Here is a 71,119-nt window from a genome sequence, read left to right on the forward strand (position 1 = left end):
AAAAGAAACCAGGAAGTTGAAGGGAACTTTCAGAGAAGTCACAACACAGAAGAATTTGTTGATGTCCATAAACCAAGGAACAGAGTGGAAGGTATGGGGCCAAAGAGTGCTTAGTGCTTCTATTTTTTTTTTTTTTTTTGAAGGCATGGAAAGGAGGTATCTGGGGAGAGTAGGGAAGGCCCCTCAAACTGGTCTGAAATGGCTTGAGAGGAGAGCCAAGAAAGGGTTACTGACTTAGGGTCTTTATTGTGGTCAGTGGGTATGGTGGCTGGGATTGCCAAGCATAGGTGAAGCCTGTGTGGTTTGAATCTTCTGCTGGTGTCAAAGGAGAGAGCACAGCTTTCTTATCAGCTCCTCCAGATGTGGGCATGGAGAATAAGGGGGATGAGGGTCCAAAGCTATCAGCAAACACCAGGAAATGGAACCAGACCACTCATTATATTTTGCCTCTGTTATCTGATGACTGAAACACACCATATTTAATTGCATTAGTGCTTGTTTAAATAAGCTATACAGCACTCTTGCAACCTGCAGCCTGAGGTCAGTGAGGGAGAAGAAAATGTCACTGAATCCTTCAAGAGTTCAGCATTGTGTATTCTGAGACGTGACAAGAGTGCCTCAGCTACTACAGAGGGGATGAGGGTGTCCTGGTGAGATCCTGTACTGTGGCCTGTGTATGGGTACAGACATCTGTGAGGCAAGAGATTCTGAGAGTTCTTTGCCCTAAATGGGCAACTCTTAGGCACTGGCACAAGAGTTTGTAAAAATGTGCAGATGGGGCCATTCATTAGCCAGGCCATCCAGTGCTAAGACAATTGCCTGGAATTTGGCCAATTGTGCTGATGTCTGGATCTGGTTCTTTATTAGGGATGTCGTGGTTAAGAAATGAGGAATGGCAGTTCCCCACTGAGCTCCATCATCTATGATGGTTGGCAGCGCTGCTTGTGAATTCCCAGCTTTTCACTTAGTTCATCCCAAGAGGCTCCCCAGGTAGTCAAAGGGTCTGAGGAAGGCTGCCCTCCAACACCCTGGCATCTGGCAGGGACTGAGGACAGGGGAGGCTGCCCCTTCTGCAGGTGGAATATGCCAGAGGGCCAAGGTTTGGCTTCCAACAGCAGTTGGAAGCCTTCCAACAGCAATGGTTGCTTTATAGGTTTAATTTGGGTTTGAATTAATCTCTTGGCTGCGCTGGGGGTGTTCTTCCCTAGAACCCGGAGGATCAGGATCTTTGCTGTGATGGTGGTAGTATTCAAGGGTTCTAGTGAGCATCTGCTCTCTGGAGTGTGGGCCTCACTCGGCATGCCACCTAATGCCTCCTTGCAAATGTTCTCCTGAGTGGCCACCTAATGCACACAGATCTCACATAGGGTATGGTCTCTCCCCTGAGCTAGATGCAGCTGCAGCCTTGGCCTCAACTATACAGATAGGTCTGGGATCAGACACACAACTCAGGGCCACTTGAAGGAGGGCTCCAATACCATACTGCTATCCCTAAACTCAACAATGCAGCACGTGTGGCATGGCTGAGTACATGCTGGCTTGCAGACAGTGGCTGCATGAACAGGTAGAACCCCGTGGTGCCATCAGACAGTGGCTGCATGAACAGGTAGAACCCCGTGGTGCCATCGTCTAGCCATCCTGCTCACAGTGCCAACTCCAGTTCTTACCATTACCTTCAGGGTGGATGCCTCCCCCCCCCCGCCACCCAATTTGGTTCAGAGGTCAAGACTGACAATGCCACACACCACAAGGGCATGAGGTTTATTACTTGAATAACTGAGGTCAGCAGGGCAGGGATACCAGGGCAGGTGAAAATGCCTTGAGGGGCAATGGAAGGGCACTGGCCTGGGTATTTGCTCTGGCTGAGGTTGAGACTACAGCACACACCTCACACTTCCTGTCCAGGAGGGTTTGAATGGTTTGAAATCTGTTGGTATCAAGGAGGGGGCACCCAGGCTTCTGAGCCATTGTTTTCCAAGAAACATTTCCAAGGACATCATGAAAGCCAAAAGAAATTGTAGTTGACAATTTGCTTTCCAAACTTTCTCTTTGGAAACATGATGTTCCAAAATTAATATTCCTCAGGCTGCAGACAGCAGGCCCCTGAATTTGGTCAATTCTGCCAGACACTGTGTAGGGACAAGGGCCCAGTGAAGCTTGACACTCACTCCTCCTTCCTGTGTCTAAACTCTGGCCTCCCACAGCTATGCTTCAGACCCAGGGGGTCTGCCAACGGTGTGGAGGCCAGAAGGGCAAAAGGAGTTGAGAAGGGAGTAACACAGAGGACATGCTTGCCACTACAGCCTCTCCACACAGCAATGACCGTCTTAAAATGTAAGTCATCAAAAGCCTCCAGCATCTCCCATTTCACCCAGCATAAAAGCCAAAGTCCTTGTCATGGCCATAAGGCCTTTTGTGATATGGCCCATTACCTCCCACCCTACCTGCTTCTCCCTCTGCTCACTCAACTCCTAGCCATACTGACCTGTGATGATTCTTTAACACTCTAGGCCTGTTTCTGCTCAGGACCTCTGTACTGGCATGATGAGAAAAATTTTTGTTTTCCCCAGTTACTGCCCAGGCATTTTACCGTATGATAACCCTACACACACCCAGTGTGTGGACATTGAGATCACAACTTGAGTTTAGTTAGTGACCTCCACCCTAAGCACCTCCTGAGTAGTATGTGCTACCATGCTCTCAATTTCCTGCTCACTCATGACCTGTGATGGCAGAATGCCCTTCTCCTGGGTCATTGTGCCCCCTTGCTTCTGGGATCTGTGTGTGGTAAATCTCGTGAATTTAATTCCTTTGTGTGACTGCACTGAAACTGTGCCTTCAATGAAAAAGACCCCAGGGTTTTCACTTTCCCAAAGAGGGAGCTACCTGGTGACCTGTGTGGGTGGCTCCTGCCTCCTCCTCCAGCAGGTCATAATCTGCGAAATCCTAATTTATTACCCAGCTCTGGCTTCCCAACCAGCTACTCTTGCTGTCACACTCTACCCCCCATCTTCACTGGTCATTTTCAAGTTGTCACTCAAATGACATCTGGGTGAGGCCTTCTCTGACAGCCCCTATTTAAAGCAGAACCCCTCAAGACACCCAGACTGTATTTCCTACTTTCCTTTTGCCTCATGACAATCATAACCGTTAGGGCATTTTCTCCACCCACTGGAATGTAAAGTCGTCAAGGGCAGGCGTTTTTCGGTCCGGTTTCCTGTGTCCCCAGCAAATGGTATGTAGTAAGCGTTCCACAAGTATTTACTGGAAAAAACGATGGAATCCAGGCTGGGAAAGGGGGAAAGTGAAGCCAGAGAGGGTTGCCTGACAGTGAGAAAGCATAAGAGTGAAGAGATGGATGTCTCCATGCGGTGGAAAGATGAACAAGTTGGAGGGTCAGCCTAGCAATGCTATCAGCAAAACTACAAATGTGGCAGCTTCTTGTCTAGGGTGTTTCCTTGGGAAGGTGGGGCTGAAGTGGAGGGGAGGGGGTAAGCACTGATGGGCTACTCTGATGGCCTCTGAGAGAAGGGTAGGCAGCCCTCTGTAGCCCAAGCCTGACCTGTGCACCCTTGAGCCAACTCTCCCATACTTCTGTCTTCAAACCTCTCCCTCATTTGCAATTGATGGCTTTGCCTCTACTTCCTTGAAAGCACAGAAGCCAAGCCCCTCCCTTCCTACCCTAACTGCAAACCTGACTACATCTGCCCATCAATGCCTTTCCTCCTGGAAAAACACAGGAGGTGCCTCTCCGTCCACCTATCCTAGGACATCCCCAAGTTGAGATGGGCTGGCTGGCTGGCTATGAGGGTCCTCTCTGGTGGCAGATGTGTTGCTTCTAGGACAACTCCCACTGCTCATGGAGAAGGGCACAGCTCTGGGAAACTGAGGAGGGGCCAGTCCCCACCTAGGAGCACTCACAGGTGCTCCAGGAGTGTCTGGAGATGAATGGGTGTGGGAGAAAACTGAGTCTGGGAGCTTGTGAGGAGAACAGGAGGGGTATGGAGAGGGCAGGCCTCTGTGGGGCAAGAGCCAGGAGCATAAGGCACAGAGGCAGAGGGTGGGAAACAGCTGCTTGTGTAATTGTGCAGCAGCCCCGAAGACCTCAGACTCAGGCACAAAGGAAAGGCAGAAGGAATCCTGCATCTAGTGACTGCATGGGAGGGACAAGAAAGGGTGATAAACTGGTGGTAATGAGTACACACCACTTCTGAGAGAGGATGACTGCCATCAGACCTGAAAAACTCTTGACCTGATTTTATGTAAGCAGAATATTAATTATAACCATACACAAAGAGTTCACTCTATGACTAATTACCAAAGAAAAGAATTCCTGTGGTTATTTCGAACCAAATGTCAGTTTACTTTTTTGGTTCTGTTTGATTATAGTAATAAAATCTATTCATGAATATGCAGCTTCTATCATCTTTTCCCTCCTAACAATTGTGGCAGTCTGATAACAAAATGTACAAGCAAAACAAACAAGAAACAAGAGGTCACAGGAAGCAGGAGTGATGGCAGGGGAAGGAGGGTCTGGGCTTTGTGGACAGTGGGATGTGGGGGTAGAGGGCAGCAAGTGAACCTGGCTTCAAGTCTGGGAGGTGGGTGAAGCTGGGACATGGCCAGAGGAGTCAGGAATGGAGCTGTACTCTGTTTCATTCCCTGGAGTGGATCAGCTGGTGTTTGACCAACTTGGAGCGCTGGCTGAAGGCTTTCCCACAAGCAGAGCAGTCATAGGGCTTCACACCGGTATGTATCCTCTGGTGCTGGATGAGGACTGAACGCTGACTGAAGGCCTTCCCACACTCACTGCACTTATACGGCCTTTCACCAGTGTGGATTATCTGATGTTGAATAAGGTGTGAACTCTGGCTGAAGCCCTTACCACATTCGACACACGTGTACGGCTTCTCTCCAGTGTGAACTTTCTGGTGGTGAATGAGGTTTGAGCTTCGGTTGAAGGCTTTACCACACTGGTTACATTCATGGGGTTTCAATCCATTATGGATTCTCTGATGCTGAATGAGAGTTGAACTCTGGCTGAAGGTTTTTCCACATTCGGTACATTCGTAGGGTTTCTCTCCAGTGTGAACTCGCTGGTGAAGAATAAGGTTGGAGCTCCGACCAAATGTTTTTCCACATTCTCGACACTCATAGGGCTTGTCACCCGTGTGCACACCCTGATGCTGAATGAGGGCTGAGCTGTGGCTGAAGGCCTTCCCACAGATGCTACATTCATACGGTTTCTCTCCCGTGTGGATTATCTGGTGCTTTCTGAGCACGGAGCTGTAACTAAAGGCTTTTCCACACACATTACATACATGAGGCTTTTCTCCAGTGTGAATTCTCCGATGTTGAATGAGGCTTGAACTCTGACTGAAGGCCTTCCCACAGTCACTGCACTTATAAGGTTTCTCTCCAGTGTGAACCCTGTGATGCTTAATGAGGTTGGAGACCCGGCTGAATGGTTTGCCACACTCATTACACTCGTAAGGTCTCTCTCCAGTGTGAACCCTCTGATGCTTCCTCAGGTGTGAGCTCTGGCTGAATGCTTTCCCACACTCATTACATTGAAAAGGTTTCTCACCTGTGTGAATCCTGTGGTGTTTAATGAGATTTGAGCTCCGCCTAAAGGCCTTCCCACATTCGTTGCACACATACGGCTTCTCTCCAGAATGAATTCTTTGATGTTGGATGAGGTTTGAGCTCCGCCTAAAGGCCTTCCCACATTCACTGCATTCATAGGGCTTCTCACTCATGTGAGACTTCTGGTGCTTTTTAAGGCTTGAGTTCTGGCTAAAGGCTTTTCCACATTCATTGCATACATAAGGCTTCTCTCCGCTGTGGTTAATCTGATGCCTAATGAGGTTTGAGTGCACACTGAAGGTTTTCCTGCACTCACTGCACTGGTAGGGTTTTTCACTCACATGAGATCTCTGATGATTTTTAAGAAATGAGTTCTGGCTGAAGGATTTTCCACATTCATTGCATATGAAGGACTTCTGTCTAGTATGGATTATCTGATGCTGAATAAGATCAGGGTTTCCTCTGAAGGTTTTCCCACAATCATTACATATGAGTGGGCTTTCGGCTACGTGAAGCCCCTCGTGGCTACTTAAGTCCATACTGTGTTGGAAGCTGTGGCCACACATGTCATACAGATGTGGCCTCTCTTCTGTAGGAATTCCCTGAGATGCTGTTGGGTTTGGGCTCAGACCGATGCTTCTTACAAAGTCATCACAGCCCAGCTCTTTCTCTAAGGGGCTCCTAAGGAGCACTGCCACTGGTGTAAAGCCCCCCTCCTGGTAGATTGACTGCACCCGTCTCTCACTGTCAGGGGTTCCCCAATCTCTCTCCAGTACATCATCACAGAGTTCTCCAAGCTCAGGTGCCTGAGAAAAATCACTGGTATAGTTTTCTGATATTTCTGCTTGTGATTCCAAATCCTCAGAAACTTCTTTCTTCTGAAGAAATTCCTTGCCCTTAGTCCTGGTGTCCCAATCTGAAATGATAAACAAAGTCACTTGGAAGGAAACAGGAAAATACAGATGACACATCTGGGAATGTGTGACCCACTGGGGGCGGTAGTCCCAAATCTCTCAAGGGGATGAGAGAGGGGGCTGGGAGAGCTCTGAAGGAACAAGGCAGCAGGGCCCTCAACCTACATGACTGACCCTCACCCCCCTGACGCACATCTCAGGAAATCACCTGCAGTCTCCCTACTGGTTCAAGTCAAAATCCAGGTGCCCCTCAACTGCTCCTCCCCTCTCCCACTGCAGGTCATCAGCAAGTCTTGATGGCTCTACCCTGGAGTGCCTCAAATCCAGGTACTTAATGCTCTCACCTGTACAAGTAAAACATTATACACCTCATGCTATACTGTTATTCATTGTACCCTTCTGTCTTTCCAACAATGTTTCTTGGGCCAGTATTTTTCTTAGTACCAACTAATGGCATTCAGGCCCTGCCTCAGGAGTCATCAGTATGGAGAGGTCAGCTCTCTGCTGGCAGGTGCAGAGGGGACTGTTCCCTTCAGAGAAGCAAGGGTGCTTCTGATTGCATGGCAGGCTGAGAACTGCAGTGGGGATTGCCTAAAACATCAGATTCTGTCCCATTCAACAGAGGAGGCTTCAGAAACTGTGCCCTGTCCTACCAAAGCAACCCTTACCCCCTAAAACCCGCAATTCGGACTGGTGTTAACTGGACAACTTTGTGCCCTGGTACAATGTTAAAGCTGCTGTGTCTATCATTCTGAAGGCAGAAATGTGCACAGGGTTCCTCATCACATCAGAAGGGCTCTGTCACCTCCCCCTCTTCTCTCTTCACATCTGAAGGAACGAGGAAATTGTCACTCCCCTGGATCTCGCAGTTGAACGCAGATCTTAAGTCTCTGTCTCATTCAAACACCCAGACCACTCTGTTGCCACCTTTTTCCACCTGGATGTTGAGTAGCTTACCTGGCCTACCACCTTCCCCTCCTGCCCAGACAGCCTAGTGACATCAGAGCACTTCAACATGCTCCCAGGCCCTTTCTGAGCTCACCCTCACCTCTCCTCCTGTTCCCTGAGCAGGATGGATACACTCACCTCAGGATCTGCTCTGCTTGGAACACTCTTCCCAGATGGTCCTCATGCTTCCTCACTTCTTTTTTTTTTTAAGATTTATTTATTTTAGGGGCACCTGGGTGGCTCAGTCGTTAAGCGTCTGCCTTCGGCTCAGGTTATGATCTCAGAGTCCCGGGATCGAGCCCCGCATCAGGCTCCCTGCTTGGAAGGAAAGCCTGCTTCTCCCTCACACTTCCCTGCTTGTGTTCCCTCTCTCACTGTCTCTGTCAAACAAATAAATAAAATCTTAAAAAAAAAAAGATTTATTTTAGAGAGAAAGAGTGAAAATGAGCATGAGGAGGGGGAGAGGGAGAGAGAAACTTAAGCAGACTCTCCACGGAGCCAGACATGGGACTTGATCTCATGACCCGAAGATCATAAACTGAGCCGAAATCAAGAGTCAGATGTTTAACCAATTGCAACACACAGGTGCCTTCTTCCTTCACTTCTGCCTGGTGTCTGCTCAAGCACACTTCACCGGAGAGAACTTTTCTGACCATTGTCCTTTCTTGCTGTCTCCTGTACAGCCCTGATTGCTTCCTGACAGGGCTCCATATCCTGGGACTGGCATGACCCCTCATCTGGTCAGTCAGTGGTGCTGAGTAGGTGGGTGGACACCCCTCCCCATGCTACCTTGGGCTCATTGCCCTCTGACCTGCCCCTCAGTTCAGGCTGACACCGCTTCTCCCCATCTGGAAGTTCTAGGATCTAACAAAACAGCACTCTGTGTCCCTGCCTCATCTGGACACTTCTGTTCCCTCTGGAGCCACCAGAGTGATCTCAATGCAGACCTGGCCTGGCCACACACTCAGCCTGTCTGCCTGCCATGCCCACACATGTGGAAGCCCCTGCACACTCCTTGCCCCTTGCATGAAGTTTGCGCCAGACTCTCCTATGGAACTCAGCCATGTGGCTGGCACAACACATGGGTGCCATGCTTTACCCTTCTGCTGACCCTCAGGCAGACCCATCATCACATGCTGCACATGGGCTGACCATGTTCTTCTGTGAGCCTCAAAGCTCCCCAGGTCAGGAGCCCTAGACCTGAGGGTGTCTAGGAAATGTCCACATGAGGCTGGGCACCTAGGAGTAATGGGGGGAGGGCTCACTGAGGACTGCAGGGACAGGGAGGCTGCTATGGGAAACAAGAGTCTGCACAGGTTGCCCCAAAGCTCACTATGCCCCGCACTGCCCCCAGCAACTGACCCAGGGAGCCTCCCACCCTCCTCTGGCTGCATACAAAGTAGGGACCAGAAGGGGATGACACACAGGAGTCAATGGAGCTTTCCCATAAATGGTCACAGGGTACCCTTTTTAGGTTTTGTGGCTGTATGGTCTTGGTCATATAGTCTGCTGTGTTACAACCCTGGAAAAACCTCAAAACCATTCTTTGCTTGCAGGCCATTAAAACAAAAACCAACAAAAACCCCCAACAAGGGGCGCCTGGGTGGCTCAGCTGGTTAAGTGACTGCCTTTGGCTCAAGTCATGATCCCGAGGTCCTGGGATAGAGTCCCACATTGGGCTCCCAGCTCTGCTGGGAGCCTGCTTCTCCCTCCGACCCTCTCCCCTCTCATGCTGTTTTCTCTCTTGCTCGCTCTCTAATAAATAAATAAATAAATAAATAAAATCTTAAAAAAAAAAAAAACCCAAAAAACCCCAACAAATCCCTGGCTAGCTGGATCTGGCCTGTGGGCCACAGTCTGTTGACCCTAAGATAAGGTCACTAGTATGGCTCAGGAGATGGTGGCAATAATTAGTTTTCAGCCCCAAGCCACTGTTGGCCTGGAAGCCTTTTATTGAGACAGGAGAGAAAACTGAGTCCTGAGGATGGTGAGAGGTCACTTCGGATTTATTAAATCTGATGTAATTCTTCTCTGCAACTTAAGAACTGTTGGAAACAATGATTAAAGTTTCTCTTTTGAAAGGAAATGTAAAGTTGGAAATGTGGTTTCCCTTATGACGCACACACACAATAAAAGTTGGGTTTAAGGGGAGGCACACCTGGCTGGCTCAGGGTTGTAGGTTCAAGCCCCATGCTGGGTGTAGAGATTACTTAAAAATAAAATCTTAAAAACAAAAAAAGTTGGGTTTAAGGGCAAAGAAAAAGATCTGAAAACAAACAGAGTTGCTTGCACTGTCCTTGCTGCCCCCATGACTGATCCCCCCTGGAGAAAAGAGTGAGGATTCTAAGCCCTTCTAGAACACAACAAACCTATTAGTATTTCCTGAGAGAAAGCACTCATTAAAGACCTTTATGATTAGTGGCTTCCAGGTTTGTGAAAACAGCTTAGGTAAGTACCCAAGTCAAAGCCACATACTCAGGTGGGGGCTCCACTAGTCTATTTCCTGAGCAGCTTTTCATTTACTTAATTTATTGAGGTGAAATTTACAAAAATAAAATTGTTTAAAGTGAACATTTAAGTGGCATTTAGTTGTGCCTGTTGTGCACATTTACAATGTTGTGCAATCATCACCTCTGTCTAGTTCCAAAACAGTTTCATCACTCCAAAGTAGAGCCTCTTATTAAACCATTAGTTTTATCTCTGCTCCCCAACTCTTAGCAACCTTCAATCTGCATTTTGTCTGTAAGCATTGGATATCTCATATAAATGGAATCATATCACATGTGACTTTTTATGTGTGGATTCTTTCACTTAATGTTTTTCCAAGTTCATCCACATTGTGGCACGTATCACTGCTTCATTCCTTTTTTTTTGTCTGAATAATATTCCACTGTTTGGATATACTATATTTTCCATTGATGGACATCTAGGCTGTTTTCTTTTGGCCATTGTGACAGTGCTTCTATGAACATGATGTACGTGTACATGTTTGAGTACCTGTTTTTAACTCTTTGCATATTTATCTAGCATTGCTGGGTCCTATGGCAATGCTATGTTTGAACGCTTGAAGAACTGCCAAATTTTATTCCATAGTGGCTGTACCACATTCCATTCCCACCAGCAATGTATGAGCGTTTCAATTTCTCTACAGCCTTGAAAACACTTGTTACATATTTAAGTATTACAACCACTCTAGTGGGTGTGAAGTGGTTATCTCATTGTGGTTTTGATTTGCATTTCTCAAATGACTAATGAATTTAAGCATCTTTTCATGTGCTTGTTGGCCATGAAAATTTGCATATTTTCTTTTGAAAAGCATTTATTCCAGTCCTTTGCCCATCATAAAATTGGGTTGTTTGTCTTGTTAAGTTTGAGTTCTTTATATATTCTAAATACTAGACTTTTTTTTAAGATTTTTTATTTTATTTATTTGAGAGAGAGAGAATGAGAGATACAGAGCACGAGAAGGAAGAGGGTCAGAGGGAGAAGCAGACTCCCTGCTGAGCGGGGAGCCCAATGCGGGACTCGATCCCGGGACTCCAGGATCATGACCTGAGCCGAAGGCAGTCGCTTAACCAACTGAGCCACCCAGGCGCCCTAAATACTAGACTCTTATCAGAAATACAATTTGCAAAGATTTTCTCCCATTCTATAGAGTGTCTTTTAACTTTCTTGACAATGTCCTTTGATACCCAAAAGTTTTTAATTGTGATAAAGTCCAACATACCTATCTTTTTCTCTGTTGCTCATGCTTTTGGTGTCATATCTAAGAATCCACTGCCAAACCCAAGGTTATGAAAATGTATACCTGTTTTCTTGTAAGAGTTTTATGATTTTAGTTCTTTACTTAGGTTGTTGGGCCATTTTGAATTAGTTTCTGTATATGGTGTGAAGTAGGGGTGCCAGTGTATTCTTCTGCATGTGGATTTCCACGTGTCCCAGCATTATTTGTTGAAGAATTATCTTTTCTCACTGAACAGTCTTGACATCCATATTGCAAATCAATTTGTCACAGATGTCTTGGTTTCCTGCTAGACTCTCAATTCTATTCCATTGATCTGTATGTATAGCTTTATGTCAGCACCAAATTGTTTTGATTATTAAAGCTTTGTAGTAATTTTTGAAACTGGTGAGTATGAGTCCTCTGTTTTTCCTTGTCAAGCTTGTTTTGACTGTTTGGGGCCTTTTGTAATTCTATATGAATCTGAGGGCTCAACTTCACAATTTCTGCAAAAAAAGCTGTTGTAATTTTGATATGGTTTGTATTGAGTTTGTAGATTGCTCTTGATAGCACAGGCATTGTAACACAATTAAGTTCAATCTATGGACTTGATGTCTTTCCAATTATTTATTTGTTAATTTCTTTTGTCAAGGCTTTGTAATTCTCAGCAAACAAGTCTTTCACTTCCTCGGTTAAATTTATTTGTAGGTTCTTTTTTCTTTTTTTAAAGCTTTTACTTAATTTGAGAGAGAACGAGAGGGGAGAAGGGGTAGGGGCAGAAGGAAAGGGAGAAGCAGACTACCCGCTGACAAGGAAGCCTTAGGGCTTGATCCCAGGACCCTGAGATCATGACCTGAGCCGAAGGCAGATGCCTAACCGACTGAACCACCCAGGTGCCCCTATTTTTTCTTTTGATGCCTCTTAAATGAAGTTTTCTTAATTTCCTTTTCAGATTGGTCATTTCTGGTATATAGAAACAATTGATTTTGTGTGTTGACTCGTACCCTGAAACTTGGCTGAATTCATTCATTAGCTCTTACAGCTTTTTAATGGATTCTGTGGGATATTCTATATATAGGATCATGTCTTCTGCAGACAGATATAGTTTTCCATCTTCCTTCTCAATCTGAATGTCTTATTTCTTTTTCTTTCCTGATTGCTCTGGGTTAGAACTTCCAGTACAATGTCGAATAGCAGTGGTAAGACAGGCATACTTTCCTGATCACTAGGGGAAAAGATTTTAATCTTTCACTATTGTGTATAATGCTAGCTGTGGGTTCTTCATGAATGCCCTTTATCATGTTAAGGAGGTTCCCTTATATTGAGTTTTCCCAGTGTTTTTCTTTTCTTTTTTAAAGATTTTATTTATTTAATTGACAGAGAGAGAGAGAGAGAGAGAGAGAGAGAGAGAGAGAGAGAGAGAGAGACAGCGTGAGAGGGAACACAAGCAGGGGGAGTGGGAGAGGGAGAAGCAGGCTTCCAGCCGAGCAGGGAGCCTGATGCGGGGCTCAATCCCAGGCCCCCGGATCATGACCTGAGCCGAAGGCAGTCGCTTAACCAACTGAGCCACCCAGGCACCCCTTCTTTCTTTCTTTTAATCACAAAGGGTGTTTGATTTTGTCAAATACTTTTTCTGCATCAGTTGAGATGGTTATGGTTTTTCTCCTTCATTCTCTTACTGTGGTAAATGACATTGGTTTTATTATGTTGAACTACCTTTGTATTCCTGGGTTATATCCATGGGGTATAATACTTTATTCTTGAGTCACTTAGGTAATTTTTTTGTCTTTAGGAATTTCTCTCTTTCATCTAGATTATCTAATTTGTCAGTGCACAACTGTTAACAGTCTTCTCTTATACTCCTGTTTACTTTTGTAAGATAGGTAGTAATGTCCATTTCTGATTTTTGTTATTTGTGTCTTCAAAGGTTTGTTAATTTTAATCTTTTCAACAAACTAACTTTTGATTTTGATTCTCTAATGTTTTCTATATTTTTAAGATTTTATTTATTTATTTGACAGAGAGAGGGCAGGAAAACACAAGCAGTGGGAACGGGAGAGGGAGAGGGAGAAGCAGGCCTCCCACCGAGCAGGGAGCCGGATGCAGGGCTCAATCCCAGGACCCTGGGATCATGACCTGAGCCAAAGGCAGCCGCTCAACCAACTGAGCCACCCTGGCGCCCGTTTTCTACTTTCTATTTTATTTATCTCTCCTGTAATGTTTATTATTTCCTTCCTTCTGTTAGCCTTGGGTTCAGTTCATTCTTATTTTCACAGTTCCTTAAGATGTAAAGTTAGGTTACTGATTTAAGATCTTTCTTCCTTTTTTTTTAAGATTTTTTATTTATTTATTTGATAGAGAGAGACACAGTGAGAGAGGGAACATAAGCAGGCAGAGGGGAGAGGGAGAAGCAGGCTTCCCGCCGAGCAGGGAGCCCGACATGGGGCTCGATCCCAGGACCCCGGGATCACGACCCGAAGCTGAAGGCAGATGCTTAACGACTGAGCCACCCAGGTGCCCCGATCTTTCTTCCTTTTTAATGTATTTACTTACTGCTATAAATTTACCTTCTGGCACTGCTCTCCTTGCATATTGTAAGTTTTTGTTTGTTTTCATTTGTCTGCAGGTTTTTTTAATTTCCCTTGTGATTTTTTTTCTTGACCCATGGGTTAGGAGTATGTTGTTTTATTTATACATATTTGTAAATTTTTCAATTTTCCTGCCGTTATTGAGTAGAGATAATACATTACATGATTTCAACTGTTTTTATTATTGAGATTTGTTTTGTGGCCTAACATAAGGTCTATGTTGGAGAATGTCCACGTACACTTGAGAAGAATATGTGCTCCTTTGGGTGCAGTGTATGTATGTACATGTCTATTAGGTCTAATTGATTTATAGTGTTGTTCAAGTTCCCTATTTCATTACTGATCTTCTGTCTGATGTTCTATCCATTTTTGGAAGTGAGGTACTGAAGTCTCCAACTATTATTATACAACTATTTCTCCCTTCAAATGTATATGTGTTTCATCTATTTTGGGGTTCTCTTTTGTAACTTATATCCTCTTGTTGAATTGATTCTTTTACTCACACATAATGTACTTCTTTTCTCCTGTTACAGTTTTTTACCTAGTTTATTTTTTCTGGTGTTATAGTATAGTCACCCCAGCTCTTTTGGTTACTATTTATTTGCATGTAGTATCTTTTTTCACCTTTTACTTTACACTTATTTGTGTCTTTGGATCTAAAGTAAGCCTCTTGTAGACAGTATGTAGTTGGATCATGCTTTTTCATCCACTGTGCTAATATCTGCCTTTGGAGGGTTTAAACCATTTATAATTAATTATTGATAAGGAAGGATTTACTTCATTTTGCTATTAGTTTTTGTTATCTTTTACCTCTTTATGTCCCTCATCTCCTCTATTACTGTCTTCTTTTGTGTTATTTTTTGTAGTTTACCATCTTAATTTTCTTCTTTTTCCTTTTATGGATACTTTAAAGATTTTTTTTTTTAATGGCATAATGGGAATTACAATTAACATCCTAACACCCTAAAACAATGTAGTTTTTCCCCCCATCACAGCTATTTTAGTTTTTATTCCCTAAGCTTTACTGAAATATAACTGACATACATCATCGTGTAAGTTTAAGGTGTACAATGTAATGATTTGTACACCGATACATGTACACTGTGAAATGATTACCATCGTAAGGTTAGTTAACACATCCACCACCTTATATAGTTATTATTATTATTTTTTTTAAGTAATCTCTACACCCAACATGGAGCTCAAACCCATGACCCAAGATCAAGAGCGGTATGCTCTACCAACTCAATCAGCCAGGTACCTCCTTTTTTGTGTGTTAAGAATTTGTAAGGTCTACTTTCTTAGCCATTTTCAAATATATAATACAGTATAACTGTAGTCGCCATGATGTACATTAGAACCCCAGAATAAAACCATCAAGTTTGAACTGATAACAACTTAGCCACAACAGCATACAAAAACCCTACTTTTTTTTTTTTTAAGATTTATTTATTTGAGACAGAGAGAATGAGAGAGAGTGAGCACATGAGAGGGGGGAGGGTCAGAGGGAGAAGCAGACTCTCCACTGAGCAGGGAGCCCAGTGTGGGACTCGATCCAGGGACTCCTGGATCATGACCTGGGCCGAAGGCAGTCGCTTAACCAACTGAGCCACCCAGGCGCCCCCAAAAACCCTACTCTTATACACCTCTGCTCCCCACCGTCATGTTGTCACAAATGTATCTTCGCATGTTATGTTTAATACAGACTTATAATTATTTTTATTAATTTGTCTTTTAAATCATTTAGGAAATAAAAAGTGGAGTAATAAACCAAAAACACCCCTGCTTGTGCACGTGCACGCTCTCTCTCCCAAATAAATAAATAAAATCTTAAAAAAAAGTCCTCAGCTTTTATTTATCTGGAAATATCTGGGAATATCATTTTGAAGGGTCATTTTGCCACATATGGAATTCTTGGTTGACAGTTTTTTCTCTCTCAGCACTTTAAATGTCATCCCACTGCCTTCTGGCCTCCATGGGTTCTGATTAGAAAGTGGCTGCTAATGTAATTCAGGATCCCTTATATGAGATGGGCTGCCTCTTTTGTTTTCAAGATTCTGCCTTTGACAGTTTGATTATAATGAGTCTTGATGTGAATCTCTTTGAATTTATCCTAGTTGGAGTTTGTTGAGCTTGCTGAATGTATAGATTCATGTCTTTCATCAAATTTGAGATGTTTAGGCCATTGTTTCTTCAAATATTCTTTTTGCCCCTTTCTCTCTCTCTTCTATAATGTGTATGTTGGTTTGAGTGATGCTATCCTACAGGTCTGTTAAACCCTCTTCACTTTTCTTTAACCTTTATTCTTCCTGCTTCTCAAGACTGAATAATTTCAATTGTCCTATCTTCAAATACGCCTGCTCAAATCTGCTGTTGAATCCCTCTAGTGAATTCATTTCAGTTATTTTAACTTTCAACTCTAGAATTTCTGTTCTAGTTCTTAAAAAAAAAGATTTATTTATTTGAGAGAGAGAGAGAGAGAGAGCACACAAGTCGGGGCGGGGAGGGAGAGGGAGAAGCAGACTCCCCACTGAGCAGAGAGCCTGATGCGGGGCTCGATTCCAGGACTCCAAGATCATGGCCTGAGCTGAAGGCAGACGCTTAACCAACTGAGTCACCCAGGCGCCCCTGTTCTAGTTCCTTTCTATAATTATATAAATTGTATACTTATAATTGTATAAATTTAAAATCTCTTGATATTCTCATTTTGTTTGTACATTGTTTTCCTGGTTTCTTTTAGCTCTTTAAGCACATTTAAGACAGTTGGTTTACAGTCTGTCAACCATCTGTGCTTTTTCAGGGACACTTTCTGCCAAATAATTTTTTCCCTTTGAATGGGCCGGCCTTATTTTCCTTTTTCTTTGTATTCTTGGTTATTTTTTTTGTTAAAAACTGGACATTTGAATATTTATCGTGGTAACTCTGTAAATCAGTCTCTCCCTCCTCCAGGCTTTGCTGTTACTGATTGTTGAAGGTTACAGTCAATTGTTCATTTAGTGACTTTCTGAATAAGTTTTGCAAACTAAAACTAGTCTGTCATGCGTGGTCACTGAGGTCTCTTTCTTTAGCTTGTGTTCAGCTAGTGTTTTGACAGAGATTTCCTTGAACACTAACAGTAAATGAAAAGTAATACACCTCTCCCAGCCTTTGTGCTAGGGTGCTACTTTAACACTACATATAACTATCTTAGCTTCCGGCTTTTATTGCCTTAGATATGAGCCAGAGGTGAAGCTGTGATCTTCAGAGGTCTTTTCTGAGCATACACCCTGTCCTGGGCATGTATGCGGTTTTCTGAACTCTCCGATATACAAGGTGCTTTTGAATGCCCTCGTTTCCCTAGCTTTCCCTCCTAGGCTTTAGGTGGCTGACTGTACTGTTAACTGCTGTCCCAGGTGGCTGTGGGGTTTTAGCTCCCCTACAATGTTTCTGAACCCAGGGCTTTTGTGCCCTAAGTTCTGAGTATGGCAAAACAGAGACAAACATTTTGCATCAGTCCATTATCCAGTCCCACACAGGTTAGGACAAACAATAAGTTCTGAGTAATATATTCTCTGCTCCCTTTGGAATTAGGGACCACGATCCCACACTGGGAACACAAGCCGCTCACTTTAAAACTGCCACTGAGCCAGGGGGAGTGTTTGGGGGCAAGAGCAAGTAAAAACACCACAAAGCTTTCCTACCATTTTTAAGTGGCCTTTTTCTTGATTTAGCATTTACCTGGTTGTTGTAAACCTGTTTTCTAGATTTAGATTCTTGACAAAGTTGGTCCTGGCACTTTCTGCTTGCTTTTTTTTTTGAGGGGGGTGGGGAGGACTGGGTATTTGGAACTATGTACTCCACCATTTTGTTCCACAGTGGCTTTTTAAACATTACCATTAATCTAGTTTTTTCTTTCCTTTCTTTTTAACGGAATAGAGCCTGTCCTCCCACACCATTCTCTGCCCAGCATACCATTAACCATTTGGTTCACATTCTGCCTCTGCCTGGGGGTAGTCAGCAGGCCTGTCTCTCAGGGCGACTTCTTGGGACCTCATCACGTCTCTATCTCCTAACACTCTCCTGCTCCAACATACCCAGGATGGCCTTGTACTACCTCTGCCTGTTGGGGGAGGTCATCAAGAGGATGTGACCGCTGGTTGGTTCGTGAGCTGGATCCAGGTGACTGGAGGCTCCCCATCCTTTTCCCTGTCCTTGAACGTACATTCTGCTTGCCTTCCCTGCTCCCAGAAGCTGCCCCAAGGACACAGCGCTGAGACAGTGATGTGCTGCTGTGACCATCGAGACAGTGTATGTAACTAAATCCAGTTAGGGCCACTATATCAACTTTTAAGATTTGGCAGGTGGACACTAGGGTCTACTCGTATTGCAGCCACCCAAGACAAGCCTCTTAAATAAGTTCCCTTGATTATTAAACTGTCACCTACCAACCTGGGTGGCAGGCCTTGTTCTTCAGACTCTCCCCTCCATGTACAGAGGCCAGTTTAAGTTATACCTGGGAAGTTCGTGAGGTATGCGAACAAACACTGCCATTAGCCCAAACTTCTCTGGCCACAAAGTCTGACTAGGGTACTCTGCCCAAGAGTGTCCTCTTGTAAAACAGCCACCATCAAATCGCAGTAAGGAAAACTAACACTGAGTAACCATCCTAATCACTGCTGAGGGGTCCACAGAAAAGGCAAGCTAGTTGAGGGCTCTTCAGGAAAGGACTCTCTAGTAGAGTTCCGAAGTGGATGGGAATGGCTAGGCAGTGTGAATGCAGACAGAAGGGAGTAGATCACGGCCTGAATTAGGGCTGTACCCTAAATGCAGGGGACTAACACCAGCCTGGTAGTTGGGATGCAGGGCTCAGCTAGCAGCCATCATATCACACCCCTCTATGTCAGGTGGGGAAACACAGTGTCCTGCTCAGGCACCCAGACACCCTGGGGCCAGGCCAAATTCCTCTCTGATCTCTAGCCTTGGTCCTCAAGTCCATGGGGCACCCCATCCCTAATGATGACATGGATGCCTCCTGGGGGTAAGCACAGGGTGACATGCACAAAGTCCCTCCAGAATGAGGGCAACCAGTGGGGAACTTGCTCCCAGTACCTGGCTGCTGATGGTGAGAGGGGGTGGTTCCTGGCTCAGTGTAGCCACAGCAGTGGGGATCATGGAGTGCAGATCCAGCGTGGGTCACAACAGAAGCATCATTCACACAGGCCTGGGCTGCAGGGATCCAAGGGGATGGTCCAGGAACTGAGGGCTCCATTTCTGCCTCTTCAGAGCGAGCTCTGAGGCTGGGCATGGCTGGGACCTGGAGACCAGCAAGGATACAGGTGAGTGTACAGAGGAGCTAGCTCCAGAGATCCATACTCCCACCAGGCAGGGGTCTCTTCCACCCCTACAGCCTGAGACCTGATGTAGACCTGGTGCTAGGTCTCAGGGAAGGGGTAAGATGCTGACCTCAGGGCAAGGTGAGCACATGGTGTCCCATGGGCACCCCTAGAAGGGCCCAGGGCTGCCATGATAGGAGAACAGCCCCACAGAGCCTGCACCCATGGTGGGCCCACCCCTCATTCCTGACACAATGTCCTGAAGGTGGAACATCAGATCCATTCACAGTGGAGTAGCAACTCCGGCAGTTGGGCAGCTAGGGGCAGCCTGTGCCTCAGAGGTGCACATGGTCATCATAGTGTCTGAGTTGTGGGTCCTCCCCTCCCCTCCCCCAGCAGCATCCACACTGAGGTCTCCACCATCCTGAGCCGTCTCCCCACTGCACCAGGGGCTCCCTCCTAGGCTCCTTATCTCCCTCTTCATGTTGGTACCTCAGGGTTCACTTTTGAACCTACACCAACTTCCTTGGTTAAAGAAGGCGTCAACACCCTTATCCTGTGAAGATTCCCAAGCTTGGGGTCATTTCCAGCTCTAAATGCTCCTTCCGAGGAGATACAATACTCCCACTGATACATGATGGGTTCCCCATAAGGACCAAATTAGTGATTCCCCCACCCCACCTACTACCCCTACTACCCTGTCTCTGCAAATGCACCATGCCCTGCTCAGTGGCCCACCCACACTGTGGCAATTCCCTTTGGCCCCTTATTCACACTGCACTACTGACAGAAGTGCACAGTGGACACTGCCTGCCTACTGGGTAGTATGTAGTATAAGCCCTGACAGTTGTTTTGTTTTTTTTGTAAAGCAAGTGCCTGAATTAAGCTTTGATGCTGAAGCATCCACTGCAAACAGGCATCCATTTCAAAGATGGAATAAATGCCAGCCACTGGACTAGATAAAGAGCCAGGCCACCTCCCCTGACAGCCTCCTTTGTTTTGGAAATCTTGTTTGATTCTGATTACTGGCCATTTGGACCACTTGTTATTTTCCTCTTCCTGTGCTTTAAATTCCCACTCTTATGTTTTATTTTATTAAGAAGATTTTATTTGTTCATTTGAGAGAGAGAACACGCACGTGAACCAGTGTGGCGGAGGGGCAGAGGGAGAGGGAGAAGCAGACTCTCTGATGAGCGGGGAGCCTGACTCAGGGCTCAATTCCAGGACCCCGAGATCATGACCTGGGTCTGAAGTCAGATACTTAACCAACTGCCAGGCACCCCTCCCCTCCACTCTTATGTTTTAAATTCACCAATAAAGAGTGAGCCCATGAAACCCTAGGTCTCTACCCTCGACCTCAATAAAAGCAGAAATCCAGGCCAGTGCACCTCTCTCTCCTTACTGGAAACCTCACTGTGTGGCCCCAGGTGTGCTAATTTGCAGGGCCTGTAAGTAATAAATCTTCATTTTTTGAAAATTTCCTTGTTGCTGAAGGGCAATTTGCAATCATAGTAAGAACCACATGGGTTGGTCCAACCAAATCATTGGTTTTTGACAGGCTGAGACCAGCACGAAACAGAGGCAGCAAGAAAGGAGCAGAGCCCTGGGGCAGGCAGGCATTTAAACCAGGCCCAGGGAAGGGGGCTTAGGCAATGCCTGGTTAGAAAGGTAGAACAAGGGGCAAAGGTGTGGAGAGAGCTCAGAGACAGGGTCACTGGGGTACAGACTATCAGAGGCCATGGCTGCCTGACAGTGAGGCACCGGCCACGTTTCTATATTAGGACAGACAGAACTAACCTGACACGGATGCTCAGAGGAACGGTGCAGAGAAGATTCAAAGCAGGGAGAGCACTGACTTAAGGTGTCTGTCAGCAGAACAAAGCACATGTTGCTTCCATGGGGGGGGGGGGGGATGTCCGTCACTTTCCCTCTCCCAAAGGGACAGTCATTTGCAATATTCATTCACTTTATTTTAAAATTCTTTAATTATCACTGTCACTGAATGGGGGCACCGTCACATGGCTCAAAATTCAAAGGCAAAAAAGGACTTACGGTGAAACACTCCCAGCCAGCCAGCTACTCTGCTCCCCTTCCCAGTTGCTAATGTACCCTTCCAGAATATTCCATGCTCGTTTTACATCTTGTTTTTCTCACCTCAGTGTATGTGGGATCTTGCCCTGGAGGACACAGACCGAATCTGTGATAAACAGAATGCCCCTCAGCACCCATGTGCACATCCCAAACCCTGGAACCCGTGGATATGGTATACTACACGGCAAAGGTGGCCGTGCAGAGGGGATTACCTTGGTGGACCCAATCTAATTACATGAACCCTTGCTGGCTCTGGGGTGCAAGGTCCCTGTGCAAGGATTGGGGCCTCAGGAACTAAGGACAGTCAGCAAAGAAACACACTTCAGTACAATAACCTCAAGGAATTCGATTCTGCCAACGAGCCTGGAAGCAGATTCTCTTGGCTAGGAGCTCAACAGGGTGCTAAGCAGAGACACCAGCCCACCGCAGGCATCCACGGGGTGGGCATGGCTCACCCCTCAGCTCCACTCACACGGGGGAGAATAAACTCCTCCCTGTCCCCAGAGCCTCTTCGCCACCTGGAGGGTGGCTGCACCAGCCGGGGCCTCCAGGCAGGACACCTGGCGCGGAACGACCACCTCACTTCTCACACAGCTCAGTACAGCTCTGAGGTTCGCACCCAAGTCCTGAGGCCCCTCCTCCACGCCGACCCCCACGCGCCAGACACCACTCACCGCACACCTGCCCCGTCGCCACGCGGTCCCGCGGCCAGGCTCCAGGGCGAGTCAGGATCCGCCGTCCCGGGCGCTCTCCGGGTGATGCCCCTGCGCCCGCTCCCGGAGGCGCCCTCCGAGGCCCCCAACCCCGCCCAGGCCGAGCAGCCCCAGCGCCTCTGACCACGACGCCCTGCCTAGACCCCTGGAGGCCGGCACCCACCGCGGGGTCTTCGGAGTCACGCGGGAGCGCGCTCCACAACGCGGAGGCTTCACCTGCGCGTTCTCCTTCCCTCCCGGGGTCGCTCCGGCCGCCGCGCGACGCCGCAGGACTCCCGCGGCTCTGCCCAGACACGGGCCCCGGAAATCCCTCCCCCGACCCTCCCCCGACTTCCGGGCCAGCGTCGCCGCTCTAGGCGGCGGAGGCCCGGCGACTTGGGGTTCCCCGCTCCTGGGGGCGCGGAGCCGGAGCTCCGCGGACCTAAGCGAGGCCGGAGCGCGCTGGTGACTAGATGTGAAAAGGCCGGGGTTAGAAATGCAGGAGAACGAGAAATGCCGCTGTAGTGGGACTTGTGTACACAGTTCCTGGAATCGGAACGGACTGCAGCTTGGTGGAAACGTGAGGGCTCACGTGGGAGAACTGAATCCCTCCATCAGTGAATGATTCGGCAGACGGATGGAAAAACTCAAATTCCTTAAATAGGAAATACACATTTCGTGGGATTGCTCATGGAACATTTACCGAAACTGATTATACACTTAGATATAAAGAATGCGAATGTTTTAAGATGCATTTGACAGGAAGATTATCCAAATTAGAAATATATAATAAAAAGTTGACAAAAACCCCTTAAGTATTGGAATTTACGAAACACTGTCTACATAACCTTTTAATCAACATGATAGTAGGTGGAAAATTACAGACTATAAAGCAATCGAAAGCATTCTCACACCTATGGAACCCAGTATAAAGTAAAATATATAAAATTCACTGAATGTTTTTCAGAGAAAAATATATAATGTATTCATAAAATAAAGGAAAATTTCAACTTCTAATGTTTGTGGGCCCTGCATGGGCTCTCGGGGAAGCTATACTGTTAACATTTATCAGAGTCATCAAAACGTAAGAGCATGGGTTCAGTTTCTACTCGGAGCACACTACATATCTGTCAGTAAGGGACAGGCGGGGCTAGGTAGGGAGAGATAGGTAGGGGGCTCTGTGATCAGGCTTACCAAAAATTCTAGAAATGCTGAGGCATAAAGAAACCAGAGGTAAGGGAACGTGACTAGACCATCTGGTTTGTCTTAAACACCAGAGAGGAGATACTCAAAGGAGAAGTAATCATGGTGCTATCAGTGGTGACATCAAGAAGATTCAAGTTCCTTGGTCAGTTTTCTATAAAAGACCATAAAAGCCCTCAGTGGCAACCCGTTGGGGACCTCTCTAGAGAGCTTTCTTTCTGTTCTCACCTTCACTAAAAAGCTATGACTTCACCCTTTTGTGCAAGATTCATTCTTCAACTCCTTGAGACAAGAACTCTGCAACCCTGTAACACCTGCTTCATTTATAAATAACCTAAAAGGGAGCATTCCATACATAAAGAGAAGAGTAAAACAAAAACAAAAACCTCCCTGGTTCCCATGAGATTAAGGTCCTACAGCTCTGCATGTACTCAAAACTCAAGAAAACCGCTGTAACTCTCTGAAATGTCTTCTAGTGATTAGTAACTTCTTACGTAAAAAAAAGTATATAACCCTGCAACCAATGTTCCTCCCCCTCCCCCACTCTCTTCTTTGTTGTTTCTGTTGTTGCTTTAAGTAGTTTCCACCGGATGTGGGACAAAGCATTCTCTTCTTTATGGATATTCTGTATGGGGGAAGCTGTCCTAACTTGGGCTCAAATAAACTCTCTTTAAGAGACTCTATCAGTTTTGTTAGTATTGCATCAACAGTATAAATATATTGCCTTAAATACTTTTTCATTATTAAAGAAGACAAAAGGGTGTATATTCAGAAGTCAGGAAAAAAAATACATTTCTCTGCACAAGCAATAACCAACAAGATAATGTAACAAAAAATGAAATGTACTCCATGATAGCAACAAAAACTACAAAATGCTGGGTAATTAAGAAAGAGCACTCAAGACCTCTGTGGAGCACTCTGAAACTCTAGTAAAGGACGCAGAAGATGATCTTAGTAAATGGAGAGATATCTCTTGCTTTTGGATTAGGCAACTTAATATATCAAAGATGTAAATTTCCCCCCAATATAACCTATAAATTCACTGCAATCTAGTCAAAGTTCTACTTGGTTAGGAGGAAACTCAAAATGTGTGTGGAAAAAGAAAAGTCGTTGAATAGCCAAACCAACCTAAAAAGGGAAAGGGAGGGTATGCTATTACTCTTGACAGAAGAATCGACTGACAGCGAAGCGGGACAGCAGAGAGATCAGTGTCAGACTTTTGTGGAGGCAGAAATTCAACAGATGATAAACGTGGCACAACAACCAATGGCAAAAGAGTAGATTCTTTGGTAGAAGTATTGAGAAAGTGAGCTCACTCAAAGAGAAAAACAGAACCAGATCTCTACTTAACACACACAATGGTAGTCTCTAAATGAACCAAAGACCTGATAGGAACAGAAATGAGGTTAGCAGGAAAAATACACAGGAAATATTGTTGAGACCCTGGGGTGAAAGAGATGCTCTGCTGATTAACGATCAGAGAAAGGCAAATTAAATGTCAGTGAGCTAATACTTCACACTACTGGGCCGGAGAAGTTAGAAGCCTGGATATCACTAGTATTAGCACTTGAGATTCAAATATTTTTCTCTCATGTAAAATCACAAATTTGTATGGCAGGTTCCCTAGGCAGTGACTGGGGACCCAAATCCTCCCCAACTGAGGATGTCCATCAGCTGCCTTGAAGGAGAAGAGGAGAGTAAGTAATAGGAATAATGAGCTCTGTTTGCCCAGTCTTTCTATATGGTCACCTGCTGCACCAGGATGCAGCCCCTGGTCAGGAGGAACAAGCCAAAGTCCTGTCCAGTCCTGAATGCAGCTCAGTCGAGTCCCTCTGGACAAGGTGCAGACTCTCCATCAGGTCCTGTCACTGGAGGGCAGGTCGTGTGCCCACACACACCCAACCTAGAGGTTGGAGAAGGAGAATGGGAAACATACAGCAGCATTCAAACTCTGCTTGGCAGGGCCCAAAGGTAAGTCTGAGATGTGGTTATTTAAATAAAACGGTGTGGTATTTGAATGAAAAGTTTTCACACACTTGTAAGCAAGCTTTGCAGTCATCTCTGTGCAGGGTCTGCAGAATCCTCCCATGGGCATCTCTGCATGAATGCTGGAGACCCTGTTCCTTGCGGGGAAGGGAGCTCTGGGATAGCAACCTGGTACCCAGACACAGATCTGGCAGGAGCTCCCTTGGCCCTGGGCCACATCAGGTCTGACTTGGCTCTCTGAGGCGGTGGTGTGTGTGTGTGTGTGTGTGTGTCCTTGTCCATAATATGCATGCCCAACTGCAAAGGAATGTGAGAGGCTACCCTAGCTGCAGCTGCCTGGCTTTGCAGGGGCTTCCTGATTGATAGCTGTGTCCCTGGGTCAGTTTCTTACATACACACTTCCATTCAGCTCCATATGGAAAGGCCCCATCTAGTCATGGGTTTAAGTCTGAGGATGCTTTTTTATTGGTTGGCCTCTATGTGCTCACCATTCTCCTTTCTCTCTCTCCAGCTCAAGGTGACTACCTTGAGTCCACTTGCACCGCCATATATCCCTCAAATATTTATAGAATGACCTTCCACAAATGAGACACAGGCCTACTCTCTATGGGCTGGGCTGTCTTCATGTCCTTTGGATCTGTGAGGTCACAAGGGTTCTGTGCTTAGAAGGGCTAGCACTTGGTTTAATGCTGGACTGACCCCTGTCATATGGCTAAGAGTATTTGAGAGGAATGTGGGGCACAGACTTGGCTGCCTCTTAAGAGCCTTGCTTTCTCAAAGCTTCATGTGGGGTTCAGAAGAGGACGGCATTTTCAGCCTTGTGGGGCCTTCTTAACAGACTCACAGATCGCAGGCCACAGGCAGAGGGAAACCCCCTTGTCCAGCTGTCCTCTCCTCCGTCTGCCTTCCTCTAGCCTAAGTCTCTCTAGGTGAGCTTTGCTGAAAGTGGCAAGAAGTAACCAACACTCGCCAACATTCTGAACTATTTTTAACCATTTCCTCTAGGGCTATAGTTTTAGTCACATGCAATCTACTCCTCATACACCACAAGCAAGAGTCATACCAAACGCTTTTTCATGCATAGCAAGGGTCACCAGCTTTCCACCTGTAAAATCTCTGTCCTGACTGGCTGATCATTAAGCCAACTCCACATGTATTAGGTTCTATTTTGGTACCAGCCTGCTCCCAGGTATCAAGTTCTGAATTAGTTAGAACAAAGCTTAGTTGATGTAAAGAGGCTCAAAACCAACATTGGCTTCAGCAGGCACAGGGCTGTTTCTGTCTCCTGTGATAGTCCATGTGGGTGTGGTGGCTGTCCTCCTGAAGCTGGAAGGGCACAGGCCCCTTCTACCTGAGGATTCTACCCTCCTCAAGGCATCTTCATGGCTAAAAATGATGCATTACCATGTCTCATTTCAGCCAGTGGGAAAAGGTGTTTTTGAGGACACACCAAGAAGATGTGCACATTCCTTCTGCATATGGCCCACATGTCACACCTCACTGCAGCACAGCTCAGAAACATCATTTTTTGCTTGGATGGGCAAGTGCTCAGCTAAATTTCCATCTCTATAAGGGACAGAGAGAAGGGACACTAAGGGAAAACCAGCAGGCTCTGTGCATCTACTATGAGAGAAAATAACACAGTAAATACTAAACCAGGAAGCAACATCAGAAAACACTAGAGGGAAAAACTGATAAAGATGCCCAACACAAGGTCTTATGAAAACACAGTAAAAACCCACCATAATGTGTCCAGGGGAAAGAACATTTGTATAGAATATGAGAGATCACTGGTCCCATGCTCTGCCCAGTTTTCTTCTCGAATGGGCCGCAAGTTCTTGTTGGGAGTTGGAGGTATAGGTTGGTGGTTAGGAAGTCACTATCTCATGGTCATTGGGAGTTTCTCAATTCAGCAGCTGACCATCTTTTATAGTGACAACACATTTATCTTTGTGGGGTTTTTTTTGTGTGTGTGACAGTTCAGATTGAAAAATTATGTTTTTCATCAAACTTGCAATAAAACTATTTCATTCTAGACCAATTCATGAGACAGTGTCATTTACTATAATACATAATAGGCAGACCTCTAATAAATTTATTGAGAATAAGTTATCTAATAAATTTAGAAAGAAAAGAAAGGGGAAAAAACTGAAACTGAGAATGGACCATAACAACTGCTGTGAAGTGCATTTCACATGACAAACTACATACTGAAGACTGAAATTTTCTTTTTCTTTTTTTTTAAAGATTTTATTTATTTATTTGAGAGAGAAAGAATGAGATAGAGAGAGCATGAGAGGGGGGAGGGTCAGAGGGAGAAGCAGACTCCCCACTGAGCAGGGAGCCCAATGCGGCACTCAATCCCGGGACTCCAGGATCATGACCTGAGCCAAAGGCAGTCGCTTAACCAACTGAGCCACCCAGGCACCCTTTCTTTTTTTTTTTAAAGATTTTATTTATTTATTTGAGAGAGAGACAGAGAGATAGTGAGAGAAAGCACAGGCAGGGGATTGGCAGGGGAGAGGGAGAAGCAGACTCCCCACTGAGCAAGGAGCCTGATGCGGGGCTCGATCCCAGGACCCTGGGACCATGACCTGAGCCGAAGGCAGATGCTTAACGAATTGAGCCACCCAGGCACCCCTGAAGCCTGAAAATTTCTGTTAGTGGTTGATTGTGACAACAAAAACAAAAAGCCATAAAACCAGATAAAAGCAAAAAATGAGGAAGAAATTGAGGAGAGTATAGCAAAAACTTGTTATGGACTGAATGTTTGTGTCCCCGCCCCCTAGATTCATATGTTGAAGCCCTAAACTCCAATGTGATAGTATTTGGAGGTGGGACCTTTGGAAGGTGATTAGGGTTAGATGAGGTCATGAGGATGGGGCCCTATGATGGGATTAGTGCCCTTGTAAGAAGAGGAAGAGAGACCAGAGCGTGTTCTCTCTCTCTTTCTCTTTCTCTCTCCCTCTTCCCCTCTCTTTCCCCCACTTCTCCCCTCTCCCCCTCCCTTCCTGCCACCCAGGTGAAGACAATGAAAAGCTGTCAGACTGAAAGCCAGGAAGAAAGCCCTCACTGGGGAACCAAATTGGCCAGCACCTTGACCTTGAACTTCCTAGCATCCAGAACTGTGAGAAATAAATTCTGTCTTTTAAGCCAGTCAGTCAATGGTGTCAAGTTATGGCAACCCAAGCTGACTAAAAAAGATTTTGGTACCAAAGAGTGGAGTGATGAATAACAAATACCTAAAAATGTGGAATTGGATTTGGCACTTGGCAGTGAGAAGAGTTGGCTAGAGATGTGGATGTTGAGGGTGATTCTGGTGAGAACTCAGGAAGAAAATGGGAGAGATGTAGAGAAAGCTTCCATCTTCTTGGAGAATACATAAATAATCATGAGTAGAATGATGGTAGCAATATGAATGGTAGAGGCCATCCTGATGAGGCCTCATATGGAAACAAGGGACATGCTATTGGAAACTGGAAGAAGGGTGATTCTGGTTATAAAGTGGCAAAGAACTTGGTTGAATTGTGTTCATGTTCTAGTCTTTTGTGGAAGATGGATTTGTGAGGAATTAAATTGGATACTTAGCTGAGGAGATTTCTAAGCAAAGTGTTGAAAGAGTGGCTTGGTTCTCCCGACTTCTTATAATAAAATGCAAAAAGAGAGAGATGAATTGAAGGAGGCATTGTTAAGCAAAAAAGAACCAGAACATTAAAAAATTGGAAAATTCCCAGCCTGTCCATACTGCAAAAAATGAGAAAGTGTGTTCAGAAGAGAACACCAGGAATGTGGCTGGATTATTACTTGATAAAGAGATTATGGGACATGAGCAAAAACACTGCCAATTTGCATTGAATGGGACAGAGATTGGACAAAATGAAGGAAGGCTGTCAGACTTCTAAGATCCTACAGGACTGAACCACAGAGCTACTAGGTTACAAATGTGCACCATTCTGCAAGACAAGGGAAGAATGACCCTAAAGGTGATATGGAGGTCATTATGGCTGCCTTCTCAGTTTCAAAGGGAACGCCCATTGCCTCGGTTTCAGCAGGCCTAACTGGCTGCCCGGAGCCTTGGGGAGCCCTCTGCAGAGCTTTCTGGAGCCTTCAGGATGCCACTCTGCCTGGCAGAGCCACAGAGGGGAGACTGCTGTCCTGGTGGATCTAGAGGGCAGAGGCCTGAACCCATAAGGATTATTCTTGTGCCTTAGATCTAATGATATTTTTCCTGCTAGGTTTTCAGTTTGCTTGGAACTCATCATCCCTTTCTTCCTTCCAATTCCCCCTTTTGGAATGGGAATGCCTATTCTATGCCTGTCCCACCATTGTCTTTTGGAAGCACATAGCTTATCTGGTTACATATGTTCTCAGCTGGAGAGGAATTTTGCCTCAGAATAAGTCATACCTCAGTTCTCACCTATACCTGACACAGATATTTAGATGAGATTTTGGAATTAGTCTTCAGAGTTGATGCTTGAATGAATTAAGACTTTAGGGACTGTAGGGATGGAATGAATGTATTTTGTATGCAAAAAGGACAAGAATTTTTGTGGGCCATGGAGGGCCATGGAGGGAATGCTAAGGACTGAATGTTTGTGTGCCCCAAATTCATATGTTGAAGCTCTGACCCCTTATGTGATAGTATTTGGAAGTGAGAACTTTGGAAGATGATTTGGTTACATGAGGTCATGAGAATGGGATTCCCACGATAGGACTAGTATTCTTATAGGAAGAAGAAGAGTATGCTCTGCTCCCTCTCTCACTCTGTCTCTCCATCCCTTCTCTCTCTCTCTGTCATGTGAGGACATGGTGACAAGTTAGCCATCTTCAAGTCAGGAAAAGGGCCCTCATCAAGAACCTGATCGTGATGGCACCCTGATCTTGGACTTTCCAGCCTCTAAAACTGTGAGAAATAAGTGTCTATTGTAAGTCACCCAACCTGACTAAGACACTAGTCAAATTTGCTTCAAATCTGGGTCTTATAGGTTTGCCACATTTAACTATCTTTCACAGACTAGAGAATTTCATATGGCAGAGGAGTCACCACACCTGAGTTCATCAGTCCTGAATTTTCCATATAAAAGATAAGTCAGCCTTCTTGAGTTGGGAGAGCCAATAAAATGATGAATATGTATGGAAATGAACATCAAAATTGATAAACCTTTAGCTATACTGACAAAGAAAAAAAAGAAAAGACTCAAACGATTAAAATTAGAAACAGAAATGGGGATATTACTTCCAATTTGACAGAAACAAAAAGGATTATGAGAGAGTGCTGTGAACAATTTTATGTCAACAAACTGGATAACCTAGATGAAATGGAAAAATTCCTAGAAACACACAATCTACTAAGGCTGAATCACAAAGAAATAGAAAATGTGAATAGACATAAAATAGGAGATGGAAACACTAACAAAAAAAAAAAAAAAAAGCTCTGGACTTGATGGCTTTACTGGTGAATGCTGCCAAACATTCAAAGAAGCATTGACACCAATTCTTCTTAAACCTCCCAGTACACTGAAGAGGAGGAACCACATCTTAACTTATTCCATGATACCAACCTAGCCAATCTGGAAAGACTACATATAGCATGATTCCAACTATAGGACATTTTGAAAAAGGCAAAACTATGTAAACAGTAAAAAGATCAGTGGTTTCCAGGGATAGAAGGGGGAGGGGTAAATAGGTGGAGCACAGATTTTTAGGGCAGTTAAATTCTCTATATGATACCATAATGATGGATATATGTCATTATACAGTTGTCCATATCCAAAGAATGTACAACAGCAAGAGTGAATTGAAATGTAAACTATGGCCTTTGAGTGAGTATGATGTGTTCTTATAGGTCCATCAATTGTAACAAATGTTCCAGTCTGTGGGGGATGTTGGTACTGGGTGAGGCTGTGATGTGTGGGAGTTTGAGGATATATGGGAACTCTCTGTACCTTCACCTCAATTTTTCAGTGAACCTAAAACTGAGCTAAAAAAACACAAACATCACTCAGGGAATGGAAACTAAGGCCCAACCTTAGTTTGAGATAGACTCTTGTCTTTGTCCCTTTCTTTCTCTTTTCCTTCCTTCCTTCCTTCCTTCCTTCTTCCTTCCTTCCTTTCCTTCCTTTCCTTCCTTCCCTCCTTCTTCCCCTCCCTTCCCTTCCCTTCTCTTCCCTTCCCTTTCCTTCTTTAAGCAGCCTCCACACCCAGCATGGAGCCCCTCATAGGGCTTGAACTCACAACTCCAAGATCAAGCTGTCTGAGCTGAGATCAAGAGTCAGGTGCTTAACTAACTGAGCCACCCATGCACCCTCCATTCCCACTTTTCTAAAGCAATTGCTGGTGCAGAGGACCATTCCCATCAGGGATTCTCTGATGAAATGGGAACATTATCAACCTATGAGAAAGGGTTGGTCAGGGCACAGGGTCAGATGTAGCCTAGGGCTTCTATCCAAAACTCAGAGCCCATATTCTTAGTGTGGTGGAGAGGTCCAGGGTAAAATCTGAACTGTGGATGGACTCCTTAAGAGAGTTCAGGACACCTAGTGGACAGGCTTCACACTGGTTCACCTTGCTATTTCAGGTGTCTGTGGGCCAACCTTCTCCTGGGGTCAGGGCTACCTGGAGGCCAGCACTGAACCTGAAAGACTGGCCACAAATGACTCCATCTGTCCCCAGGGAGCAGAATCCATAGAATGCAGCTCGTATGTTGCCCCAGATCTGACATCTGGGCCCCTTTTCAGTAGGGGACATGGAAACGTCAAGTGAGGACCAATGCAAAAAAATGCTCCCTTACCTGGGTTGGACAGGAAAGGATCAGTAGAAAGAGTTTTCATCACCTTTAAAATGAGTAACATGGAAACAACAGAGATCTCAACTAAGTTAATGTAGACAATCTTATGATTGCTGCTTGATTAGAATAAGGACAGCAAGAAACAGGCTCCAAACCCTCTTTTTGTCTTTTTTTTTTTTTTTTTTTGGTCTTTCAGCAGGAACACCGAGGCAGGAAGAAATGAGTGGGGGCTTTTAAAGTTGAGACTCTGCTGGCCAACCCTGGGCTCCCCCAGGTCTGACCTTCATCTCCCTCTCCACCAGGCCCAGGTCCCTCAAAATGGAGGATGCTAGTTCCTAGAGCCAGTCCTTCTCAGAAATCAGAGCTCCCTGAGGAGCTCATCAGGGAAAGAGAGACTTGGCACTCAGCTTGCTCTGCCCTGCCCTCTGTGGGAATAACACAGTGATGGAGCTGGGAAGGGGGTCTTACCCTCTAGGGACAGTGACACATAGTGGAAGAATTCTTGGATGTTTCAGAAGCAAAATTTGGGGGTCCTGGCTTTGGACAAGTTGTTCAGGTCCCTAATTTTTCAGACTCCTCCTTTGAGAGGGCACTTAGCCCCACATGACCACTTGGGATATGTGTGTGGAAGCACCTGTCCCATGACCCAGCAGTCACAGACTAAGCCTTACTGTTGTGGCCATTGACCCTTTGACCTTGAACACTAATTCCCAGGGGCACTCAGGGTTGAATTTTCAAGTAAAGAAGACATTCTGCTCAGGCTCCCACAGGGTCCTGTTGCTCCTCCCTTCAACACTACAAACTGTTCTTTTATTTCCCAGCTGTAAGGCTCACCTGAGAGGTCCTAAAGTGGCAGCGGACAGGCTTCCACCTCAGAAGAGTCATTTGTGCCCTCTGTTATTCTGGGGCTCCTCTCCCTAGCTTCCCCATGGATTTCCAGGGCCTGTGCAGCATGTGGTTGACCTGGGAGAGAGAAGCACAGGGAAAGGGAGGTGCCAGGAGCCACGAGGTGAGGGATAGAAGGACTATCAGAAATCAGGGATGTGGGGAAATGGGATACTTGCCAGCGCTGTCGGGCCTGTCTGCCCCCTACTCTCCAGGATGCTCTTCTCGTCTCTTGTCTCTTACGGGCAACTGTGCATGTGCCACTTTGAGGGTCAGAAGGTGGGAAGGTCTGTTGGGGGGGCGCCTGGGTGGCTCAGTCAGTTAAGCGTCTGCCTTTGGCTCAGGTTATGATCCCAGGGTCCTGGGATCGAGCCCCGCATTGGGCTCCGTGCTCGGTGGGGAGCCTGCTTCTCTCTCCCACTCCCCCTGCTTGTGTTCCCTCTCCCTCTCTCTCTCTGACAAATAAATTCTTTTTTTTTTTTAAAGGAAGGTCTATTGGGTGGGGTCACTGCGCACTCCTCATGGCTCCATTTTGGGGAGCCCCTTGCCTTTTGGCACCAGAGTTTGGCTCCCTCATAGTGCCAGTTGTATCACCACAGCCCCTCTCAAGAGCACCCCATTCTTGGTGTGGGGCCTTCAGTGTTCCTAGTTGCAACATCATGCTCTCCTCAAGCAGTTCCTCCTTTTGAGGATTAGACTCCATCACCCCAATGTCCCCACTGTGCCTCCAAAACTTCACTGCAGGTGTATGCACTGTACCTATCAGACCGCAGAGCCTGAGCTTTGTGAGCTCATGCCTTCCCATGGACTTTTCTCAGCTCACTTCCTTCTGCACCCTCCCTCTTTTTTTTTTTTTTTTTTTTTTAGGATTTTATTTATTTATTTGAGAGAGCAAGCAAGCATTCATGAGCGGGGGGGGGGGGGGGGGGGGGGGGGGGGGGGGGGGGCGGGGAGGGGCAGAGGGAGAGGGAGAAGCAGACTCCCTGCTGAGCAGGAGCCCGATGCGGGGCTCCATTCCAGGACCCTGAGATCATGACCTGAGTCGAAGGCAGACCCTTAACTGACTGAGCCACCCAGGTGCTCCTGCACTCTTCCTCTTGACCCTTACATAACCTTTCTTCGAAATTGGCCCTAACCCTTTCAGCTCAGGGTGTTCATAGAAGCCTGTCTGCCCCCATATGTGATCCTGCCCAGCGCAGCCCGGCTCCTGCCCCTATCCCACTCCCCACAGGGCTTTGCATGCAGTTCCAATGGATATCCTAGGTGTCAAATCCTGGGACACTTTTAGTCTTTATTATAAAGGATTTCTGTAGTATTTGGTACAGTTATCACCCCAGCCTTCAAATTTCTGTTTTGCTTCAATGTTACCAGGATCCTAATTTTAGTTTGATTCCACTAATGAGTTCCATTTCTCATTGATGGACTCCATTTCCTCTCTCTGCCCTCAATGATGCTTTTGCCCAGGCCCCAGCCCCTACCTTTTCACCCCAAATTTCTGCCAATCTAGAGACCCCAACATGGCCCAGAGCACCATCACTTCCTCACCTTCTTTCACATCTATCCCCATACAAGAAAACACCAACTTTACCTTGGTTGATGTACTCGGACACTTAAATAAGAAATGAGGGGTCATCTTTCATCTTATTTCTTCCTGTCTAAATCTGTGAGCACCTAGTCCTTCCAATTTTACCTCTTAAACATTTCTGGTATTTGTTCCTTCTCTTTCATGCTTATCACGAATTCAGTTCCTTATCACCTTTGTCCTGGATAATTCCTTTCAGTCTTAAGCAAATCTATCTGGCATTATCCTTTCACCTTGCTTATCCATTTCTCTACCATAGGTTCAGTTCTGTATCACCTTCACCCGAATTGACACATTCTCTTTTTCCATTTCCCTTCCACCAGTTAAATCCCATATACCTTATGTGGATCATCCCTACAACCTCCTCATTCTTTTCCCCACCACTAGGCTGCAACAGCCACTTCCCTGCTTCTAATCTTGGCTGATTAAAACAATTCCATAAAATTAGTTATCTGTCCAACACCCTGACATGATACTGCAGATGTATGCACTTGACCTATCAGACCGCAGAGCCTGAGCTTTGTGAGCTCATGCATTCCCATGGACTTTTCTCGGCTCACTTCCCTCTGCACCCTCCTTTTTTTTTTTTTTTTTTTTTAGGATTAAATACTCTCAAAGCTTTCAGCGCCCCCCCTTTTTTAATAACTGGTGCCCAACCCTGGTCCACAGGGTCCTGCATGGTTGGGAGCCTCAGCCTCAGCCTCTGCTTGCCTGGGACTCTGCACCCAGCACGAGAACTGTCCCTGTGCCTACACTCACCTGTGGTCATGACTGTCCTGGCCCCTTTCTCTCCCTTACTCCTCACTGCTGGCCAATGCCCCAGGCCCACTGAGACTTGGTCCTCCCTCCCTCTCTTACTCTTTACTTAGGGATGGAGGAGAGGGGAGGTGACATTACTGCTCCAACAGCCACAGATGGTATTTACTTTGAAAAATAAGGGAAGGGGAGCTGTAAATTCCCATGTGGGTGCAGAGGGAGGGCTGGGTTCTCAGAGGAGTGGGAGGTTGTTTTTAGCTACATAGTTTGTCTACTTGAGTGGTGTTTCCTTCATTTTGGTGGTTTGTAGGAAGTCTTTGTGTATGTGTTCTTTAAATTTTTTAAAAAAGATTTTATTTATTTGTCAGAGAGAGAGAGCATGCACATGAGCAGGCTCTCCACTGAGCAAGGAGCCCGACGTGGGACTCGATCCCAGGACCCTGAGATCGTGACCTGAGCCGAAGGCAGGTGCTTAACCGACTGAGCCACCCAGACGCCCCTGTGTGTGTGTTCTGATGAAGAAATTTGGAACAGATGATCAGGACCAGAGAAACTGCTGGGGGAAATGGAGAGATCTTGGTCAAAGGGTATAACCTTATAGTTACAAGATGAGTCAGTTCTGGGGATCTAATGTACAGCATGGTAATTATACTTAATAATACTGCATGTTGTACTTGAAATTTTCTGAGAATAGATCTTAAATGTTCTTATCACACAAAGAAAGGTGTGGAAAAACTGTGTGAGGTGATGGACGTGTTAATTAGCTTGATTGTGGTGATCATTTAACAATGTATAGTTATATTAAATCATCATCACATTGTATACCTTAAATATATACTATTTTTGTTAATTTACCCCAATAAACATGAAAGAAAAAAAGATCAGAGAAACTGCCCTGAAAATGCAGGGAGGGTTTTTGGGTGCAGTACAGACCTTACTATTGGGGAATTGGGCAGCATCATAGATGTTTTAATGTGGCAGGGAAGCACCATCCCCAGAAAAAGGGTTTCTCAGCACAGCTGGGGGCTTCTTAAGGCCTCTTTAGTTCTAGGTTTCTGGAAAAACGGGACTGTGAATAATACAGAGAGCTCTCTCGATCTCATTCCTCTCATTCTGCAGTTAGAACGACAACCCTGAAGCCCAGGCAGGTGAAAAGAGGAAGTGGACTCAGGAGGAGCAAACGGAATAGCATGAGCATCTGAAAGTGTGAGAATGGGAACTCCACGAGGCTGGGTCTTGGGGCTACTGTAGTCAAGTTCTCTCTAGTTTGACTCATAATGGATGCCCATAATGAGGACCAGCCAGCCTGCTGTGTTGGTGAGGAAGTCAGGGCAGGTGGGCTCTGAGCAGCGTGCACTTCCTCCCGCTGCTCTCTCCTCTTTCAGCTGCTGGGACCCAGATGAGTTGTCAGTCCTTGGAGTCTGGTGCTGTGGCCTGAAACCTGATCCCTAACCTCTTCCCAAGGGCATGGGGTGGGTGTAAGGGTTGAGAAATGAGTGACTTGAGATGTTTCCATGGTTAGCCAGTGTCTGAAACATGCAATGACCACTGTTCTACCTGGAATGTTTGGGATACAGAAGCAGATAAAGACCAGTCCCCACCCTCAAGCAGGCCCCATAGCTTTGAGGGGAAAACAATTGTTCCCATATAGGCACCCCAGCCTACAGGGCTTGGGGACCCAGGCCCTGCAGTTACTTGCCAAATTCTTCTGAGATAAGAGCTTCTAGATATTTTTCTTTGGCCACAGGATGGAAAGGATACCCCACTTCTGTTCCACAACAAGTACTTTATTCCGTTTTTCTTCAGAGCATTCATCAGCAACAGATAATTTCTCGGCTTATCATCTTTCTCTCTGTGCTGGAGTGTATGCTCCATGAGGGCAGGGATTTTGTTTTATTCACGTCTCTATCCCTAGCATCTAGAACCATACCCAGAATAGGTACTTACCTAATACATTCGTTGATTAAATGAATCCATGTATCAACTACACACTAGATCTCTTTTAAGAAAGGAAGAGTGCTATTTGGGAAAACATTACATCACAACATTATACGGGTTATTACACATAAATCTCTCCACAATAAGAGTTCTACTATGCCCACTTTTATGAGGAAAAACAAGCCAGTGAGATGAAACCAAGATTGTAACTCAAGCTATCCCTCTCCAAAGGCAATGTGCTCTTTCTGTTCTTGCTACCCTGACCAGAGTGGCCCTGCTGTGTGCCCACTGTGTTCTGGGCAGCGCATTGGTCATTCTGCATACTTGGTTCTACCTAATCCCCAAATAACCCCACATGGATTGGTATTTCTTTTCCCATTTGGCATGCATAATAGCAAACTCACTCATAGAGGTTAGTTTGACCAGAGTAATCTAGGCTACAGGTGGGGAGCTGGGCTCACCTCCAGGCCTCTTTAGTCCAAAGATTCCTATTATAACACCCTGGGAACTCACATGGAGATTCTGCCAAGTGTAGTATGTCCACTTTGTGTATACATTCTCAATCTGGGTAAATCCACGGGGTGGGTTCTGGGTCCCAGTGATCTTACTGTGACATGATCCTGAGTTAAAAATCCATTTGCCACTTGACTCCATAGGCTCCTACTCTGACTGGTAAACAACAGCAGTATCTTGAACCAGCGTCAATTCAGAGTCAGAGCCCAGTAACTCCTGCCCTAGGCTGATCAGCCTCAGACTACCAGGAACTAGCCTGTACTCCAATCAGGGTCATGGACCCATTACCACGAGAGTGACAACCATGAGATCTGTGGGGTGTCCCACTAAACAAAAGAAAGCAGAGTTATTACAAGACTTCCGGGAAGGGTGGATTTTAGGTGAAATCCATATGGAGCAGTGCTTGGATGGGTGGGCAGCAAAGCTGGGCTGTGAGTAGTGGATCAACCTGAGGTCTGGACTGAGAAGTGGACCCAGGTTCCTATTTCCTTGGAAACTGCAAAATTTAGATGTGGAATGTGGTGTCCAAAACTCCTTATGTTTCTAGTTGTAAATCAAGGCTGCTTCTCTGTATCAAAGTGACATATCCGCCAGGGAAGAGTGGGTATTTCATTCTTGATAATTTATAACACATTCCTGTCAGTCTGTGATACTGGAGAACAAAGTTTCTCAGTTAGAAAGCAGAGGTAAAATGTCATGACATTTTACAGCTGCACATCTTTTTTGGGAAAGTACTGTCTCCTATTAACTTTGAAGCTGGTTTTATCCCTGTCTGTGATTCCAGCCCAGTGAATAGTTTAATAGATTTTTTTCCTTTCCCAGTCCAAGCCAAGTTTTACTTTCTTATCTCTATAGGTGTGGGTATTTCCTTTCTTTCAACGTGGTTACCCCATAATTGGCCACATTCCCTTTGGGGAAGGAAATAAGATATAGTATAAAATTGGGGGAGAGCATCACCATCTTTCCTCAAGGAAATCTGGCCTTTTCTCCTTTCATGAGATTCAGGTCTTTTCACCAAATTTAACGTTTTTTTCACTTACACTGATAGAGACTTCAGTAGGCTATCTATTTCAGTCTCAGAGACACCATCACCGTTATCCAGGGTAACTCTGCTGATTACTGCTCTGGCCCTGGGCCTGTTAAGGTGACACACTTCCAGGTCTTTGAAAGGGTTATGAGTATTGTCTGGTATTCAACCAACCCCAGTGAGTTATTGAACCCATCTGCATGACAGCCCTCCCAATGCCATTCCTAGCCTATAGAAAGTAGCCACTGGAGCATCTCCCACGGAGGTTGGTGCACCCTTGCCAATGCATTTCTCAAGCCTGGGTGACCCTCCTCGGGTGGGGGAAAGTAGGCTGGGGCAGGTGAACAGGGCATCGGTCAGCACTGCCAGTCACTACAGAATGAATCTCTCTTCCATAAAGCTTCCTTCCATCTACTGAAGAAACGGAAACGTCTTTCTCTTCTCAACTGTAACTAGTTTACTTGGTTTAGAAGCTAGGGGTGCTAAGTGGATGACTGCTCTGTGCTAATCAGTAAGTGTAGCACAGAGAGGGTCTGCACCATTAGGGGAGAGTCTGGCTCCCAACTAGTATTAATGTCATCTCCAAGCTAAGGAAGAAATTGGGTAACAGAGAAACTTATGACTGGAACCGAGGAGAACATTAACAACTATGGAAATAAAATTGAATACAATTTGGATGAAGTACTTAATTGAAAACTAAAACAATGAAAAACTCATCACAGGAATTAGAAGGATGTTTTAGCCACATAAGCTGAAATAGAGGATTAGGATAAAGGTTGGGATTCTTAGTTAAGTAAAAACACCTTCCCTGTATGTAAAGATGGAATTAAAAAGGAAAAAACCCAAATATTTTTTCCTAATTTGGCATTCTAAGATTGCATGTGGTCTTGAGGAAGACACTGCCATGGCTTCCTAGTCCTTCTGTCTCCTAAAAGAACGCCAGAGATCCTTGGAGCAAAAACAGTTAATTTCCTTTCCTTCCTTCTTAAAGGTCCCTTCTCTAGCAGAAGTTGTAACTGGATAAAAAGCTCCAACGCCCTGAGAAGCCAGGTGAGCCAGGTAAGGAGCTTCTCACACAACTCCAGGAAACAAGTTTCTAGTCACCTCAGGAAAAGACAGACATTCCCTCTCTTTTATGTGGAACATACTGTTGGGCAATGATTAGTGAAGTCATAAGCCAGAGACTCCTACCTTTGGACTGTTTTCTCATTTTCCTTCATTGGTAAAACACCTAAAAGACCCATGTACCAAACCACATTTAAGAAAAGTGTACCAAGGGCATCTGGGTGGCCCAGTTGGTTAAGCGACTGCCTTCAGCTCAGGTCATGATCCTGGAGTCCCGGGATCGAGTACCGCATCGGGCTCCCTGCTCGACAGGGAGTCTGCTTCTCCCTCTGACCCTCCCCCCTCTCATGTGCTCTCTCTCTCTCAAATAAATGAGTAAAATCTTTATTTTTGCGAGAGAGAGAATGAGAGATAGAGAGCACGAGAGGGAAGAGGGTCAGAGGGAGAAGCAGGCTCCTCGCTGAGCAGGGAGCCCGATGCGGGACTCGATCCCGGGACTCCAGGATCATGACCTGAGCCGAAGGCAGTTGCTTAACCAACTGAACCACCCAGGCGCCTGTAAAATCTTTAAAAAAAAAAAAAAAAGAAAAGAAAGAAAAGTGTACCATTTCCGATTTGGAATCAGTCAGATGGTCCAGCCTAGGGGATGCAAGCTCCCTGCCAGCACTGCCTTCATTCTTGGGGTGCTGGGGTGCAGCAGGACTCAGGAGGTACCAAGAACCTGGGCAGTAGAGCCACACAGAGCCAGCACTGCCACTGAGCAGCTTCTCTGTGTCTCAGTCCCACTGTGAAACAGGGTAAGTAAAAGTACCTACTTCACTGAAATGCCGTGAAGGTTAAATGAGAAAACCCAGGCAAAGCCTTTATCACAATGCCTGGTATATGCTAAGGTAAAAAAAGTGAAGGTTTATTGACTTAATCAGAATTTTTGTTCAGCATATAACCATTATTATCACAGTAAATTCACTCCAGTTTTTATTTTATTATTTTAAGTCAAAGCTATTTGTGGTGAAATGTGCTTAGCAGGATTATCATGAAGAGGCAGATTTTCCAATCAGCTTTTCAGCATTCTAAGATAAGCCAAGACCACTACCACTACTATATGGACAACAGCCTGGAAAATAAGACCTGAAGTGTAGGTCAAGTCAACATAAGGAGAAAAAATCAGTCAAATTCTAAGAAAGTCCCTTTGATAAACAGGAAAACTGGAATAATTTTATTAATGAAAAGGGCACTATAAAGGAATAAAATGGCCAATTATTAAGTAATTCATTACTCTTACCTTTTCTTCTTTCTTACCCTGATTCATATATACAAAGCATCACTCCATTATAGTTTATCCCAAATACTAACTGGCCAATCTCTTCTGAAATGATTGTACATATCATATCCAGCTTGTTCATCAAAGACCTAAACTACTTTCAGTTGTCAGATTTCAGCATCTAGAACTCTCACAGACTGCTGTTGCTGAATTTCTCATATGTACAACCTATTTCAGCTCATTTTGATGCTAATCTTTCCTCCAAAGAATTAGGAGAAAGTGCTAAAGAAGTTTCTGGAGAATGGTGTTCAGAGAATACTGAAGTGAGCCACTCATGACTGAATCAGGGGTGGAAGCACCACAGACAAGGGTGGCAACTCTGAAAACTGGGTTTGGGAAAAGAGCTCCCAGGATATATTTCATCTCAAACATCATGAACCAAAGGACACCGAGACACTGCTGACCAACATTAGTCCAGGGGACAAAAGGCACCTTTAAAGCACGAAGACAAGAGTGCATGGGTTGACAAACAACCCACACGATTATCCACTAAAAGCTGCTCAATGGCCCTGCCTCACCAGGAGTCCTCACCTGGAGTCCTGTCCTCTGGCAGCAGAAGGACCTGCCACTCCTCACCAGTCTGTTCAGTGCCAGCTGCCCAGTGAAAGAGAACAGCTATGACTGCTCCCCTTCTCTCCCTGAAAAACACGGGGAATACACCAATCTTGGTTTTGAGAGCAAAACCTGTAAGTCATATCCCACGCCACAGTGTGTCGATTTTATGCTTATTTTCCTCCCAATTCACAGCGGTTTGACTTTCCAAATTACCTTGTAGAAAAACTCATTTTACATGTGTCATCTGACTTAGCAGGATCTCAAGTCTGAATCTACACACACACCTCACCTCATTCCTTAACAAATTTTGCTCCTGTTTGGATTATCTGATGCTGAAAAGGGAGAACAGTTTTGAAGTTAAAGGGGCCACATCCCTCACAATAAACCCTTTTGAAGAGGCCCAAACAAACCAACAAGGAAATTTCAACCTGGCTCTTTTTGGCTTTAAAGTGCAAGGGTTCCAGTTACTTTCCCTGAACCTGAAATAGATGATGATGAGGAAGGAAAAGCAAATGGCCGCATGAAATACCTCACTGCACCTTAAGGTCTGGGGCTATGAAAACACAATCTTAAGTGTAATTAAATTGTGTTCATTTCAAGTACTTAAGTACAGGGCCACCCTCTGAATCAGGAAAGGCATGTGACCTTGGAATTTTTACCACATAATTTGGCAGCCTGCCCTCAGTTAACAGTGCACTGGGAGATTATTAAATCACTAGAGATGAATCTCCAAAATGAAAGCTGTAAAAGCGACGGCTTTCCCATCAGTATACTGCTCCTGATGTAAAACGGTGAAGACTTTATCGAATAAAGCAGTTATTCTCCACTGTGAACTTTATGGTGCTGAATGAATGCTGCCTGTGCACTAAAGAGGGACCCACATTTAATACACTTATAGGCTTGCTCTCCAGTGTGAATTTTCTCATGACTGGTAAGAGTTATTCTCTGACTAAAAGTTTTCCCACATTCATTACACACGTAAGGTCGCTCTCCACTGTGAACTCTCTGATGTCGAATAAGGTGAGAGCTTTGTCTGAAGGACTTTCCACATTCAGTGCATTTGTAAGGTTTCTCTCCTGTGTGAATTCTCTTGTGTTGGATAAGGGATAAACGTGCACTGAAGGCTTTCTCACATTCATTGCATATGTAGGGTTTCTCTCCAGTGTGAATCCTCTGATGCTGAATAAATTGTGAATGCTGACTGAAGGCCTTGCCACACTCCTCACATTCATAAGGCTTCTCCCCCGTATGAATTCTGTGATGCTGGACGAGAGAGGAGCGGACGTTGAAGGCCTTCCCACAGTCACTGCACTCGTAGGGATTCTCTCCAGTGTGAATCCTTCGATGGCGGACAAGGTGTGCGCTCTGGCTGAAGGCTTTCCCACAGTCACCACACTCATAGGGTTTCTCTCCATTGTGTGTTCTCTCATGCTTAATTAGGGTGGATATCTGCCCAAAGGTTTTCCCACACTTGTTACACTCATAGGGTTTCTCTCCAGTGTGGCTCCTCTGATGCTGAATGAGGTGTGAGCCCTGGCTAAAGGCCTTCCCACATTTGTGACACTCATAGGGCTTCTCACCATTATGGACTCTCTGATGTTGAACAAGGGAAGAGAGCACACTGAAGGCTTTATCACACTCATTACATTCATAGGGCTTCTCACCACTGTGTGTCCTTTGATGATGAATAAGATTAAAACTCTGGCTGAAGGCTTTTCCAACCTCATTACACTCATAGGGTTTCTCTCCAGTGTGAATTCGCTGATGCTGAATCAGATGTCCCTTTTGGCTGAAGGTTTTCCCACACTCACTGCATCCATAAGGTTTTTCTCCGGTGTGAATTCTCTGATGCTGGATGAGGGACAGGCGAGCACTGAATGATTTTCCACACTCATTGCAAATGTAAGGCTTCTCTCCAGTATGAATTCTCTTGTGCTGAATGACTTGGGAGTGCTGACTGAAGGATTTTCCACATTCATTACACCTATAAGGTTTCTCTCCAGTGTGAATTCTCTGATGAACAGTAAGCGTTCGGTTCAGGCTAAAGGATTTCCCACATTCATTGCATTCATAGGGTTTTTCTCCTGTGTGAGTTCTCTGATGTTGAATGAGAGATAATCCTGCACTGAAGGCTTTGCCGCACTCAGTACAGTTATAAGGTTTCTCTCCAGAATGAGTTCTCTCATGCTGAAAGAGGTGTGAGTGTCTACTGAAAGCCTTCCCACATTCCTTACACTTGTATGGTTTCTCTCCAATATGAATTCTCTGATGATGAATCAGGTTAGAGCTATTACTAAAGGCTTTCCCACACTGATTACACTCATGACATTTCTGTCCCATATGAATTTTAAGATGTTGACTGTAAGATGAACGTGCACTGAAAGCTTTCCCACATTCACTGCATTCATAAGGTCTTTCTCCAGTGTAAGTGTTATGGAGCTGAATGAAATAGGAATGAGCCCTGAAAGATTTGCCACACTCAGCACAAGTGTGGGGCTTCTCTCCACAGTGAACCCTCCGATGTTGGCTGAGGACAGAGCAGTGGCGGGAAATTTTTCCACATCTACTACACTCACAGGGCTTCTCTCCAGCGTGACTTCTCTGATGCTGAGAAAGTGCTGTACTCAGGCTGAAAGGTATTCCACACTCAGTACACTCAAAGGATTTCTCTGGATTGTTAACCCTCTGATTCTCACTAAGAACTGAACTCTGCCTGGGCACTTTCACAAACACATCTGTCTGACAGGCTATTTCTCCTAGATGGAAACACTGGAGATTAATGAGGTCCTGACTTTGTTGAAAGTCATCCATACATGGCACATTCTGGTGGAGACTCTCCCCTCTAGATGCTCTATGAAATCCAAAAGAGTTTGGGTCTGCAGTGCAGTTTACCTCCACAGAACTGGATTTCTGGCCTTCCCCTCCAATAGGGGTTTTCCTACATGTCAATGTAACTGGCCTGGAATTGTTCTTCTGGGAGAAGGATTTCTTAAGTCTTTCCTCCGCAGATTTTCTCCAGCAATTCTTTAACTTTCCCTCAGTTTTACTTATCTCTTGAAAATCAGGTTCTTTGGAAATATTCCTTACATGTTCTTCTGATTTTGCTCTCTGGGATCCCACTGCTTTGGAAATTTCCTGTTTTGGAGTCAATCCCTTCTTTCCCGTCTGAGACTCAAAACCTGAAAGAATGAAGAAAAATTAGTTACTCGTATTTTACTGTGGGAGAAAGAATTAGAGAATAAATAGGAACATTTATATGAAACAACTATCTCCTGAATTTTCAGAATGTAAAACCAAAAAACAACCTCACTAGGATGAGAAGAGGAAAGAGGGGAAGAGAAGCTATCAGAGCAAGGAAGGCTGGTGTGGGAAGGACATAAGTAAGGAGAGAAGCCCAAGGTATAGGCTTATATCTGGGCTAACTAGGCACGGTCAGGGCAGGAACACTGAGGCATGACTTGAGGGAAAAAGAGCTCTCAGAAAGGTGACGAGGGTGATGATGAAGACTGCTGATCATGTCACTGCTCATACTTTGTAAACAAGGTTATCTTCTTCTAGCTTACTTATAATAGGTATTCAAATATTTGTTTAAAAACGAATGAGGGACGCTTGGGTGGCTCAGTCGGTTAAATGTCTGACTCTTGATTTCGACTCAGGTCATGATCTTGGGATTATGAGATCAAGCCCTGCATTGAGCTCTATGCTCAGCAGGGAGTCTGTCTCTGCCTCTGCCCCAACTCCCTGAAATAAATGAATAAATCTTAAAAAAAAATAAATGAATGGTAAATGACTTATAATGAATAAAGGGTATACAGATTAATGGATACTGGAACAAATGATTTGATCTGGACAACTTGGCTTCACAGAAGTAAATCAGGGTGAATAGAGAATAGATACAAAGAAGCAACCTACTCATCCAAATAGCAGGTGCAGCACAAGACAGAAAAGCTAAATGTGTGCAATAATCCACACCACACATTCCCAATGAATAAAAATACCTGAATATTGGTAAAAACTGTGATACAGATGAATTCTGAAATCCAATGAAAGGAAATTTACCAAAAACAAAACGAAACAAAACCCCAAACAAAACCACTGAGTCATGTGGACACAAGGACTATTGGAAGGACAACCAGGTCAGAACAGTGAGAGGGGAGCCCTGTTGTGAGACGCCATAGAAGCACAATGGAACCTCTTTTTTGTAAACTGCTTACTATTAGAGCTGTAACAGGCTGTTATTTTCAGACTGTTTAGCCAGACAAGGAAACAGCTGAAAATGTTTAGATGAGATCTAAAATTGGGCTAAGTCATTTTAACAGACTTCAGTGACCTACTCACAGTACTTCAAAGGGATTTACTTTACTATTTTTTACTATTTTTGACAAAGGCACAAAGGCAATACAAGTGGAGAAAGGATTTTTTTTCAACAAATGGTGCTGGAACAACTGGACATCCACTTGTAAAAATTTTAACGCGGTTCCATAACTCATACCAGACACAAAAATTAACTCAATATGATCACAGACCAAGTACCTAAAATTTCTAAGTTACAAAATTTTCCTCTGTAAGAAGAAAATCTTTTGGATTAAGCAAAGTTTTCTTAGATATGACACCAAAAGCACAATCCATAAAAGAACAAACTGATGAACTGGACTTCATCAAAATTTAATAAAACTTCTACTCTTCAAAAGACACTGGTAAGAAAATAAAATGACAAGGCACAGTGAGAGAAAATCTATGCAAAGCATATATGATAAAGGGCCTGTATCTAGAACACTCCTATGTTCAGAAAACAACTCTTTAAAACTTAAGAGAACAAAAACTGAGTTAAAAAATAAGCAAAGATATGAACAGACACTTCACCACTGAAAATATACAGAAGGAAAACAACATGCTCAAAATGTTTAACTATTAAAGAAATTAAAAGTAAAAGTAAAACCACAATGAGACACCACTACACATTTATCAGAACAGCTAAAGTGAAAAAGACTGAGCACACCAAGTGTTGATGAGGATGTGGAGAAAACGGAACTCTCACCCACTGCTGGTGGGAATGTCAAATTGTGCAACCAGTTTGGAAAACATTCTGGCAGTTTCCTAAAAGTTAAATATACACCTACCATGTAATCCGGTCATGCTATTACTAGGTATTTATCCAAGAGAAAAGGAATGCATGGTCATACAAGGATCCACACACAAGTGTTCATAGCAGCTTTATTTGTATTAAACCCAAACTGGAAACAACCCAAATGTCTGTCAACAGAATTGAAAAACAAATTGTGGCAAATCCATACAAACAGAATACTAACCAAAATGAAAAAACGAGTTGATAAAGTAGATGAATATCAAAAGAATTATGTGCAGTCAAAAGACATCAGACAAAAAAAAAGGGTACATGCTCTATGATTCCATTAATATAAAATTCTAGAAAATGTAATTCGTATCGACAGCAGGTAGATCAGTAACTGCTTCATGGTAGAAATGGGAAGGGGTAAGAGGGAGGAATTACAAAGAGACAGCAGAAAACTTTTGGGGGTAATGGATATGTTTGCTATCTTGACTGTAGTGAATAGTTTCACACATACATACATAATGCAGAAATGTTACCAAATTGCATATGTTAAATACGCATGGCATATTATACACTTAATATACCTTAATAAAGCTGTTTCTAAGAGGGGAAAAAGAACACATGGGGTGTGGAGCCGGCATGCCAGAGTCCAACCCAGCTCTGTTCCTGACCGGTTGTGTGATCTCAGGCCAGCAACTGAATCTCTTTGTGCCTCACAGCTTCTTGGGTACCGACTCTGCGAGGATATTAGAGGACTGCATAAGTTCATTGTGTCAGCAAAGTGCTAGGCATGCAATGAGCACAAATGTCCAGGCATCGTTAGCTGCAGTGGCAGCTGAGGACTCTGCTCCACTTACTGTTTCCTATTTACACGCCCATATCCTTTGCTACACAGGAAGAAACCGCAGCTCATGTTTTTTCCCAAGGCCCTGAATCAGCCTGGGAACTCTGAGTGAGCAATAGCAGGAGTGAGTCTGGGCAGAGGGCATGTCTCTGGATGGTCTTCCTAAGCAGCCAAGGCAGAGCTGGCCAGCAAGGCCTGAGAAGGATGGGTGACACAGAAGCAACTGGGAGGCAGCCAGGGCAGGGAGCCAGCTGCCCTAGAGAGATACCTGAGCTCTTTTCTGGGATTGAAAGAGCATTTTATAGGGTAAGGGAAACATGAACTCATTTATGGGTATAGAATAGTGGTGTTAACAGAAAGAAAAGAGAGGTAGAAATGGAGAAGAGGGAGAGCAAAGCTCTGGAGTGATAAGAGATGTGGTCCAGAACTCATAGAGAAGGGCCTGGTAAAGTGGCAGCACCTGCCAGCATGGGCAGGAGAGCACAACAGCATTCCTGGAGACTCACTTTCACTCCTGTGACTCCGGATCCAGCCCTCCTCAATTCTTGATGAGTATGGGGCCCATGGCTCTTCCCCCTTCTCCAGCCTGGAGATGACATCAGGTTTGGAATCTTGAAGTCCTGCTCCAGAGAAAGGAAGCAAGGTTGACAATTCATCCAAGTCCAGGGCAGAATGGCCCCATGGGCAGCACCTGTGTCCCGTTCATGACCTCCCCTGCCACCTGTCTGTAAACCAAGGAGACAGATGCAGGCCTCTTCCCTAGCTGAAGAAAAGTTAAACCCAGCTCTTCTGGGGGCCAAGGATAAGGGACAGAGTTGGTGCCTGAACATCACACTAGAAGACTTATAACAGAGTCTTGGTGTTGACGTCCACAAGGACTAAAGGGAAGCAGCATATTCTGGTGTAAGGCAGGGCTTGAAACCAAATGGATTCAAATCTTAGATCTGCTCCTGACTACCTGTGTGAACTTAAGAAAGTAGTGGTATCTATCAGCCTCAGATTCAACTATAAACCATTTAACCCAACACCAACCTTGAAGATGCATTACAATTAATTTGGGATGTGAATATACTTAGGGTTCAGTGAATGATATTCTTCTTCCATATTTCCTACAAGGAAATTGGGGGAGTCTGTGGTGCTGCCTGTCCTCTCCTCTGTGCAGACCAGGCTTTCCTGGGACCTGGGTCAGAAATGCTTTGTGTTTGGGCCCAGAGGGTGACATGCCTCTGAGCCTTGAGCCTAACTCTAGTCCTGTTCATGAGCAAGGAAACCAGAGCTGAACTTCAGAAAGAGTCTTACCCAGTGAGATCAGGTTTCTGTAGGTCTCCAGCATCACATTACTGTAGAGGCCCCTCTGAGCAGGGCCCAGACAGCCCCACTCCTCCTGGGAGAGGAACACAGCCACGTCCTCAAAGGAGACTAAGACCTGGAACGACAATATCTTGTTGCAACCCCAAGGTCAGGCCCAGGGTGGCTCATGATGGGCAAAACCCTTTTGAATGCATGTACCAGCCTGTTGTCCTCACAAGAGTGGGCTCTTTGAGACCAGCACCATTTTGACTTGTCTCTGCCCAACCCCTGCCCTCTACTATGCCTAGTGCAGGGATTGGGAAGACATTGTGCAGCATATTTCAGGGACTTGAACTCAGGGACAGAGGACGTTGGTGAAGACAGGGAGCCATCTATCCTCTGGGACCAGCCCCTCATAGACAGAACCGTGGAGAGCCTCTAGCCAAGAAAAGGCTAAGTCTACAGAGATATCTCCATGAGGACCACTCACCTGGGGCCCAGCAGGAAGGAGCTGCTTGACAGCCATCATTGGATCTCTTAGCTTGCCCCAAGGAGGTGGGCGAAACTGCAGGGAGAGGGAAGACTGTAATGGAGTGTGACCAGCCTGCTTTTCACAGCAACACTGAGACTTCTGTGCCTGGATTTCAAGAGGTCTATGGCAACAGAGACCAAGTTTTGGGCTGCCAGGAAGCCCTGGGAAGGGCAGATGGACTAAACACCCAGTGGTCTCTGAGACTATATCCCCTTAACCACCATGAGGTTTCCCCAGCAGCCCCTGGTACAAACAGCATCCTAAGGCCACCACATGATGGCCCCAGCAGTGCACCTGGCCGGGGTAGACAATAGGCTGCATCTCAGGTCCACCTTGGAGGTCCTGGAGAATGGGCACACAGCTGAGGACAAGCAATCCAGGCTCCTACTCTAAGATGGTGCACAAACAAGTAGGGACGTTGACAGACAAACTGCCTGTGTCAGGTGATGCTAAGGGACAGGAAGAACAAACAGCATGAGGGCAGCAGCTGGTGGTAGGAGGTATTCTACACAGGCTGTCCAGAGAAGGCAACTATGATAAAGCAACACCAAAGCAGAGGTCTAGATGGAGTAAGGGCAGACGCTGTGTGGATATTAGGGGAGATACATCCTAGGAAGGGGCATGCAAAAGTGCAAAGGTTGTGAAGTGATGGCCCACTTGGTGTGTTCAAGTTAAGGGCAAGGAGGTCAGAGGGTGGAGTAGGGGAGGGCAAGAGAGAGGAGGGTGGGGTGCCTCACAGGCTATAGGACTTGGGCTTTTACTCTGAGTTGGGAAGCATCTGAAAGATCTGGGCAGTGATATGACCTGCCATGTGGCCTCTCCAGCTGCTGCTTTGAGAACAGACTGGGGGTGGGAGTGGGGAGTGTCAGGATTCAACAGGAAAACCAGTTGGAAGGCTCTAGCAATAATCCACTAGAGATGACAGTATCTTGGACCAGGGTGGTGGGAGCAGGTGATAAGTGATCAGATTCTAGATGCACTTCAAAGGTATAGTCAACAGGATTTGCTAAGGAATTAGGTCTGGGATGAGACACCAAGATTTTTGTGCCAAGCTACTGAGATGATGAAACTTCCATTCACTCTGAAGGATAAGACTTACATCTGAAGGGTAAAAATTAAAAGCTGTTTTTGTACATGCTGTATTAAGGATGCCCATTAGATTTACAAGGGGAGAATCAGAGCTTTTGGATATATGGGTCCAAAATTCAAGAGAAAGGCAGAAGCTGGCTGGGTGTATTGGGAACTAGCAGTGTACTTATGACATTCAGAACCACCCATCCGGTTTTACTTTAGGCTGATAACTGACATGAGGGCTATCCCTCCCAGGAAAACCTTCCCAAACAGCCTCTGATACAAAGGCAACTCCCACCTCCACAGCCCCCGACCCCAGGCAAACGAAACGTGGATCACAAGTGGACCTGCATTCTGCCTTTGCTTCCAGACTGACCGGGAGGCATGTACCACTGCTGCTGGAAGCGTGGGCTGAATCCCAATCTTGAACACACCACCTGCTGGTGCAAACGCCTCAGGGAAGTGACTTGAGTCTCTACACGGACTTAAAATGAGACTTATCCTAAGTGACTATTTTGAGAATTTAATGAAGAAAACGTATAAGGTACTTTGTATAGTGTTGGCAAACCACAAACAGGAGACTCTAAGTAAACCTTAATTACTACCATTGAGGCAATGCTTCCTGAGCACCCACCGAATGAATCAAAGTGATCTCCCGCCCGTCCGCTTTCAGCCCCAGCAACCGAGGCCCCTTCCCAGACAGCGTTCACAACTCCATCCTTTCCCCTCCTCTGCGCCCGCTGCGTGCAGGGCACTTTCCTTTCCGAGGAAAACACGATCTGATTCATCCCCTGACCAGGCCCCAACTGCGCCCCCTCGCCTGATACCTTCCCCATCCGCGCTGCCGCCCCGCCTCCGCGGCCTGGGGAGCCCGGACCCCCACCCCGCGAGCTTTGCGCGGGGGGCCTCCGCCGCTCCCCCGCCCGCCTCTCACCCCACGCGCCCGCGCTCCACACTCCACGCCGCCTCCGCGCGCTCTCGGGGCCCCTGCCCGCGCTCCCCGGGGCCGTTCCGACGCCTCCGCGCCCACCACAACAGTTGCGACTCACTCGCCGCGGGCTCGGGCGGAGGTGCAGCTCTCCTGCGCCAGACCGCCGGAGCCCGAGCGCCCGGACAGGAAGTGCCCGCCCTGAACTTCCGCCGCTCCCTCCAGCTCGCCACCCATCAGATGCCCGTTTCTGGCGGCCGCTCTAGCCGCTCAGAAGATTCTGTGCTACTGGCAAGTTCCTGGGTCCTGGTCCTCACTCTGGTGCCTGGTGAGAAATGTTAGAAGTTCTTGAGAGAGTGGTAACTATTATCAGTCGGAAACTCCTAAAGAGAGGAAAAGGGGCAGAGAAGGAATAAATGAAGGTGAAACAAAATACTTTATTTTTCTTACTCCTAATTAAAAGATTATTGTTTTACAAAGTAATAACAGCAATAGTATATTGGGTAATTATAGCACATGGATGAGTAAAATGAATGACAGCAGTGTCATAAGGGATGGGAGGGAGGAACTGGGAATACTTGGCTATAAGTACCTATGCTACCTATGAAGCAGTATAGTGTTACTTGAAAGCGGACTCAGATTAATTGTAAGTATATATTGCAACCATGAAAATATCAAAGAAGTATAAATAATATGCTAAATAGGAGAAAAATTGGAATTAAACAAAATGCTCAGTTAAACCAGAGAAGGCAGAAACAGAGGGAAAGATTTTATTTATTTATTTATTTATTTATTTATTTATTTATTTATTTATTTATTAAGTAGACTTCATGCCCAATGTGGGCTTGAACTCACCACCCTGAGATCAAGAGTCAACATGCTCTCCCGAATGAACCAGCCAGGCACCCTGGGAAATATTTTTTTTTTTAAAGAAACAAATGCAATGAATAAAAAACAGTTACAAACATGGTATATATTAATCCACACTCTTCTCAAGCTCACATGGAACAGTCACCAAGATAAACCACATTCTGAGGCATAGAACATATCTTAGCAAATTTAAAACGATAGAAATCATACAAAATATGGTCTCAAACCACAATGAAATTAAGCTAGACATCAATAACAGAAAGATAGCTAGATAATCCCAAAATATTTGTAGACTAAACAATACACATGTAAAAAACACATGGTCAAAAAAAGTCTCAAGAAAATTTTAAAAATATTTTAGAGGTTAAGATCCAAATTATCAAAATTTGTGGATATCAACAAACAGATTCTAAAGTTTGTAAGGAAAGTCAAAAGACCCAGAATAGCCAACACAATACTGAAGAACAGCAAAATCTAAGCACTGATTCTACCCAACTTTAAAACACTCTATAAAGCTACAGTAATCAAGACAGTGCGGTATTGGTGAAAGAAGAGACAAATAGATTAATGGAACAAAATAGAGAGCCCAGAAATAGACTCCTACAAATATGGTCAGTTGATCTTTGATAAAGGAGAAAAGGCTGTTAATGGAGACAGGATAATCTTTTTCAATATATTGTACTGGAACAATTGGACATCCACATCAAAGAAAATTTTTAGACAGACGTTACACTTTCCACAAAAACTAATTCAGAATGGATCTTAGAGCTAACTAGGTCTTTAGTTTGTTTTTAATAACACCTAGGAAGACTCAAAGTTCTAATCAAGGTGACCTTGAAATAAAAATCAGAGGGGCTGGCTGAGACAAGATTGTAATTTAGTATCTTCTCCAGGCTGCTCTGGTATGTTCCTTGTTCTGGCATAGCATCAGTCATCTTTCCATGGAACTCTGGTTTATTTTATTGGAGAATGGTATTAGAAATCAAGATCTGCTTGCGAAGTATGCTCATTGACAATGAATTGTCATTGCTTCTAGGTCATCTCAGCTGACACAGCAAGGAATTACATATGTGTATACTAATCTATATACACACATATAAATATTTCTATACATATCTGTATTTATATTAAGCTAAACCTGACATTTCCAACTCTAATCCATTGCTGCATGGATCGTTCTAGTCTTTCTCCCTTGCTTGTCTGTGATCTCCCACTTCAACAGTAAGAAATCTGGCTCTTAATCTTCTGTCACCCATTTAATTGTTCAATTCCAGGATATATGTACAGTGGACTCTCACTTTTTATGTATCTAATCTGTTTTTTCTGGATTTCTATCTTTTCTTACTATAGTACTTCCTCCTGCAAGAGAATAAATGATTTCAGAAAAGGCTCACTGTGCCTGAGAATTTGTTTATTGCACCATCACTTTTTTTTTTTTTTTAAATACAGGCTTGAACTCACGACCCTGAGGTCAAGACCTGAGCTGAGATCAAGAGTCAGATGCTTAACCAATTGAACCACCCAGGGGGCCCCCCATCACTTTCTTTTAAATAGACTTTTTAGGGGCACCTGGGTGGCTCAGTTGGTTAAGTGGCTGCCTTCGGCTCAGGTCATGATCCCAGGGTCCTGGGATTGAGCCCAGAATAGGGCTCTCTGCTCAGTGGGGAGTCTGCTTCTCCCTCTTCCTCTGTTCCCCTCCCCTGCTCATTCTCTCACTCTCTCTCTCCCCTCCTGTCTCCCAAATAAATAAATAAAACAAACAACCCCCCCGCCGCTGTTTAGTTTTAAGTTTACAGCAAAATTAAGCAAAAGGTAGGGAGATTTCCCATGTACCCCCTGCTCCCACATATGAACAGCCTTCCCTACTACTATCAAATTCCCACACTAGAGTCGAATATTTTCATTTATTTTTTATTTTTATTATTTTTTAAAGATTTTACTTATTTATTTGAGAGAGTGCGAGTGAGAGATCACAAACATGGGGAGCAGCAGAGGGAGAGGGAGAAGCGGACTCCCCGCTGATCAGGGAGCCAGATGCGGGGCTTGATCCCAGGACCCTGGGATCATGACCTGAGCCAAAGGCAGCTGCTTAACTGACTGAGTCACCCAGGTGCCCCTATTTATTTATTTTTAGATTAAGTAGGCTCCATGCCCAACGTGGGGCTTGAACTCACAACCGCGAGATCGAGTCACATGCTCCACCAACAGAGCCAGCCAGGCACCCCTAGAGTCAAACATTTGTACAATCTATGAACATACATTGACACATCATTCTCATGCAAAAGTCCATAGTTTACATTAGGGTTCACTCGTGCTGTTGTACATTCTATGGGTTTTGGAAACTGTATAATGATATGTATCTACCATTAGAATGTAGTACAGAATAGTTTCACTGCCCTAAAAGATCCTCTGTGCTTCAACTATTCATCTTGTACTATCACTTTATTTTTTAATTTTTACATTTATTTATTTTCTATTTTTTAGAGAGGGGGGAAGAGAGAGCATGTGAATGGGGTGGGGGGAGAGGCAGAGAGAGAGAGGGAGAAAGGGAATCTTAACCAGGCTCCACACTCAGCACAAGCCCAATGTAGGGCTGGATCTCACCACCTGAGATCATGACCTGAGCCAAAGTCAAGTACACTCAACTATCTGAGCCACCCAGGCATCCTTGTACCATCACTTAAAACGATAGCCCAAGTTTATCCGAAATATAAAAATCTAGGTGCAAAATTATTTTCTTTCAACATTATGATTATATTATTTTATTGTTTTCTTGTTTCCAGTATCATTATTGACAAGTCTGATGTTAATTAAAATATTTTTCTTTTGTAAGAATCTCCGCCTAAAAGCTTTTGAGATATCATTTTTTCTTTTTATATTCTTAAATTTCACTACAGTGTGTCTAGTGCATGTGTTTTTTCTTTCTTTCATGTTTAACACTCAAGGAGCTGTTTTAGTCTGAGGTTGCTGATCCTTTATTCCAAGTCACTTTAAAAATATTCCCATCTTCCATTTATTTTTTTCCTTTACATGTCATTTTCATACTTGTTTTCATCTTTTGTATCACTCAATTTTTTTTCTTTTTTAAGTAGGCTCCACACCCAACATGGAGCCCAACACAGGGCTTGAACTCACGATGCTGAGGTCAAGACCTGAGCTGAGATCAAGAGTTGTACACTTAACTGGCTGAGCCACCCAGGTGCCCCGGCACTAGTCTTTTGAAAGAACTTATTTCCTATAGTTGGAATCACCTGATGTTAGGGCTGTGGCCATCAAGAAGGTGGTATAGAATACTCAGGGTTAACTAGGTTCTGGTGACTCCTAACATAACTCCACTGGACTGCATGCTGCTAGGATTGTGTTTGCGTGTATCAGCCTGCTCTGGGCTGAATTGTATCTCCCCTCGCCAACCCCAGAAGTCCTAGTCCCAGTACATCAGAATATGACCTAATTTGGAAATAAGATCATTGCAGATATAATTAGTTAAGATGAGGTCACACTGAAGTAGGGTGGACTCCAATTTGATGTCCTTGTAAGAAGATAGCCATCTGAAGACAGACACAGGGAGAAGATCATGGAAGACCAAGGCTGATATTGGAGTTATACAAGCCAAGGAATGCCAAAGACTGCCAGAAACCACCAGAAATTAGGAAGAGGCAAGAAAGGATTTCCTTATAGGTTTGAGAGAGAGCATGGCCGTGTTAACAGCTTGAATCTGTACTTTTACCTTCCAGAGTTGTGAAAAAAATATATACCTATTGCTTTAAGCCACATGGTTTGTGATACTCTGCTATGGCAGCCCCAGGTGGCCAATATATATTTTCACAGTAGTGAGGGCACAGGTAGCGATCTTCCCAAAGGCAGTGAGATGGGGGAGTTTCCCTCCATCCCCCTTCCACCAGGGCTCACTACCCCAGGGTTTCAGTTCTCTCCAAACCTTTCCTCTCCCAAGATAGTTCTCACAGCCCTTACTTTTGCCCTCCAGTGCCATATACTTTTTGTTTACTTCTGTGGTATGAAAGTAAGATCATGGACTCAGAATTTAGAATTAGACTGTGCTTCTAACCAAAAGTATACATGTAGAAAGGAAATGGGCTCCCAGTCAGACATTGGGAGGTCACCACACCTCAGTTTCTTCGTTCATCAAAATGATGTTCCTTTTACACACAGCTACAATCTAAGACAAACCCCCTTTCCGAAGAATGCCTTATGGTCAGTAGAGGTAATGTCTTGTGACATTTGTAAGGAGAAAGGAATCACTCAAGTAACAGGGGAGCGGGCTTCCTGACAGTAAGATCAGGAATAGGAGAACTTACATGACTTGCAGGGCCGGGGGTGGGGTTGGGGGGAAGCCGTCTTGGTAGACATAAATTAACACGCTTCAAAAAGACTGTTTGAAAGGGGACCTGATATTGTATCTTTAAAAGAGGAGAGTAGGGCGCCTGGGTGGCTCAGTTGGTTGAGCGACTGCCTTCGGCTCAGGTCATGATCCTGGAGTCCCGGGATCGAGTCCCGCATCGGGCTCCCTGCTCAGCGGGGAGTCTGCTTCTCCCTCTGACCCTCTTCCCTCTCGTGCTTTCTGTCATTCTCTCTCTCTCAAATAAATAAAATCTTAAAAAAAAATAAAAGGGGAGAGTATATTTTTTAAGATTGTATTTATTTATTTGAGGTGGGGAGGGGCAGAGGAAGAGGGAGAGTCTTTTTTTTTAATTTTGTTTACTTTAATAGGTAGTAATAGTCTCAAAAATCTTTCTCTTCAGATGTTTGATTCCCTTCCAAAACTTTTGGCCTTTGAGCTTGAACGTGGAGCTTTACTCCATCAAGAATATGATTTTTTTGTTGTAGTGCATTCTGAAGTTCTTCTGAAGAAAACTGAATCCAACCCATACCTCTGTGAAATCCAGTCTCTTTGTCAAAAGGTACAGTGCACTTTCATACATGGCCAAACTGTGCAAAGTGTAGGGAGAGAGAGTCTTAAGCAGACTCCACACTGAGTGTGGAGCCTGATGCGGGGCTTGATCTCACGACCCTGAGATCATGACGGGAGCTAAAACCAAGAGTCGGATGCTTAACCGACTGCGGCACCCAGGCGTCCAGGGGAATAATTTTTTTCAGGAAAACATTATAAAAATTTATCAGTTGTTGAGAATTTAACTTTCTCTTACAGGTAACATGACACGTTCTACAAATTATGAGGGCAGATCTTATTCACTGACATCTGAGGTAGTTATCTTCTATTCCTAGTTTGTTGAGTGTTTTCATCATGAAAATGTGTTAAATTTTGTCAGATGCTTTATCTGCCTTGTGATGATTATGTGGTTTTCCCCTTAATTTTGTGTATGTGGTGTTTTACATTGAACAATTTTCATATGTGGAACCACACTTGCATTCCAGGAGTAAATCCCATTGATCATTGTGTATAATCCTTTTATTATGCTTTTGAATTCAATTTGCTAAAATTTTGTTGAGGATTTTTGCATGAATGTTCATAAAGGATATTGGCCTATAGTTTTATTTTCTTGTATTTTTTCTGGCTTTGGTATCAGGGTAACACTGGCCTCAGAATGAGTTATAAAGTGTACCCTCCTCAGTTTTTTATAAAAGTTGATCCTTGAGGGAGGATTGATATTAGTTTTTCTTTAAATGTTTGGTAGAATTCACCAGTGACACCATGAGGTCCAGGGCTTTCTTTGTCAGGAGATTTTTATTTTATATTTCATTTTAAAAAAATATTTGTTTCTGATTCAGTATTTATTAGTTATAGATTTTTTTTTTAAGATTTTATTTATTTATTTGACAGAGAGAGACACAGCGAGAGAGGGAACACAAGCAGGGGGAGTGGGAGAGGGAGAAGCAGGCTTCCCGCCGAGCAGGGAGCCCGATGCGGGGCTCGATCCCAGGACCCTGGGATCATGACCTGAGCCGAAGGCAGACGCTTAACGACTGAGCCACCCAGGCGCCCCTATTAGTTATAGATCTATTCAGATCAGAAAATTTTTATTTAGCCTTGGTAGGTTCTGAGTTTCCAGAAATTTCATTTCATCTAGGTTATCCAATTTGTTGGTATATAATTTTTCATAGTATTCTCCTATATTTTTTATGTAGAATTGGTAGTAATGCCCCAATTTTCATTTCTGATTTTAGTAATTTGAGTCTTCTCTCCTTTTTCCTTAGTCCATCTACCTAAAGGTTTGTCTCTCTTGTTAATCTTTCAAAGAAACATGTTTAATTTTCTCTATTGTTTTTCTACTCTGTGTTTCATTTGTCTGCTCTAATTTTTATTATTTCCTTCTCCAGAGCTAGTTTTGGGTTTAGTTTTGGTTCTTGTCTTATTCTTTCTGGTTTGTAATTTGGAGACTTTGTTTTCTAATGTAAGCATTTATAGCTATAAATCTCTCCCTTAACACTGCCTTCATTATGTCCCATAAGTTTTGGTATTCTTTTACATTCATTCATCTTTAAGTATTTGCCAATTTCTCTTGTGATTTCTTCTTTTATCCATTGGTTATTTAACAGTATGTTGTTTAATTTCCACAAATTAATTAATTTTCCAGTTTTACTTCTGTTACTGATTTCTAACTTTATTCTATTGAGGTCAGAGAAGATAACTTTGAATATCTACCTTTTAAAATCGATTGAGATTTTAATTTTTTAAAAAGATTTTATTTATTTGACAGAGAGAGACACAGCAAGAGAGGGAACACAAGCAGGAGGAGTGGGAGAGGGAGAAGCAGATTTCCCGCCGAGCAGAGAGCCTGATGCAGGACTCGATCCCAGGACCGTGGGATCATGACCTGAGCCGAAGGCAGACGCTTAACGACTGAGCCACCCAGGCGCCCCTAAAATCTATTGAGATTTAATTTGTGTTCTAACATATAGTCTATCTTGGAAAATGTCCCATGTACACTTGAGAACATGTAGTTTTGTTGGGTAGAGCGTTCTATATATGTCTGTTAGATCTAGCTGGTATTTTTGTTTTTAAATCCTCTACTTTACTTATCTTCTTTCTGTTCTATCCATTATTGAAAGTAGGGTATTGAAGTCTCCAACTATTATTGTACCACTGTCTATTTCTCCCTTTAATTCTGTCAGCTTTTGCTTCATATATTTGATGGGTCTGTTGTTAGGTGCATAAATGTTTATAACTCTTATAACTTGTTTCTGTATTTAACCTTTTATTAATGTTAATATATTAATAATGTCCTTCTATGCCTCTTGTAAACTTTTTTTGACTTAGTCTGTTTTGTCTGATATTAGTATAGTCATCTGCTATCTTTTGATTACTATTTGCATGGAGTATCTTTTTCCATCCTTTCACTTCCATCTATTTGTATCTTTGGATCTAAAATGAACCCTTGTAAGTAGCATATAGTTTGATCATGTATTTTTATCCATTCTGCCAATCTTTGTCCTTTGATTGGAGAATGTAATCCATTCAGATTTAAGTAACTATTGATAAAGAAGGACTTCTGTCATTTTGCTAATTATTTTCTATGCCTTATAGCTTTTTTGTCCCTCATTTTCTGTATTACTTCTTCTTTTGTGTGTTTATCTTTTGTAGTAAAATCCCTTTCTCACTTCCTATTGCATATATTTTATAGCTATTTGTTGTTACCATCGGAATTACATTTAATATCTTGAAGTTATAACACTCTAATTTGAATTTACACCAGTTAAACCTCAATAAAAGAAAAGCTCTGCTCTTTTACAGCTCTATCCCATCCCTTTTGGTTGTCAGTATCACAAAGTTACATCTTCATACACTGTGTGCCTCAAAACATGAACTAATAATTATTTTAAATGCACTGAACTCTTAAATTACACAGAAAACAAAATTTAGAGTTTAAAACCAAAGGAACAATACTAGCTTTGAGACTAATACCTGAGTTTGTAAAAAAAAAAAAAAATTAGGTTCTTGAATCACGTGGAAAGCAAAAAGTAGAGTTACAAACCATTGTTACAATACTAGCTTTTATAATTGCCCATGTATTTATCTTTACTGAAATATTTATTTCTTCGTGACTTCAAGTTACTGTCTAGTGCCCCTTCATTTCACCCTGCAGGACTCCCTTCAGCATTTCTTGTAGAGCAGGTCTAGTAGTAACAAACCCCCTCAAGCTTTTGTGTATCTGGGAATGTTTTAATTTTACTTCACTTTTGGACTGTTTGCCAGATATAGGGTTCTTAGATGACATTTTTTTTTCTTTTAGCACCTTGAATATATTGGCCCACTGCCTTCTGGGCTCCAAAGTTTCTGATGAGAAATCTGCTGGTAATCTTACTGAGGATCTCTTGTACACAATGAGTCACTTCTCTTCTGCTCCTTTCAAGATTCTCTTCACCCAGCCAGAATTACTCTGATTATTATTTCCCAACGAACACAGAAGGCATCACAGGCTCCCTCCACCGCTGCAGCCCTGACTGCCTCCCTGCCTGAGACCAGTCCCTTGTTGGGGCACTGAAACCCATCTCTGCTCCGTCCAGTCCACCTGTTCCAGCAACTACCAGGAGGGTTTCTAGAAGTGGGGTGGGAGTAGGGGGGAGTTGTCCAATGGAGTGAGTGGTTAGGTAAGATGATTGCCATAGAACTGACCAACTGACCAAAATGGTCATTCGGGTAATGTCTGATTCCTGCCCTTGGAAACTACTGCCCTTTCTTTTTGACTTGTTGACTTTTACTTGTAGGGGAAACACATTCATGGAAATCCGAAAATATGCAGCTCTTTCTCACTTCCCTTCCTCATTTCACTTAGCCCACCTGCTGGATGGTGGGAGATTTGCTGGGCAGACCCCGAGGTAGGGCTTAAGTAGATTACCGCGGCTCCCCGACTCAGCCCGGCTCCCTGGCTCCTGAGCCTGGCCGGGCTCCCCAGCCCCACGCTTTACCTCCACCTTCTCTCCGGTGTACTGGGGCTGGGACTCGCGGGACCTGTCGGAGGTGACCTGGCCCTCCGCGTCTCCACCCTGGAAGCCCGCCCCATTCTGGCCAAAGCTACGGAGCCCCATAACAGACCTGGGCCTGCCCTACCCGCGTCGATCTGGGGACTTGGCCGCACCCCGATTCCTGCACCGCCCCTAGGTAACACTAACCCTAGCCTGAACCCGCTCTGGCGGCGAGGGGAACTCGGCTACCGGTCCTCTTCTCGGCCCGCTGTCCACCTCCAGGTCTCCTCCGAGTCTCCTATGTTCCTGTGTCTCTGGTTCTTTAATTGCCCCCAGTAAACAGGGCGGCCATGGATGATTATTCTCCACCGTCCCCTCAAAGGTAGCAGCCACGGATCCTGCCCGTCCTGAGTCCCGGATAAACAAAGCCCCGGGAGTTTCTCTCCGTCCCTTGCCCGCTAGAAGAAAGGCCCCGAGATAGGGGCCTGTTGTCCGCCGTCCCTTCTCATCCTCTGCCCCCAATAAACATGGCGGTGTGTCCTTGTCCGTCCCGTGCCCCCAACAAACATGGCCCAAAATACCTTCCGCCGGAAGTCTGGCGCGACGGCTGCTGGGTCAGCTTTCTAGTTCGTGCTTTTGGTGGGAGACAGAAAAGTCGAACTAACACCAGTAAAGATCATCTCCGCAGGTTTTAACGAAGTCATTGCGATTGGTTTGATTGTTCCCAGCCTCCCCAGCTGCACGTTGTAATCTCAGAATTACATCTACAGGTGACGAAACTCCACGGTGTTGATTCCAACTGGTTTCAGTCTTAGAGGCAGTCATACTTGCAAGGTCTAGGGTCTCTTTATATTGCCCCTCTGTGCGAACTGCATTTTTAGTGCCGTGATCAGGAACAACTAAGGATAGCCTGAAACATTTAACAATGTACATATCGTGGTGTGTGACAAAAGGGCAAAAGAAAGTGGATTACTAACCCTAACCTTTGGGCAGCTACACCAGTTATGTCATGAATTTGCTAACTGGATGGGAGGGACAAACCAGAACGTCCCTGAGGCTCTGGGAAAAGCCCAGGGGCTTCTGGCATGTGGACCAGGCTCTTCTCTGGCGGCCCTTAGATGACTCCAACAACTAGGCAAGTTAGTGAATTAAAGGGAGTGTTCAGAATAGTTTGGAAGGAGGTTGGTATTGGTGAGTATTTTGCCCAGGACCATGTGAGGACAGGCGAGATGAGAGGGACCAGGAGGCTGAATGGTAGGAAAGGGAAGTGGGAGGAGGGAAGTGCAGGTGCCTCGCCTCTGTGCTGCCTCACCTGGCTCTGATTTACCCTCCAAGGATGCAGACCTGCTTCCTCTTGCTCTGTGCTCCAGGCTGAGATGAACTTCAAAGACTGTGTCCCTCTCCTTGATGGAGTGGTGCCTTCTAGGTCCTGCTCAGTGGGGCTTCTACAGGGACATAATGCAGGAGACCTGCAGGAAGCTAGTCTTGCAGGGTAAAAACTGCCCTGCAAATCTTAAATGCGTCTTAGCTTCATTCTCTCTAAGCATAACTGTGGGTTCTGAAGCTGAGTGATGTTTGGACTCAGGATCCATCAAGGCTTAAGACAAGAGAGGGCCTCATCTCTCAGACAGTTTAGCACACTGGGAAGACCATGGATTTGAAGTCAGACCTGGGATGGGGTCAGTTCTGTACTTAGAATCTTGTTCAAGACATTTAAATTCTCTGAGCCTTGGCTTCTTCTTTTTTTTTTTTTTTAAGATTTTATTTATTTGAGAGAGAGTGAGCGAGCGAGAGAGCATGAGTAGGGGGAGAGGCAGATGGAGAAGGAGAGGCAGACTTCCCTGCTGAGCAGGGAGCCTGATGTGGGGCTCGATCCCAGGACCCTGGGATCATGACCTGAGCCGAAGGTAGCCGCCTAACTGACTGAGCCACCCAGGGGCCCCTGAGCCTTTGTTTCTATTAAGAAGAGAATAATTCCTTATAGAGTTGTTTAAATTAAATGAGACAAGTATATTAAGTTCCTAGTTGAATACCTAGTACCTTGTAGTGAATTTAAAAAAAAAAAGTTGTTTCCTTTTCTCCATTGTTAAGGAGAGTTTGAAATGGGCTGTCTTCTTTTGGGATCCCTGATTTTACACTTTCTTCCTCTTTGAGCTCCTCTGATAACCAGCCTAAACACTCCAATTCCAGGACTCCTTCAAAGGTCCAGCATGAAACCCACACCCAGTATCAGCTGATTTGTAGCATCACCATTGTTTTTATCTGGGATTCTTGATTGTGTGGAAATATTGGGAAACTTGCAGAATCAAGGGAGATGGTGTAGGAAACAAGGATGCTTTGGAAGAACAGGGGCAGCAGGCTCCACATAGCTGGAACTGTCTGCTCTGCTAAGTGAAATTTCTACCAATGTCCCCTCTGCCTTTCTCTGATTCACACACATAGGTCACATATGTTCTCCCTGACTGGACTGTGGCAGGGTGAGGAAGCTTATGACTCAGCTGCCCAAGAGGAAACCTTGAATTAATGTTCCTCCAAGATTACACACAGTGGGGCTGAGGCAGTTCCCCCAAAAGAACCTGGGTGCCACTAAGAAGGAGGCAGGTGTTGGAGAGCTAAAAACCAGCAAATGCCAACCATGTGAGGCACCTTTATCCAAGTACTGTGCCAAGCTCTTCACATAATCTCACTTAATTCTTGCAACAAACCAAAGAAGGTGGGTACAACTACTCCCCCCACTTTACCGATGAAGAACTGGATGATCAGAGAGGTTAAGTACCTTCTTTAAAGTTACACAGTAAATATTGGAGCTGAGATTTGAATGCAGACATTCCCACCTTCACAGTAGTGCCCTTGACCACTGCACCATACTCCTTTTCTGCTTTCCCACTGAGGAAAGGAGACACAAGTTTGTTATTTCTCTATACCTAAATATTACTTTTAACCCACTATGTGAGCCTGTACCCTGGACTGTTAAAATTATGGCTTCTCTAGAAGTCCCTGTCTCTAACAACATGCCTTTGTAAACCTAGAGACTGGCACTGGTGCAGGTATGTTCTGTGTGCCCAAGATACATCATTTACTTTCCCAAGAGAAGGAATCCCATGTTCTGACCTGGTCATCTCAGCTTACTAGCAAAAACACTGTAAATAAAAATTATGTCTAATTTGGGAGGTTTAAAAACCAAAGAGAAATAAAGTCAAGATAGGAATAGCAGATGAGTCAGGAAGGGGTGAATAGAACTGGAGTATTCAAAGTTCTTTATGTCATTCAGAAGGAAGGTAAAAATATTGACAAACCTAAGACTTATACTAAGAAGGCATGTTAAAATTTCAAGATTAACCATAAGAGCATAGAAATAGTGTAGTTTCCAAGCTTGTAGACAGAGAAACACTGAAAGAAAGAAAAAACCCTAATCAATTCAAAGTAAGGTGAGAAATGAGAAAAAGTGATAAAAAAGCAGGATACAAGTCATAAAAGTATCGGTAGGTTAAGTTTTCCTGTTATAAGGCAAAGATTGCCAGACTGGATTTGTTTTTAATCAGGCTATATGGAGACCTATGTAAAACCTGAGGACACAAAGTTTAAAGTAAGAAGATGGAAAAAAGAAAGTTATTGAAGCTGTATAACTATGATGAAGTATAAACTTTAAGATCAAGGTCATTACTATAGATAACAGAATGCCATTACATAATTCTGTAACGTTTATTTAACCAGGAAGAAAAAAATATTTTATTTATTTAAAGATTTTATTTATTTGAGAGAGAGAGAATGAGAGATAGAGAGCACGAGAGGGAAGTGTGTCAGAGGGAGAAGCAGACTCCCTGCTGAGCAGGGAGCCCGATGCCGGACTCAATCCTGGGACTCCAGGATCATGACCCGAGCTGAAGGCAGTCGCTTAACCAACTGAGCCACCCAGGCGCCCAAGAAAAAAAATATTTCAAATTTACAGTTTCAAAATACTTCAAAATTATAGAATCATAAAGAGCAATATACATCGGGTGCCTGGGTGGCTCGGTTGGTTGGGCGATTGCCTTCGGCTCATGTCATGGTCCTGGAGTCCCGGGATCGAGTCCCACATTGGGCTCCCTGCTCAGTGGGGAGGGGCGGCGGGGTCTGCTTCTCCCTTTGACCCTGTTCCCTCTCGTGCTCTCTGTCTCTCATTCTCTCTCAAATAAATAAATAAAATCTTTTTAAAAAAAGTAATACACATATTCACCATTATAGAAGGGTGTTATATGCCTCTTTCAATAATTGATAGACCAGACCAAAAAAAAAAAAAAAAATCTAAGGATTGAGTCTTTTTCCCAGCTGACACCAACTATGTGGTGTCTTCTCCAACACCAGCTAGAGTCCTATAATTCAACTTAATTTTGACACTAACTACCAGAGGTAGAGCAGACCACACAGGTTAAGGGCTCACCCACAAGACTGCCCACACTTCAGACACTGGTCGCAAGCATCAAGTGCCAAGGATACTCACTTTTGTGTGACTGAGATATCAAATCAGGGGTTCCCACAACCCCTGCCCCCAAGCTCAACAATTTGCTAGAAGGACTTTACAGAACCCAGGAAAATACTAACTTATGATTGCAATTTATTACAAAAGATACAAATCAAGAGCTAGATGAGGAGGTAAGTAGGGTAAGCCTGATAGGGTCCCAAGTACAGAAGCTCCTGTCTCTATGGATTTGGGGTGCATCACCTCCCAGCACATAGATGTGTTCATTAACTTCAAAGCTACCCAAACCCCCTCCTTTAGGGGTTTTCATGGAGGTTTCAATATGTAGGCATGGTTGTGTTCATTGATGATTAGCTCAATCTCTAGCCCCTAACCCCTCCCTGGAGGTTGGGAGATGGGGCTGAAAGGTATAAACTTTTTTTTTTTTTTTAAGATTTTATTTATTTATTTATTTGACAGAGAGAGACACAGCAAGAGAGGTAACACAAGCAGGGGGAGTGGGAGAGGGAGAAACAGGCTTCCCACGGAACAGGGAGCCTGATGCAGGGCTCGATCCCAGGACCATGGGATCATGACCTAAGCCAAAGGCAGACGCTTAACGACTGAGCCACTCAGGTGCCCTGAAAGGTGTAAACTTCTAATCAAGGCTTAGAATTTCTATTGACCAGCCCTCATCTTGAAGCTATCTAGGTGGCCACAATGCTCCTATCATCCTTATCACTTAGGAAATTCCAAGGGTTTTAGGAACTCTGTGCCGTGAACCAGGGACAAAAATAAAATATTTTTCTTATATCATATTTTTTAGATGAGTTGTGTTCCACTTTGAATCCTAATAGCAATTAAACAATAACATATGCAGGATTAATTACAAAAAATGTGAAAGGTCTTTAGGGACAAAGTTTTGAAACTTTATTGAAAAATATAGAAAAGATGTAAATAAATGAGAGGTATTCCAGGTTCATGTTAGATTCACGATTATTTAATATGGAGAGTCAATTCTCACAAAATCCTTTATAGAATTAATTCTAACAAAATCCCAAAGCAGTTTTTAATGGAAACTGACAAGCCAATTTGAAAATGTGTATGGAAAAACAAAGGTCCAAGCATAGTTGAGGTGCCCTTGAAGTAAAAGAACAGGGTGGGGGGATTTACTTTATCTGTATTAGACTTATTGTATATTTTTTAATTTTAAAATTTAAATTCAATTTAATTAACATATAGTGTATTATTAGTTTCAGAGGTAGACTTCAGTGATTCATCATTTGCATATAACACACAGAGCTCATTCCATCAAGCGCCCTCCTTCATGCCCTCACCCAGTCACCCCATCCCCCCACGCATCTCCCCTCCAACCAACCTATTTCCTATAGTTGAGTCTCTTATGGTTTGTCTCCGTTTTCGTCTTATTTTTCCTTCCCTTCCCCTATGTTCATCTATTTTGTTTCTTAAATTCCACATATGCGTGAAATCATATATTTGTCTTTCTCTGTCTTATTTTGCTTAGCAGCATACCCTCTAGTTCCATCCACATCATTGTAAATGTCAAGATTTCATTCTTTTTGATGGCTGAGTAGTATCCCATTGTATATATAGACCACATCTTCTTTATCCATTCCTCTGTTGATGGACATTTAGGTTCTTTACATAGTTTGGCTATTGTGGACATTGTTGCTATAAACACTAGGGTGCATGTGCCCTACGAATCACTGTTTGTATCCTTTGGATAAATACTTAACAGTGCAATTTCTGGGTTGTAGGGTGCTCTAGTTTTAACTTTTTGAGGAGCCTCCATACTGTCTTCCAGGGTGGCTGCACCAATTTGCTTTCCCATCAGTGTTAAGAGGGTTCCCCTTTCTCCACATCCTCGCCAACATCTGTTGTTTCCTGAGTTGTTAATTTTAGCCATTCTGACCCGTGTGAGGTGGTATCTTATTGTGATTCTGACTTGTATTTCCCTGAGGCCAAGTGATACTGAGCATTTTTTCATGTGTCTGTTTGTCATTTGTATGTCTTCTTTGGAGAAATGTCTTTTCATGTCTTCTGCCCATTTCTCGACTGGATTGTTTGCTTAGGTGTTGAGTTTGATAAGTGTTTTATAGATTTTGGATACTAGCCCTTTATCTGATATGTCATTTGCAAATATCTTCTCCCATTCTGTCAGTTGTCTTTTGGTTTTGCTGTTTTTTTTGCTGTGCAAAAGCTTTTTCTCTTGATGAAGTCCCAAAAATTCATTTTTGCTTTTGTTTCCCTCGCCTTTAGAGACATGTCTAGCAAGAAGTTGCCGCAGCTGAGGTCAAAAAGGTTCTGCCTGTGTTCTCCTCTAGGATTTTGATGGATTCCTGTCTCACATTGAGGTTTTTCATCCATTTTGAATTTATTTTGGAGTATGGTGTAAGAAAGTGGTCCAGTTTCATTCTTCTGCATGTGGCTGTCCAATTTTCCCAACTCCATTTGTTGAAGAGACCGTCTTTTTTCCAGTGGATATTCTTTCCTGCTTTGTTGAAGATTAGTTGACCATAGAGTTGAGGGTCCATTTCTGGGTTCTCTATTCTGTTCCATTGATCTATGTGTCTGTTTTTGTGCCATTACCATACTGTCTTGATGATTACAGCTTTGTAATACAGTTTGAAGTCCAGAATTGTGATGCTTCCCACTTTGGTTTTTCTTTTTCAACATTCCTTTGGCTATTTGGGGTCTTTTCTGGTTCCATACAAATTTTAGTGTTGTTTGTTCCAGATCTGTGAAAAATGTTGATGGTATTTTGATAGGGATTGCATTGAATGTGTAGATTGCTCTAGGTAGCATAGACATTTTAACAATATTTGTTCTTCCAATCCATGAGCATGGGATGTTTTTCCATTTCTTTGTGTCTTCCTCGATTTCTTTCATAAGTGTTCTATAGTTTTCAGAGTACAGATCCTTTCCCTCTTTGGTTAGGTTTATTCCTAGCTCTCTTATGGTTTTTGGTGCAGTTGTAAATGGGATTGATTGTTGGATTTCTCTTTCTTCTGCCTCATTGTTAATGTATAGAAATATGACTGACTTCTGTGCATTGATTTTATATCCTGTGACTTTGCTGAATTCCTGTATCAGTCCTAGTAATTTTTTTGTGGAGTCTTTGGGTTTTCTACATAGAGAATCATGTCATCTGTGAAGAGTGAGAGTTTGATTTCTTTGCTGATTTGAATGCCTTTTATTTCTTTTTGTTGTCTGATTGCTGAGGCTAGAACTTCCAGTACTCTGTTGAACAGCAGTGGTGATAATGGACATCCCTGTATATCAGACTTATTGTAAAGATTGGCAGTTAAGCAGAGTGGCATTACTGTGAGGCTATACAAAAGGCCTAATGGAAGACAGTGTAGAGCTCTGAAATACATCCATGCATATGTGGAAATGAACTTCAAACAGAGGTGCATTGCAGACTTGAATTCCACAAATGGAGTTAGAAAAGTTGATTATCCATATTTTAAAAAATAAAACAAACTCCTATTTTACAAAAGACACAAAAATCACTTCCAGACAAAAAATTTGAATGATCCCAGCTTAACAAAAGGTTCTTAAGACACAAAAGGGGAAGATAAAAAGATTGATACATTCAACAATGTTCAAAATAAGAATCTCTTGGGCGCCTGGGTGGCTCAGTTGGTTAAGCGACTGCCTTCGGCTCAGGTCATGATCCTGGAGTCCCAGGATTGAGTCCTGCATCTCGGGGGGAGTCTGCTTCTCCCTCTGACCCTCTTCCCTCTCGTGCTGTCTACCATTCTCTCTCTCAAATAAATAAAATCTTTAAAAAACAAAAACAAAAACAAAATAAGAATCTCTTTTCATCAAAGTATACTATAATGAAAATGAAAGAACCCTACAACTTCGCTTTTCCACTCCTAGATAGATCTTAGAGAAATACCTGAACATCGGTGCCATCCAAGAATATGCCTAGTACGTTTATAACAGCAAAAACAAAAACAAAAAAGTGGAAGAAACGAATGTTTATTGTTGGGTTTCCTTATACAGTAGAATATTATCACCAGTGAAGACAGTGAACTACAACGGTACACAGCAACATGTGTAACCCTCACAAACTTATTGAGAAAAACAAGCTTAAGAACACATATAGGATGATTTAATGTATGTAAAGTTCAAAACATGCAAAACTAAACAGTATTATTTAGAGATACATATTTGTTATTTTTAAAAAAGATTTTATTTATTTGTCAGAGAGTGAGTGAGAGAGAGCACAAGCAGGGGTAGTGGCAGGCAGAGGGAGAAACAGGCTCCCCGCTGAGCAAGGAGCCTGATACAGGACTTGATCCCAGCACCCTGGGACCATGACCTGAGATGAAGGCAGCTGCTTAACTGAGTCACCCAGGCATCCCAATATTTATGTTATGTACGCACACATAAGTCCTGAAAGACATTGATAATGCTCTGTTTCTTCAACTGGGTGGTAGTTACATGCATTTTTTATTTTTATCTTCAAATAGATTTATTTATACAGTTAATCTTCATTATTATGGATTCCGTATTTGCAAATTCACCTGGTTGCTAAAATTTACTTGTAACCCCCAAAACCTCCCCTCGTGCTTTCACAGTCATTCACAGACATGCACAGAGTAATGAAAATTCTGGGTCACTACACTTACATGTTCCCAGCTGAGGATGAACAGGCAACCCTGCTCTCATACTGTAAACCAGTGTCCTTTTCATAGTATATTCAATGTTACACTTTTTTGCATTCTTGTGCTTTTTGGTGGTGATTTTGCTGTTTAAAATGGCCCTCGAGCATAGTGCTGGGGGGTTGTATAGTGTTCCTAAGGTATGCTGTGCCTTACGGAGAAAATACATGTGCGGGCACCTGCGTGGCTCAGTTGGTTAAGCGACTGCCTTCAGCTCAGGTCATGATCCTGGAGTCCTGGGATCGAGTCCCACATCGGGCTTCCTGCTCAGTGGGGAGTCTGCTTCTCCCTCTGACCCTCTTCCCTCTCGTGCTCTCTATCTCTCATTTTCTCTCTCTCAAATAAATAAAATCTTTAAAAAAAAAAATACATGTGCCATATAAACTTCATTCAGGCACTAGTCATCATGCTGTTGGCCATGACGTCAATGTTAATAAATCAACAACATATATTAGATCTATATGTTAATATATATTAAATAGAAATATATAAGAAGGTGATGTATCAATCGGTTGATGAAAATGTGACTGGAGGCTCCCAGGAACCCAACTGTACTTCCCCTAGGAGTGATGGTTCAGTATTCACAAATTCAGTGTTCTCAGTTACTTTATAGAACTACCTTGAATAATAAGAAGTGACTGCATATGAATATTGATATTTGCAGGTATGAAATTTGTAATATATTTTCTAAAGAGGCTAGGGCAGTAGGCAGAGGAAAGATCATTTTAGTGGAGACTAGTGGAGACTTATCTATTCAAGAAATAGGGAGTAGCCATGGTGATGGAGAGTGAAATGTTAGGAGTGGTTTCTGGGGTTGTTGTGGAGGTGCAGAAGCCAAGGAGAGGAAGCTGAAGACTTGTACTTACTTTTATAAGTCCTTTTTACACGCCAGGGTGGGAAGCAGTGGAGAGATGTGGAGACTTATTGACATGTAAGTCAGGTCCTCTACGCCTTCCTCTCTAAAGTTCTTCAAGGCCCTGCTGTCTGGGTCTGGGGGTTTGAATAGGTGCTAGTACTGCCAGGGAAGT

General features: G+C 44.1%; 2 protein-coding genes across 11 annotated transcripts; both read right to left on the bottom strand.

Moving 5' to 3' along the window:
- Window positions 1–4,342: 4,342 nt before the first annotated feature.
- LOC113938308 (zinc finger protein 16-like) lies at window positions 4,343–41,553 on the bottom strand. Of its 6 annotated transcripts, XM_027623703.1 has the most exons (4): window positions 41,447–41,537; window positions 32,663–32,791; window positions 18,846–19,050; window positions 4,343–6,502 (listed from the first exon to the last, which is right to left on the bottom strand). In XM_027623703.1, the coding sequence occupies exons 2-4, from the start codon at window positions 32,711–32,713 to the stop codon at window positions 4,656–4,658; spliced, it is 2,103 nt and encodes a 700-aa protein (XP_027479504.1). In that variant the 5' UTR covers window positions 32,714–32,791; window positions 41,447–41,537; the 3' UTR covers window positions 4,343–4,655. The 6 variants fall into 6 exon arrangements, with proteins under 6 accessions (XP_027479504.1, XP_035583051.1, XP_035583050.1 ...); XM_035727158.1 differs by lacking the exon at window positions 32,663–32,791 and having other exon boundaries at window positions 41,447–41,553; XM_035727157.1 differs by lacking the exons at window positions 32,663–32,791; window positions 41,447–41,537 and adding an exon at window positions 21,842–22,170.
- Window positions 40,515–51,395, bottom strand: LOC113938257 (zinc finger protein 252). Of its 5 annotated transcripts, none has more exons than XM_027623614.2 (6): window positions 51,213–51,369; window positions 49,166–49,240; window positions 48,685–48,811; window positions 47,892–48,005; window positions 42,697–44,649; window positions 40,515–41,553 (listed from the first exon to the last, which is right to left on the bottom strand). In XM_027623614.2, the coding sequence occupies exons 2-6, from the start codon at window positions 49,202–49,204 to the stop codon at window positions 41,531–41,533; spliced, it is 2,256 nt and encodes a 751-aa protein (XP_027479415.2). In that variant the 5' UTR covers window positions 49,205–49,240; window positions 51,213–51,369; the 3' UTR covers window positions 40,515–41,530. The 5 variants fall into 5 exon arrangements, with proteins under 5 accessions (XP_027479415.2, XP_027479402.2, XP_027479381.2 ...); XM_027623601.2 differs by having other exon boundaries at window positions 42,604–44,649; XM_027623580.2 differs by lacking the exon at window positions 40,515–41,553 and having other exon boundaries at window positions 42,011–44,649.
- Between the last annotated feature and the right edge of the window lie 19,724 nt (window positions 51,396–71,119).

This window comes from Zalophus californianus, chromosome 4 (genome assembly GCF_009762305.2).
Source record: "Zalophus californianus isolate mZalCal1 chromosome 4, mZalCal1.pri.v2, whole genome shotgun sequence".
Lineage (NCBI taxonomy): Eukaryota > Metazoa > Chordata > Mammalia > Carnivora > Otariidae > Zalophus > Zalophus californianus.

What these genes read in the sequence shown, in the direction of transcription:
- LOC113938308 (XM_027623703.1), bottom strand. Translation starts at nt 32,713, where the DNA reads ATGACTCTTCTGAGGTGGAAGCCTGTCCGCTGCCACTTTAGGACCTCT. An exon ending in GCCACTTTAGGACCTCTCAG is followed by an intron (nt 19,051 to 32,662) that starts GTGAGCCTTACA and finishes GCTGGTCTCCAG; the next exon opens with GTCCCAGCCATGCCCAGCCT. An exon ending in CTCTCACCATCAGCAGCCAG is followed by an intron (nt 6,503 to 18,845) that starts GTACTGGGAGCA and finishes TTATCATTTCAG; the next exon opens with ATTGGGACACCAGGACTAAG.
- LOC113938257 (XM_027623580.2), bottom strand. Translation starts at nt 49,204, where the DNA reads ATGATGGCTGTCAAGCAGCTCCTTCCTGCTGGGCCCCAG. An exon ending in TCCTTCCTGCTGGGCCCCAG is followed by an intron (nt 48,812 to 49,165) that starts GTGAGTGGTCCT and finishes TTGTCGTTCCAG; the next exon opens with GTCTTAGTCTCCTTTGAGGA. An exon ending in CAGAAACCTGATCTCACTGG is followed by an intron (nt 48,006 to 48,684) that starts GTAAGACTCTTT and finishes TCTCTGGAGCAG; the next exon opens with GACTTCAAGATTCCAAACCT.